General features: G+C 50.4%; 23 protein-coding genes across 24 annotated transcripts in view; 13 read left to right on the forward strand and 10 right to left on the reverse strand.

Moving 5' to 3' along the window:
• Positions 1-1605: 1605 nt before the first annotated feature.
• On the forward strand, positions 1606-2320 carry PV10_06367 (uncharacterized protein; the record flags this gene model as incomplete). The annotated part of the gene is made up of 3 exons (XM_016371157.1): positions 1606-1785; positions 1807-1986; positions 2039-2320. 3 exons carry the CDS (start codon positions 1606-1608, stop codon positions 2318-2320), a joined length of 642 nt encoding a protein of 213 aa, XP_016223450.1.
• A 757-nt stretch (positions 2321-3077) lies between these two features.
• PV10_06368 (uncharacterized protein) lies at positions 3078-4020 on the forward strand (the record flags this gene model as incomplete). The annotated part of the gene is made up of 2 exons (XM_016371158.1): positions 3078-3119; positions 3196-4020. The coding sequence occupies 2 exons, from the start codon at positions 3078-3080 to the stop codon at positions 4018-4020; spliced, it is 867 nt and encodes a 288-aa protein (XP_016223451.1).
• Positions 4021-4657: 637 nt separating this feature from the next.
• On the reverse strand, positions 4658-6104 carry PV10_06369 (uncharacterized protein). Its single transcript, XM_016371159.1, has one exon. It carries the CDS (start codon positions 5934-5936, stop codon positions 4683-4685), a length of 1254 nt encoding a protein of 417 aa, XP_016223452.1. The 5' UTR covers positions 5937-6104; the 3' UTR covers positions 4658-4682.
• A 1265-nt stretch (positions 6105-7369) lies between these two features.
• PV10_06370 (uncharacterized protein) lies at positions 7370-8068 on the forward strand (the record flags this gene model as incomplete). The annotated part of the gene is made up of 1 exon (XM_016371160.1): positions 7370-8068. The coding sequence occupies one exon, from the start codon at positions 7370-7372 to the stop codon at positions 8066-8068; it is 699 nt and encodes a 232-aa protein (XP_016223453.1).
• A 601-nt stretch (positions 8069-8669) lies between these two features.
• Positions 8670-10074, reverse strand: PV10_06371 (uncharacterized protein). The gene is made up of 2 exons (XM_016371161.1): positions 9882-10074; positions 8670-9813 (listed from the first exon to the last, which is right to left on the reverse strand). The coding sequence occupies exons 1-2, from the start codon at positions 9939-9941 to the stop codon at positions 8836-8838; spliced, it is 1038 nt and encodes a 345-aa protein (XP_016223454.1). The 5' UTR covers positions 9942-10074; the 3' UTR covers positions 8670-8835.
• Positions 10075-10688: 614 nt separating this feature from the next.
• PV10_06372 (uncharacterized protein) lies at positions 10689-12416 on the forward strand. The gene has a single exon (XM_016371162.1). It carries the CDS (start codon positions 10712-10714, stop codon positions 12056-12058), a length of 1347 nt encoding a protein of 448 aa, XP_016223455.1. The 5' UTR covers positions 10689-10711; the 3' UTR covers positions 12059-12416.
• Positions 12417-12644: 228 nt separating this feature from the next.
• On the forward strand, positions 12645-14781 carry PV10_06373 (uncharacterized protein). The gene is made up of 2 exons (XM_016371163.1): positions 12645-13307; positions 13366-14781. Exons 1-2 carry the CDS (start codon positions 13232-13234, stop codon positions 14691-14693), a joined length of 1404 nt encoding a protein of 467 aa, XP_016223456.1. The 5' UTR covers positions 12645-13231; the 3' UTR covers positions 14694-14781.
• PV10_06374 (uncharacterized protein) lies at positions 14764-16246 on the reverse strand. The gene is made up of 2 exons (XM_016371164.1): positions 15360-16246; positions 14764-15298 (listed from the first exon to the last, which is right to left on the reverse strand). The coding sequence occupies exons 1-2, from the start codon at positions 15805-15807 to the stop codon at positions 15036-15038; spliced, it is 711 nt and encodes a 236-aa protein (XP_016223457.1). The 5' UTR covers positions 15808-16246; the 3' UTR covers positions 14764-15035.
• On the forward strand, positions 16073-18465 carry PV10_06375 (uncharacterized protein; the record flags this gene model as incomplete). The annotated part of the gene is made up of 1 exon (XM_016371165.1): positions 16073-18465. One exon carries the CDS (start codon positions 16073-16075, stop codon positions 18314-18316), a length of 2244 nt encoding a protein of 747 aa, XP_016223458.1. The 3' UTR covers positions 18317-18465.
• Positions 18466-18575: 110 nt separating this feature from the next.
• PV10_06376 (uncharacterized protein) lies at positions 18576-21332 on the reverse strand (the record flags this gene model as incomplete). The annotated part of the gene is made up of 1 exon (XM_016371166.1): positions 18576-21332. The coding sequence occupies one exon, from the start codon at positions 21330-21332 to the stop codon at positions 18576-18578; it is 2757 nt and encodes a 918-aa protein (XP_016223459.1).
• A 248-nt stretch (positions 21333-21580) lies between these two features.
• PV10_06377 (uncharacterized protein) lies at positions 21581-22798 on the forward strand. Its single transcript, XM_016371167.1, has 2 exons — positions 21581-21748; positions 21808-22798. Exons 1-2 carry the CDS (start codon positions 21611-21613, stop codon positions 22054-22056), a joined length of 387 nt encoding a protein of 128 aa, XP_016223460.1. The 5' UTR covers positions 21581-21610; the 3' UTR covers positions 22057-22798.
• A 987-nt stretch (positions 22799-23785) lies between these two features.
• On the forward strand, positions 23786-24196 carry PV10_06378 (uncharacterized protein; the record flags this gene model as incomplete). Its single annotated transcript, XM_016371168.1, has 1 exon — positions 23786-24196. The coding sequence occupies exon 1, from the start codon at positions 23924-23926 to the stop codon at positions 24194-24196; it is 273 nt and encodes a 90-aa protein (XP_016223461.1). The 5' UTR covers positions 23786-23923.
• Positions 24197-24820: 624 nt separating this feature from the next.
• Positions 24821-26317, forward strand: PV10_06379 (uncharacterized protein). Its single transcript, XM_016371169.1, has 2 exons — positions 24821-25049; positions 25102-26317. The coding sequence occupies exon 2, from the start codon at positions 25434-25436 to the stop codon at positions 26280-26282; it is 849 nt and encodes a 282-aa protein (XP_016223462.1). The 5' UTR covers positions 24821-25049; positions 25102-25433; the 3' UTR covers positions 26283-26317.
• A 3-nt stretch (positions 26318-26320) lies between these two features.
• Positions 26321-28272, reverse strand: PV10_06380 (uncharacterized protein). The gene has a single exon (XM_016371170.1). The coding sequence runs from the start codon at positions 28126-28128 to the stop codon at positions 26383-26385; it is 1746 nt and encodes a 581-aa protein (XP_016223463.1). The 5' UTR covers positions 28129-28272; the 3' UTR covers positions 26321-26382.
• Positions 28273-28456: 184 nt separating this feature from the next.
• PV10_06381 (DNA-directed RNA polymerase) lies at positions 28457-29638 on the forward strand. Its single transcript, XM_016371171.1, has 5 exons — positions 28457-28609; positions 28679-28783; positions 28834-28930; positions 28998-29148; positions 29207-29638. Exons 1-5 carry the CDS (start codon positions 28598-28600, stop codon positions 29430-29432), a joined length of 591 nt encoding a protein of 196 aa, XP_016223464.1. The 5' UTR covers positions 28457-28597; the 3' UTR covers positions 29433-29638.
• A 590-nt stretch (positions 29639-30228) lies between these two features.
• PV10_06382 (uncharacterized protein) lies at positions 30229-32424 on the forward strand. The gene has a single exon (XM_016371172.1). The coding sequence runs from the start codon at positions 30562-30564 to the stop codon at positions 31891-31893; it is 1332 nt and encodes a 443-aa protein (XP_016223465.1). The 5' UTR covers positions 30229-30561; the 3' UTR covers positions 31894-32424.
• Positions 32425-32562: 138 nt separating this feature from the next.
• On the reverse strand, positions 32563-34266 carry PV10_06383 (uncharacterized protein; the record flags this gene model as incomplete). Its single annotated transcript, XM_016371173.1, has 1 exon — positions 32563-34266. Exon 1 carries the CDS (start codon positions 34198-34200, stop codon positions 32563-32565), a length of 1638 nt encoding a protein of 545 aa, XP_016223466.1. The 5' UTR covers positions 34201-34266.
• Positions 34267-34433: 167 nt separating this feature from the next.
• PV10_06384 lies at positions 34434-36709 on the reverse strand. 2 transcript variants are annotated; one of them, XM_016371175.1, is made up of 6 exons: positions 36514-36709; positions 36292-36350; positions 35920-36227; positions 35170-35868; positions 34840-35118; positions 34434-34789 (listed from the first exon to the last, which is right to left on the reverse strand). In XM_016371175.1, exons 1-5 carry the CDS (start codon positions 36523-36525, stop codon positions 34844-34846), a joined length of 1353 nt encoding a protein of 450 aa, XP_016223468.1. In that variant the 5' UTR covers positions 36526-36709; the 3' UTR covers positions 34434-34789; positions 34840-34843. The 2 variants fall into 2 exon arrangements, with proteins under 2 accessions (XP_016223468.1, XP_016223467.1); XM_016371174.1 differs by having other exon boundaries at positions 34434-35118.
• Positions 36710-39072: 2363 nt separating this feature from the next.
• PV10_06385 (uncharacterized protein) lies at positions 39073-41736 on the forward strand (the record flags this gene model as incomplete). The annotated part of the gene is made up of 1 exon (XM_016371176.1): positions 39073-41736. One exon carries the CDS (start codon positions 39073-39075, stop codon positions 41641-41643), a length of 2571 nt encoding a protein of 856 aa, XP_016223469.1. The 3' UTR covers positions 41644-41736.
• Positions 41737-42078: 342 nt separating this feature from the next.
• PV10_06386 (uncharacterized protein) lies at positions 42079-43874 on the reverse strand. The gene has a single exon (XM_016371177.1). It carries the CDS (start codon positions 43779-43781, stop codon positions 42201-42203), a length of 1581 nt encoding a protein of 526 aa, XP_016223470.1. The 5' UTR covers positions 43782-43874; the 3' UTR covers positions 42079-42200.
• A 329-nt stretch (positions 43875-44203) lies between these two features.
• PV10_06387 (uncharacterized protein) lies at positions 44204-46795 on the forward strand. The gene has a single exon (XM_016371178.1). It carries the CDS (start codon positions 44217-44219, stop codon positions 46785-46787), a length of 2571 nt encoding a protein of 856 aa, XP_016223471.1. The 5' UTR covers positions 44204-44216; the 3' UTR covers positions 46788-46795.
• Positions 46796-46952: 157 nt separating this feature from the next.
• PV10_06388 (uncharacterized protein) lies at positions 46953-50051 on the reverse strand. The gene is made up of 2 exons (XM_016371179.1): positions 47421-50051; positions 46953-47360 (listed from the first exon to the last, which is right to left on the reverse strand). The coding sequence occupies exons 1-2, from the start codon at positions 49929-49931 to the stop codon at positions 47058-47060; spliced, it is 2814 nt and encodes a 937-aa protein (XP_016223472.1). The 5' UTR covers positions 49932-50051; the 3' UTR covers positions 46953-47057.
• A 10729-nt stretch (positions 50052-60780) lies between these two features.
• PV10_06389 (acetoacetate-CoA ligase) overlaps positions 60781-64137 on the reverse strand; it is a gene marked incomplete at both ends in the record, with an annotated part of 3957 nt that continues 600 nt past the window's right edge. Inside the window, 10 exons of the mRNA XM_016371180.1 lie at positions 60781-60833; positions 60900-61803; positions 62423-62706; positions 62754-63065; positions 63118-63326; positions 63384-63508; positions 63564-63664; positions 63734-63759; positions 63812-63901; positions 63964-64137. The exon at positions 63964-64137 is cut by the window's right edge and continues 112 nt beyond it. Coding sequence (XP_016223473.1) covers positions 60781-60833; positions 60900-61803; positions 62423-62706; positions 62754-63065; positions 63118-63326; positions 63384-63508; positions 63564-63664; positions 63734-63759; positions 63812-63901; positions 63964-64137 — 2278 coding nt within the window. The remainder of the gene's footprint in view (positions 60834-60899; positions 61804-62422; positions 62707-62753; positions 63066-63117; positions 63327-63383; positions 63509-63563; positions 63665-63733; positions 63760-63811; positions 63902-63963) is intronic.

Here is a 64137-nt window from a genome sequence, read left to right on the forward strand (position 1 = left end):
AGTTATCCATCCTGTCGTTCGTCGTTCATGAGCATCAAGTACCTAGTATTGAGTGCGATACGCGTGACACTGTTTCCAATGCACCTTGTGGTTCGTTCTGACTACAAATGTCATCCATCTATGAGTCTTTGAGTATGACACCAGGGTGCAACCCATTTTGCCAACGAAGAGAGGACGAGTCCCAAAGGGATATATATATCGCTTTTCACCAAGGTCGAAGTTCTCCTATGATCCTACCATCAGAACAGCCCCTTTCAGCAGAGCCCTCACAGTAGCCTAGAATCCCAGATAAAAACCTTTCTAATAACCATGTTTGGAAAGCGACCGGACAGAAAGCCACTACCCCCACCCAAATACCAAAACCCTCTCGGAGACACGTCGAAGCTGCCCAAAGCCCGACCACCACCAAAAGGAAAGTCCCGCGGTGGAAGCTCAGCTCATTACGATGAGGATGACGATGAGGATGCTTATTATGAGGAAGAAGACTACGATTCCGGCGGCGAAGGTTCGAGTCGCAAGGACAGCCCGACGGACCGCAGACGTAGAGCTCAGGAGAAGCTTGACAGGATGAAACAAGCCGCAAAGGATCAAATGCACGCTTCCAATTCGACCGAGTCTTGGAGGAAGAGGCTGCCCAATATGTATCCAGCCCCTGGCGATTCGGAGGAGACTTTACGTAGGAAGGAAAATGCTCGAAGCGGTTATGTCTCGAGAAGTAGTGAAAAGTCCGAGGCTCTGAAGAGACAGCGCGGCACCAGAGACAATGCTCAGGCTTCCTCGTCACGTCGCCAAAACGCCATCGACGAGAGAGATTTTGCCTACCAATCCGATCATCCTCTTCATGCTGACTCTAGACGAGTCAAGGATCGAGGAAAGGAAAAGGGGAAGGAGCCTCAGCGTCGTCGATAGAACGGGTGTTCATGGACCTGTTTCTACTAAATGGGTGGAGTGAGTGCTGTGGAGAGTTTAGTGGTGCATGGATGAGCTTGCATCCCTGCATAGACGATGGTTAGATAGACGTTGAACTCAGTCGATGGGTAGAGCATCTGTAATGTATTCCGAGTTCATAGCTTGAACTAGTTCAACACTCCCTTCTCATATCTAGTGAAACTTGCTTCGCGATGTCGATCAAATCAAAGGACCACAACATGACTCTAACTGTCAATCCAATTCTTTAGAACGTACCTAATCTTGAACGAATGGCCAGTATCATTGAACTAGTGTCAAGCGCGCAAGTGAAACAGGCACAGGTAGTATGGTACGCCATTCCATGCGTTTCCTGCCCAGAGGAAACCCCGATCACTTAGCTCGTTTGATGTTGAATGGTGTTCATCGATGAATGATCCGTCCACAGTATGATTCTTCAGGCACATACACACAGTCAGTCCAAACACAAAGGTTCCAAAGTCATACTTACCTGGAGTAATAGTCATGGCGAAACAGACGACTTCCCACCTTGTGACACAGCACAATATGCATACAAAATCTTGGATATATTTCAAACTTTGTACATCTGATATCTACGTACGTACATCTTTGACCAAGTTGGAAAGTCCTGCTTTCAGAGTACTTTGGAAACACTATCAAGACGAAAGTTGCAACATCATGCCGTCCTTATTCAAAAAGATCAAGCAACATGCATCCAGTAAAAGTAAGCACAGTGGGTCTATTAGAGAAGATCCAAAGCCATCATCGTCAAAGCAGTCGAACAGTTATTCAGGGCAGTCTACGTCTCGTGATTTTGGATATAGCGATAGAGGGAGGGATCCGGCTCCCAAAGACTCGGTAAGTGATACAAAAGAGTAGCCCTCCAATACCGACACGAGAGCGGAGAACAATGTTGAGGCTTCAGGTAAGAAGGGCAAAGGAAAGTCCAAGGCAGACGACCGAAACCGCAGTGATGATCAAATATACGAGAATCCTTCTGCAAATTGCTCAGGCGAGGATGATATTTCAAGGGATGTTGGTCAACATGAGAGAAGAGCAGTGAGTATTCCATGACCACCCAGACCAAGGCACAGCTTAACTGCAGTTCTAGTCCTCACCGACCGAAGAAGAAATACGCCAGTACAAACGTGATAGAAGAGCCGCAACCTACTCGACTGAGAATTGGAGAAGATATTATCCAGAATGGTTCCCTCAAGAGGGAGATTCGCCGGAAGAGATTGCCAACAAGGAGATGTTTAGGGCTGAGAAGTTCACAACAGACCCCGAGGCAATTCGGGACAGAAGAGATACCACTGTGGGCAATGCGTACGCCATGTTCCAACGCAGTGTGAACGGAGTGCAGACGAGAGATTTTGCCGAAGATTCTAGATAGCAAAATATATCTACAAAAAGATATATAGTGATTTGATGTGGGGAGAATGGATTTGGCGGGATTGGCGAGGATTTGCGAGGCCACAGGGCATTTGGAAAGGGGCCGTCGGCACTTACAGGATGAATTTACTCTGTTGGAGCAAATTGCCATGTCCTTTGACAATGGACTACAAACAGTGGCCTAAAATAGTACCCGGGCGAAGCCCAGGGGCCCAAGTGAGGGTTAATGCGATCTGCTGTACGCTCTTAGTCGGGCCATTTCTCTAATACACATATTCATTGGTTGAGTACTCATGAAATTGGGATTCTGACTGAGTCGGGCTCGAACTCGTAGAAGCCGCCGGTAGCAAATGGTAGAGTCATACAGCAGGTGCCACCGCTCGCTGTGATTCTGTAATGGCACCGTCATGCCATTATTGAAATCAAGTACCGTGACATGGACATCTGTGTGGGTGAAGACCAACCTCTGTTATGGCGGCTGTTTGAGAGTGTCGACTCGAGAAAAAGTAGATGTGTCTAGCTATGAGGGCTTTTGAATAATGAAAAGCGTTTGAGTAGCATCATAGTCACCACATTGGAACAATCACCGGGGATGCGTTGGACTTCAGGGACATAAAATCAGTTCAAGTATCGAGGAACACAGTAAGAACATCTCCTGTGCTGTCCAAAGCGAAAATATTTCATATACCAGCAGGTTCATCCTTGTCAAGATATCCAACAAGTAGTCAGGAATTTCTTGAATTTCAAAGACATCAACCATGCCTCCTCGTTCGAATCCTTTGCCGGTGCTCGACACCAAGGTGAGCGAAAATGACCACCTCAATGGTCCTCAACTCACCTCTGAAATGTATTTGGCGTATTGCTTACATGGAATAGTCCCTGCCATCGCATGCGAGGCACGAGAGATATCACAGTTCTCCAGCACACGACGCCGAAGAGTCTCCCGAAACACCCTCCTCGGACGAATCGGGACTATGGCAAATGTCACCTATCGGTCGAGGCAAAGGCAAGGGTAAGGGACGTGATGACAGCCATGGCGATAAGAAAGCCAAAATTTCAGGCAAGGCCAAACCAGCTCTCGCCGAACTGAGGGAACAATGGTCGGCGACAGCGGCTGGTCCATCTCGATCCTCAACTTCAGGTGCGAGGTCAAGCAACGCCGAAGATGATGGCAGTGCAGATTATGAAAGACGGTTTCAGAAGTACGGGACAGCGAACCAAGCAGGTCGTCATCCAGAATACTACCCTCATCCAGATGACTCGCCGACTCAAGACGATCGTTATGAGTCGATGCGAGCAGCGGGACCAAGCCGTGCCATTGTGCCAAAATGGAGAGAGGCGGCTGAGCATGTCAGCAGAGATAACAGTCGTGCAGTTCGAGAGATCCAAGCAGCAGGATCGTCAGTCAGAGACTTTGCATACGAGAGTTCTTCGGCACAACACCGAGATCCCGGCGCAAGGCCGAAGAAGCGTGACGAAATTGTGCCAGAGTTGCCTCCCAGTTTCCTTGCGGTGAATACCTTGCAGTCCAATGTTGATCGGGGACTCGTCCCACCTGGATGGATCTTTCTGACACATGAACAGCGTGCAAATATGGCAGCCGAAGAGAAAGCTGAGAAGTCCAAGTTTCGAGATCCTGACGATTTCGGCAATAGTATGGGTGGTCGGATTGATCGAGGTGAAAGCTCGAGCTTTGAGTGAGTGATTGTTGGCGAAGGGTCGTCTGGTTCTTGACTGAAGTCGCTTGAATGTGGATCTGGGCTGTTTTCTCCGGATTCTTTCTAGCTCAATACCTCTGAGCAGCGGCGCGTGTCAATAAGACCTAGTATGGGGGACATTTCCATAGCGTCAGATAGTGCCGAGACATTAGGAATATCTGTTGCAGAGAACTTGGAGTATTTGTCACCGAAACAAGCTCAGAGACGTGATGCTACTCCAAAATGACACTTCTCCCCGTTTCACGACATTGTCTCACCCGTCAAGTTCAGTGTCCACGGGATATCTGCCGTGAGAGCGGCTCGTCACGCATTCGCCAGCCAGCGCTAGCGAATGTGCTCGTGCGAGAAGTAGAAGGTTATATCGATGGTCTCCCCACCATAAACGGATGTCATAGACTTGATGTTAGTAGGACTAGCATCTTTGAGATTGCCAGTGATGAATGTTTGCATGTCGTCGTGATCAAGGGGCGTGAGAGACTCTGATATATACCCACGTGACGTAAGGACCGATGACATAAGCAAGGCTACACACCCCCTTGACTAAGTTAGTAAAAGAGTCCGTCGTCCAAATGACGATGATGATAAATGGTGACTGGGTCTTGTGCAGATATGTACAGGTGGCAAGAAATTGAATTCTCTAATGGTCTATAACTCATCTCGTGGTGGTACAATATGCAATGGTCTCCCACTGTCTTTCTGTAGATCAATGCCGATCTTTGTCCGCCATTTCTCCCACAGGGCCCAGAACTCTTTTTCCATGCCACTTCCCATCTGGTCTGGTAATACAACGGTGTACTCGACGTACAATTTGCCAAACTCCTCGCTGTCATGGTCGTGCTCATGCACATGACCCTCATGGTAGAGCGGCATGCCTTGACCAGGGATGGAATCGACTTGACCCGGTTGAACAACCTGTCCCCTTTTACGCGAGAGTTGAACGGTGTGACCGTCGAGATGAGTGAGGTTTCGGGTCCACCCTCCCATCCATGCCTCCCGTAGCGACAAGACTTCTTTCCAGTAGAGGTCGTTGTCTTTGCGGCGGAAGAAAGCCCCGTCAGTGCGGTGGGCTTCGTCTTCGTGAATCTTGGGCTCTCCCTCCATGACATAGGCAAAGAGATTGCCAGCAACATGATCTGGGTGCTCGTCGGCTTCGCTCTCAAACACGATTCGGTGGCCTTTGGGTACGCCCCTTTCGATCGAGGCTGTCAGTGTGATCGGTCCGCGTACGACCTTGGTCCCTCCACACTGCGGGCACTTGTGTTTGATAGTCTTGCCTTGTCCTCCACAAGAATCACACGTTCTCTGGACTTGTTGGAAGATCCCGGGGGCCAGCATATGCTTTTGAATTACCATGCCATGGCCAGCACACTTGTTGCAAGTCTCTACTTGACCATCGGCAGATCCGGTTCCTTCGCACTTTTCGCAAATGAGCTGTTTTTCAATCGTGAACTCCGTCTCTTTGCCGGTGTAAAAGTCTCTTAACGGTACAAAGAGCCTGACTTCAAGATCAGGCCCTCGTCTAAGACCTCCGCCGCCGCCACCGAAATGTCCTCCACCTCCGAAGAATTTCGAAAACAGATCGAAGGGATCGTGTTGTTGGGCACCACCCCCTCGCTTGTGGTTCGCTAGACCATCATGGCCATACTGGTCATAAATTTTGCGTGTAGTCGGGTCGGATAAGGCTTCGTAGGCTTCTGTCACCTCGACAAACTTGGACTGGTCGCCCGAGGCCTTGTCAGGATGGTATTTCTTGGAGAGGGTTCGATATGCTTTCTTCAGGTCGCGATCTGAGGCAGACTTGTCGAGTCCAAGGACTTTGTACAGATCCTCAGCAGCGAGAGAGCAGACGATCAAGGCGAAGATAGGTAGGAGGTGTGAGACAAGCTGGAGGATCAGCATTGTGAGGGTTGGTCCACCCCAAGGTGGGCGTGGGCGTGGGCTCGATGCGAGCAGGGATACTGTGGATACTGGCTCAACTTGTTATTCTCATTCTAGCCAAGCGAGCAGCGTGGTGAGGGAGTGATCCAGAGACTTGAAGCCAGTGTCGTAGAAGTAAGTGTAGATCTAATTCGTAGAGAAGTGACAATCAATTCAATTCATTTCAAAAGATGAATTGCGGCCACATGTCAAGATCGATAGGGGATGAATGATTTTCCGTTCCGAGGCGTTGCCCTCCACCAATGGCCGAGTTCGCAACTTCCTCCTCGCTGCATCTCAACGACCTTCACTCACAATCGATGAGATTTCATCTGTTCGCTCATTCACTCATTCACGATTCACCGTTCATACTCTTTCCTGCAGATCAGAGGCTCTATCAGAACCGAATGACGGTGAATCTCAGCAACATGCTTATGCAGACCACCGAGTCTAGTTGCGAATCTTACCTGTTCTCCACACTTCAATGCTGAGATTAGACCTCAATCCAGCATCAGCAGCGTTGGAAATCCTTGCTTGACTTGACCTGTCATGTTCTGCTCTAGCTGTATTTTCACGATGAAGATGACGAACGATCTACAAACTTGATACTACATCCGTTTTACCACTCCTGTGATCAAACAGTCCAGGGGGGTCGGCCTGGTAGGTAGTTACTTGGGTTTCGCTCGTTTGCAACTCATGGATCGACGTTCTCACCCAGATGATGGTCAGCTCCATGTTGCAACCAAAGTCCAATGGCAGGCGTTGTGAAATTCAAAGGCAAGTTTCAGTCAAGTCACAGTTGCATCAGCTCAATCGATGCAACCTTGTTTGCTACCTGTACCTTGCCACCTCGACCTCGAATCAGCCTGGCACGAGGACAGATCATTTTCGTGAGTTAGCGATTGCCAACGATGTCATCCATCGGCCCTCCCATGGCCATGACAGACATGTCTGTAAAAGGTGAGATTGTGCATAGTGTACGATGGCCTATGAGCCTCCGATCAAAGGGTGTGGAGGAACCGGACGGGGTTCGCACACGAGCATGGATCAAACTCAGAGGCAACCATCAGCAGACTTCCCCGGCCAGTCTTCTCGTCGTCATCATGCTCTTGAATACCCAGACCAGGCACAAGTTGGCCGCCATGGACGGCTTTGGAGCATTGACCCAATGAGGCCGTCCGGCTGACCGCCTCCTCGAGGTGTTGGGGTAGTACAACAACGTCGGCTTCATGAACTGACAGCGGCGGTCAAAACCAGGTTCAAACTTCCAAATTCCGAGACTTGCACCACCATCGTCGTTGGCAAGGCCAGGATCGAGTTTTGATTGATAAACGCCTTTTCGACATGCAGACATTCTCGATCCCGCCCATCGTGCATTGCCCCGACCTGCCAAAATTGTCAATCCGAGTTTCGACATGTCTCCAGCGAGTAAGATTTTGGGAGTGGTGTCGTTGATCCTTCTTGGATCCACCATCAGCGCCTTTCCCCACGTAGATTCCGATGTTTCAACCCCTGCCCAGGACACCGAACAGGTAGACCTTCACCAAATTCTCAACGGAGCCGCTGGTATGGCAGCCGCTGCAGGGAACATCGACCTCAAACTCAATCCTACGACTCTTCGCGATGAATCTGTCGCCAGAGCAATTGCTGAAGCGATTGTCGACCTCCAATCCAACATTACGACTCTTGACGAAGCCGCTGCCAGAGTGGTTGCTGAAGCTATTGCCGACCTGAGACCCGATCGTACATCTCTTCTTGACGAAATGGCGGCCAGGGTGATCGCTGAAGTGGTCGTCGACCTCAGACCCGACCGCACGACTCAGTTTGAACAAGCCGACTTTGCACGTCTGCACGTAGCTCCTACAGAAGAAGCCCTAATTGCTCGTGCCGCCAAACCTGAGGATCTCCAAGCTGCAAAGATAGACACAAGCCGTTACCCCGAACAGACCAATGTTCCCGGAACCGATAATCCTTCTTCTGGTGATCTTAGCAACCTCCCTAACTTTGTCAAATGCAGCTGGATTGGCCATCTGTGCCCGAACTTCTACCAGCCAAGCCTGATAGGTGGCCTGTGCTACTGCGTCCTGGAATTTAGACCTGGGAAGAACGACTAGGCGAGATGTATCCTCCACAGTGTGATGGTAAGTCGATGGTAGCAATCCATCAGAACGAGTGTCTCCCAAGACTGATATATTGTGGATTTAGATCCAGAGAAGCAGAAATGCAAGAACAAAAATGTTGGGAATTCGACTGAGATGTCGAGATATCGAGGTTTTGCATGGTTGGACATCTGAAACCATCTTCCGGCTCTGGTGCAGGAGAGAGTGACGCTGACCGGACCGACGCCCTGGTACCTGACAACCTCATGTGGTGTACCATTCCACCGCATGCTGCCAACTGTCACTTGTCGGACGTCAGCTGTCAGCTGTCACTTTCTCTGCCCGGCCTGTCGCTCGTTGCAAATGGTTGAAGCTTTCTTACCTTGCTGTCTTGTCTGTGGAGAATGTTGTGGAAGACCAAAGGATGAGGACCGCTTCCTCTCGCAGTGCTGTCTTATTGATTAGTTACACTCTACTACTTACCTAGTTACACTCCATTTCGGGTTATTCAATGTCATGTCATCTTCGCTTTTCATCAAGTACTGATTTCGTAACCTTGATTGAGATGTTGGAACATCTATGATATTATGACATGGCAAACGGAACAACTGTTCTAGAAACCCTGGGCCTGAATGGGGTGTGTTTGTTTTGACAACCTAGCCATGTCATATATAAATACAAGTGAAGAATCTCCGTGAACAGAGGAATCCCCTTCCAGCATTGCAAGAATTTCATTCCGCATTTTTGGTCTCAATAACCACAACCCTTCATGATATGCCAATTCAAGGCTCCGGAAGACCTTGCTGCACCTTGGTCCACCAATTCGATTCTGCAACCGACTGGTCGACAATCGTCTGGATATCGAGATTTGCAACCGTGGCTATTCCTTTGCGTGTAAACGCCACCCCTTTAGCAACTTTGTCCCAGTCGACATTCTCATCTCCTCGGAAAAGGTTGCGCCAGATGGCACTTGCCAGCACTGCATCACCCTTGATTAGTCCTTCGTCATAGGCGGCCAGAACGCCTCGCCATTGCCAAAAGAGATCCTTGAGGTATTTGTTTCTAATACCACGAGCAGACATGTTGTGCAGGAGAATCATCTTATCCTCTGCGGTGCTGGAGAAGTGCTCGATGAGATATCGTTGATAGTCGCGGAACGCAGCAGGTGTTTCGAGGTTGCGTAATCGCACCGTCATGATGTACATGTGCAGAAAGGTGACTTGTGACCAAGTGGAAAATGTCGGAGGGAGATCGAGAGTTCTGAACCACCAGGAGTTTCCCAGTGGTTGACCTAGATCCACATCGTCTGCAGTTTTGGGGGGGCCCTTTCCAGTCAGGATGTTCATCCGTTGGTCTTCTGGAATGGTATAATCTGCTTGGGCTGCGCAAGAATTGAAGATGGCTTCCGTTACGCCGTAAGTGATATAGGACTCGGTCGTGCTCTTGGCGGTCTTGCGCAATCCTTTGGCCAGTCTGGTCGCCAAATCATCTTTCTGACCGAGGCTGGACATGATTTGTTTCTGCATAGCTGCGACATTGGGCTGAGAAGATGAATTCAAGGCAGGCTCGGATTGTTGTTTAGACACCTCTGGATTTTCTGCCGCAATATTTGTAGTCACTGTTGATGCCATTGACGGCGGAATCACAGGTTTGTTCGACTGTGATTTTGGTGCCGCTGGCTGATCTGGGCTTTTCGAGTGAGGAGTCATTTTGGAAAAATGTCGGGGGTGGATGTTCAAGGACTTGGGTAGAGTGAAGGCCTGTCAAGAAAATTCGTTAGCTCCTAAGGGGTGGAGAAGAAAGATAGAAGCGACAGAGAGTATCGTACCTCGCTACGAGCATGTTGTCGCAAAGCTCGCATGCATTGCGAGCAGACATGGAAGCTCATGATTGGAGGGGACCCTGGATGAATGACACCTTTGCGCGTCTGGCTGGGTGGATGTATACAGAGTTCTCCGTCTGGTGAGTTTCGATCTTGAGAACAGAAGTGTGGAGTGCGACTGAGATCAGGGAACAATATGGGTTGACGAGGTGTTCAACTTGAAGCATCGTTGAAGCATCGTTGAAATCTACCGCGTCATGGACTGCAAAATTTACGGCAATTTTATAGACGCTAGACGCAGGTTTATGTTGGAGGGGAGATGTACTCCACCGTAGATATTTCCTCGGCAAACTTGCCATTTGTTTCTGTACCAGCTTCTCCCCATCGAAACACCAACATCATCAGGTAACAAACAGCTGGATAGCATTACAAACCCAGCAAATGGCCGCCATTCTTTAGACACAGATGCCTAGTCTAAAACGGAGCTCCTAGCCCGAGCTGTCGATCTGATCGGATAACAGAATACAGTACAACCAACATGTGACGCGAAGAGGAGCCAATTACCGGCTCTCCTCAAATACTATATATGCAGCCTTCACATTGACTGCTTACATCATATATTCCTTAGCGAGGAGGCCAGCAGCTATCCCCCGAGCACAAGGTATAGCGATCACTTTCTTTTCCTTTAGAGTTGTACCTGGAACTTCAAAGTACTGAAATCTCTTTATTCTGCCTCGGGCAAAACGTGTCCCTCGGCAGTCCACGTCACAAGATGAAGAATGCTCAATGGGCTCTCAATATAAATTCCGACGTATCGAATTATTGGCGCCAACACCATGTCTGAACTTGTCTTCATTGACGTTCGAGATCAATCCGGCCAGAATCAACGCCAGGTGAAAAGCCATGTAGCTTCCGGTACCCATCGTCAAAAACGCCTGGTTGCAATCGAGCAATATCAAAAGAATGCTGATCGGGATGATGAGCAGAGCGCAAGCCAAGACCTAAGCTCTGAGGCTACAACGAGCAATATTGATGTATCAGGCTTGCAGCAGCCCCAGGATCCAACGCAAGACCAATATAGTGTCGAGGTGCCGAGTCCTAGCTTGACCTCGGTCAAAGCCTCAAGCCATGAAACACATGTCCAAATTCTTCTTCAGCAGTCCTCCAATTGGATACAGTATCAGTACCGCCATTTTTGGTCGGTCAAAATACGACAGGATCCGTTAGTATACGATCTCAACACCAGTATCGAAACATTTAGAGAGTCGTTCTACATTGTTTCCGATTTGCTTGCTATGGGCAAAGTGAATCCAGCATTCGAGGTCTTGAAGTACACTTTAGACAGTGTTCCGGATTTACTGAGAAACCCTCACCCGGAATTACTCTTTGCCTTGCTTGAGGTGGCGTCGGGCATCAATATGCCGGCCGCCATCAATCTGCAATCGAAGGTGAAAACGCATCTAGCAGACATGGCCAGGGTGATTTTCGGCATGAAGCATCCAGCAACTCTGCTATTGACCACGGACTTCGAATCTTCTTCCCGTAACCATACTACACAGCTGCTCATGGCCTGCATCATCAATACTTTGTCTATGACCTTTGGTAGTGATGCATATCAAACCCTCGTCCATCAATTGGGTCAGTCGCAATTCTACATGCGAGCAGGTCACGCTACAGTCGCGCAGGAAACGATATCTAATGTCCTGAGAGGATGGATGGAGCAATATGGCGATGACGCTGCCCTGTCGCGATTAGCCATGCTCGAGTTGAGTATGATGCGTTTGCATGCATGCCATGATGATCCTATTCCCTTTGAAGCTGAGGTCACCAATTCACTGCAGTGGATTGAAGTTATCTCGGGGATATCAGGATCGCAGCCAACAGGGATACTCTTTCCTGAATCTTCGCCTGCCAGTCCAGACTTGAGAACAAAGACATTGGCAAGGTGGTTCTTGCTCCGAAAACGATATACCCTTGCCCTGCATGTCTATAACCTCACCAAAGGACTCCCAGACCAGAGAACCGCGCCGCACGAATTCCACGAGCCAGGTGGCTTGGCCGGTTTGATGGCAAACATAGTCCAGGACGCGCTCGGTGACGCGCTCGACCTTGCAGAGGATATCAACGATATTGGAACAGCCGTGACTCAACACTGGTTAGGCGAACGTGTAACCCAACCATGACTACTGCCATTGGTTTAGTCCACCAACGGTGGCTCCAAAAGCTGCTCTTCAAAGGTCGGGTTCCAGAGGTGGCGCCTCGTGGCACAGACTAGGTGCACAATAGAGACGGTCAAGATCTGAATCAAATGGTCATAAGTTGGGGCACATTTGTCGATGTCATGCGCTTGGTTTCAACCCCAGGACGATTTCAAATTTCGATCTGCAGGCAAGAGTAAGGTTACATAGACCTGGAGACAAGCCTTCTTGCATGTCGCTTCTGTAACACGAGGACACTCTTCTACAGATCAGCCCCTTTAGGGCATTGCCTGTCCTGCCCAATCCGCAGGATGATGGACTTGACCCATGGTGAACGAGACCCTCATCCTCAAAAGATACCAGCCGAAACGGATGCTACTGGGCTATCCCCGAATGGCACTTGGTCGGATCGACCTATCACCCTTCATTTGCGAACTCGCACATTCGTTCAATCAACGTGATGAATGGGCAAAATGACCTGTATCTTGTACGACCGCCCTTGGGCATAGTTGTGTGCTACCTCTGCCTCAACGCTAATGTCTGCGGACCGAAACCGATGCCAGGGCCCGATGCATCGACCTTGTTGAACGGACCCAATAATGAAGCCGTGCAAGTCGTCTCCGACGTCACTTTCACAAAAACATCTTTCGACGAGGATTTTTGTCTGAAACTCCAACATAGGTCCAGCGTAACCTCGCCATATGGCGATAGGAACCCGGAGAACCTCAGACGCAGCAGCAGACCGGAGCTTTAACTTTGACTCGCCGACGTCAGCTCACAACCGGGCACAGTGGTCTCTGGATGCAAACGAGGCGTCTCATCATGGAGACGACGGCACGTCGGAAGGACCGGTCAGCTCATTGCCTGGTGGTAGTGATGGTGCTTTGAAATTCATCCGCCTCACGGACGGACAGAGGCTTCCCTTCCACGCGAGATGAAACGGTTGGCCACGCAGATGAAGGTCAATCTCCAGTGCGGATCAGTCAAGTCTCGACAGCGTACGCAGAGTAGGTCAGTCACAATGGCTACTGATCCCTGGTCCTCAGAGGGCTTCTGGAATTCAAATAAATACCATGTACTTGTTGGAACAGACACCTACTCAACTCTTCGCCAGCCACCACACTCGTTTTGATCCAGTATACAAGGCAGGCCAGCACGATGACCGCCACACTTTCTTTGATATTCATTTACTACCTCATCAGCTTGGTACAGTGCCAGGCCGACCAATCGAGCGGTCAGTTCAATTTATTTCGAAGCAACAGAGGAGACCAAAGAAACTAACCAAGCAAAAGTCGCCGGCTACAATGCAACCCCTCCATGTGAAAACCACACTGATCCCTATCCAAGACCGGCAAGAACTCCCCCACCTTTCTGCGTAAGCTACGGAGGATATAATGGATCTTGTATATCTGCTTGGCCTGCAATACCGACCAGAAGCCACATCAATCCTCCAAACGTGACGACTGTGACTGGACACAACGTGACTTATGCCGACAATGCCACGTCAACCATCGACGCAGGGCAAGCAACCAGTACGTCTGGACTACCTGCAAACACCACATCTCCATCTTCGAATAACGGAAGCTCCAACTCAAGCTCCACAAGTTTGCCAGTCAACAGTACCAGTACCTGGAACTCAGCGACTTGGACTCCAACTATTACTACAGCTCCATTTGCGAACACGACTCGTACTTGGACAGATGGCCCGTCCTCTGAAACAACCGACGATGGCAGAGAAGTGATCACACTTAACATCACCACGGTGCCAACGCAAGTCACTCTTACAATTGACCGTCCACGACGACGACCGTCTAACCAGACGGCTGGACCACCTATAGAATTTACTGAGCAGTGGCCAAGCAACACAACTACGGCAATAGGGACTCGACCATCGCAGACAAGTGCTTCAACTACTGGCTTGACCAACGTCGGCCCAATTGCGGTAGAGTCGAGTACCACGACGCTGTATGCTTGGAACTCCAGTACTACTACAGCCAAGGCATGCTCAAGGCCTGTGTATTCTGTTAATTCTCGCAGCGATGCTAACACAACCATCTCTGCCTGGCCGCCGCCCTGCACAGATGGTCAAAGCAGTAGTATTCACTGGACCAATGTGTCATCCCCAACTTCATGGTCCAACATCACGTCAACCTCGGGTTCAGCAGAGCCAACAACTTTCGCTTGGGGCAACGAAACGACCGTCCTGAATATCTCTATCACCACAGTTTCGGTGTCTGTGACGGTGCCGCCGTTTACCGTCCCAAGTACGGGGACAGCCACTTTTGTGTGCATCAATGGCACATGCAGCGACCTGGCACCGAGTCGAAACACAACCATTAATGCTGGTGTTGCGGGCAGTGAGGCAGTCTCGACAACCAGCAGCCAGAACAACTTTAACGCTTCCACTGTTTGCAATAACACCAACCGCCAGGTCAGCTGTACCGGGTCAGACATCGCATGGGCATCGACGGGAGGGGTAGCGTTGTCAAGCTTTTCTACCTCATTCACATCTGCTGGCAACGCTTCTGAGACCACAACGCCCCAGGTGGTGGTTGTGAAAAGAGTGACAGTTGGCCCGGGAGAACTCGTGAGAGGAAGACGAGGCAGAGCAAACATGTGAAGAGATTTCTTCGCCGGTCTGAAGTGCAGGGAGAACTGAGTCAGTGGCGCGCAGGAAGAGTCGAAAGCTTGCACTACACGTGAAAATGTATGGATTTGAAACTTGAGTAATATCAGTCACATGACTGACTTCTTTGCATCGAGTATTATTAGTGATCGCTAGAAGTATCCTGCTTTGACGAGAATTTTTGAGATCTGCTTCCATCGTTGTGTCATTTTTGGTGTACTCGTAGATCATGGGAGGTGGCTGGGATCCACTTGAACCTCAAAGTTGAGTGAATTGCTGATGGTGATATTGTATCGACCATGATATTAACTGGGCGTCACGAGGGTGAGTCAGCTCCTAAGGTGACTCGATAGGGGTGAGAGGGGCGCTGCTAATGCCCGAAGAGGCTGGAGTGGCAGCTTCTTCAGTGTGTGATTGTGAAGCCATGTGTGAAGGAGATCGAGGTGTGTTGATGCCAGACAATGCCAGTTTTGTCCATTCAGCCATTGACGAGGCTGGACCGCCGACAATTGTCACCTGCTGTAGATCGGCGTCTTTTCCTAGAACGGTGCCTTGAAAACGAGATTCTTCACCTGTCTTGCTGTGTTTCTTTTTAATTGCTGCCGTGATAATCAGAGATCTTGCCCACCAATTCTCAACTTGCTCACGATTCAAACTCACCGGTCAAGTAGTCTTCTTGATCATCCAACCCCGCAATCTCTTCGAGATTCGAGTCATCTTCGAATCCCGCAACCCTTCGAATTTCCTTGTTTACAGGGCCTTGAGCCCAATTGACAAAATTCTGCACGCCACGCAGATCTTCGAACGGCACCATCACCCCATCGATCTCTACATCATCCTTGAGATTCTCCTCCGCCGCGCCCATCTGAGGCACCAGCGCCCCCGCGAGTGTGAGAGCAATTCGAACATCCTGGATCGTGGGGACATTGGTGTTGTGTGTGATAAAGGCGCTCTGAGCGGTAGACGAGGCCAAAAGATTGAGATAGCGGGCTGCTAGATCGGTCACAGTGTCGACAACAACTGGACGGGCATACCCGAAGCCGGCTGCACGTAAAATCTGCAGGACTGCAGGACGCAAGAGCTCTGCGTGTAAGTCGCCTGAAGCCATCCTGTCGAGCTGCAGAGTGAGCTGTGAGCTGTGAGCTGTGAGATGTGATTGTGATGGTGGACGAGTCGATGAAAATTTGGCTGACACTCGCTCTTGCTGTCTGCAGATCAAGTGACGCAGTCCATCGCAGTTGCCGTTGCAGTTCCTTTCAAACACGCGCGCTTTCCTCTTTCAACATTACACGCGTCACCCTGGGTGGCTCCTTCCTCCTGCGATTCAACTCAATCCAGATTCTCGATCAAAAACGCAGTCTGCAGAAGTCACGATGGCTCCTCGAAACACCAACAACCACACAGACAAAAGAGCTTTGCCCAACCAGTCAACCTCCAAGAAGGAACCAGCCAGACCCTGTACTTCGTTTGTCACTCTCAAACTTCCTTCGGACCTTTTACTGCGATATCCACCATATGATTCGAGCTCTGTATATGATAAGGACACCGGCACGATGAATCTTCGTTCACGGAACAAACAAAATAAGAGTCTCGCCGACTCACAACGAAGCCAAGATCGTCCAAGCGCCGGAGCTGATGACGGAAGTCCTGCCAATCAAGACCCCGCAAGTGAGTCCGCCATGTCCGCCTCCAGCGCCTCTGCTTTCACGCGGCTGATCCCTGCAGGCAGCCAAATAGGCTCTGACGCTGTGGACGGCACTCCAAACAGTCATGGCTCTCAACCAATAATCCTTAAGTTCAGACGAGCCCCAAGTCAACGCTCAACACCTTCTCATCCAACTCCTCTGCAAACTCGCGCCATAAGTAGGAAGAAGCAAGTCACCTTTGCGCCGTCTGATCAGGAGAATGAAACCCCGCCCAATTCCGACTCCAGTTTCAATACTGCAATAACCGAAACGCGCAACTCCCTCGACGACCTCGCAGACATGTCGGGTTCTCCACCACCTCCCAGACCTGAACGTCCCACCTTGAAGATCAGCTTCAGTAAGCCTGCCATTCCTCAGACGGATAATACGTCGGCAGTTCAGACACCCGCTCCTCAAAGTGCCATTCGCACTCCCTCCATCAAGTTGAAATTCGGAGGCGGAACTCCTCTTGGTCCTCCTACCCCGGCCTCGGCCACTTCTGTAAAGCGCAAGAGCAAAGCGCAGAATGACGATCAGTCTGGCTCCGTTAAAAAGAAGCAGAAACGTCAGTCGGTCGTTCAGGGATCCGAAGATGAGCTTTCCGGGCCTGCATCTGCGCCTGCCCGGCCTAAAATCACTTTCAAAAATTCACATGCGCAGTCCTCCAAGACCGCCCAAACTCCTGCACCCATCATCAAGTTGAAGCAAAAGGGAAAGGTTCCCAAGAGACCAGTGGGTGTAGGCTACGATTCCGAACTCGACGAGAGAGAGAATGACCCGGTCATTCTGGAAGGCTTCATCTTGCGCATGGAGCCTGGGCCTGACTGTGATTATCTACGCAAGGCCGTTGAAGAGGGCACCTTGGGACTTCTGAGAACTGAAAAAGGCCCTGCTATCAGCATCAAGATGCTGGATCATTTGGGTCGAAGGGGAATCCTCAAGATCAAAGACAATTCCTACGCCACAAGCCTGGTTGATCTACCCTGCATTATCGAAGGCATGAAGTCATGGGACAAAAAGAGCTGGATCAAAAGCATTGATGTTTCACAGATGTTGCTCGTGCTGGGAAAATGCAGCAACGAGGAGGAAGCTAAAAATTACCCCCTCCCGCCCGATGTGGACGAGAAGACATATCAATACGCCCATGGAATTACAGCGCCCATGAAATGGGTTCGTAAGAGGCGCTTCAACCGGACCAAACGCGCACGAGTGGACGATATCGAAGCCGTCGAACGAAGAGTGGCTCAGCTATTGGAACAGGACAAGGCGGCTACCACAGTCAATTATCAGGTCCTCGACCATGATCCACGCGGAGCCGTCGATGAAAACGAGTCGGCCGAGTCGGACTACGACGAAGACGCCGAAGGCGAAGACGATGATATGTCAGGCTATTTCGACAACCGCAACGGCCAACAAGGCGACTATGTCGAAACACCCATGGAACTCGACGCCCCTGCAGAGGAAGAGGAAGAAATTGGCGAGGACGAGCTCGCAGATCTCGAGGGCATGTTCGACGAGCCTGTTGCTCCGACCGAACCCAGCGTTGAGCCTCTTCCTCTCGGACGTCTCGCCGCTGAAGGTGGCGACTCATCACTGGCCGTTACCAGTAATTCGGCCTCGCCCATGGTTACGGCAGCTCCCACTCCCGCCTCGGCACACGAGCATTCATCAGACGAGGACGAGGACGATGAAGACGAGGGTGATGACGACGACATTGATGATGCACAGAAGGAAGAAGACGAGGAAGTTCGAAATGCCAGAGAACGAGTGGCCGATTTCGCGGCCAAGATCAAAGAACAGGAGAATAACCTGGCTGCTTACGATTCTATTGTGTTGCGACGCAAGATCCAACGCACCATTGAAGGTCTCAAGGGCGACATGGTCACGTGGAAGAAGCGAGCCGGGATTCCTCTTGACGACGATGAAGAATAGAGATCAAAAGGACCATGCGTCGTAATAGAACAAAAGAAGGGGGATTGATCAGCGAGAATGCTTGTAGGAAGTATAAAATGGTTGTAACACTATCGACTTTGATATCGATATAGATTTAAGCCCGACATAGAGAATCAATCATTATCGTGCTAATCACTTTCCAATCGTGTAGTCTGTTTCAGCTTGGGTCGATTCTATCCCAACCTTCCCTTTTCCACCATCCATCCTCAAATCCAATTTTAATTCCCTCTACATATGATCATCTCCCCGAATTCAGCTTAACCGCCTCCGCCACCCACCCCATCTCCACTGCACTCACACCCCGAGCATAAGCCTTTGTACCTGTATACACAAACTCATTATACATAATAGCCTCGAATTTCTTGACACCGGGCCCTCCTCCACGTGCCGATCCCTTTGACCTTTTCGCACCACCATTAGTCGATTCATCGTCATTGTCACCGCTGCTGGTACTGTTGGGAATGGAGAATAAGACGCTGCTGGGATGAATGGCAACGACTTGATTGGTCAAGATGGTGCGATAACTGCCGTCGTGGGATAGACGGGCGACGTTTGTGTGGAAGCCAGTGAGAAGGCAGCGAAGGATGCGGGTTGGGAGGGGGGGAAGGTCTTGGTCGGAGGGTGAGGTGCTGGAGGAGACTTTGTTGGTGGTATTGATATCGGTAGTGGTAGTGGTGTGGTTCTCTTGTTCTTCTTTACCATCTTGGTCTTCCTCCTTCTGATCACTCTTGTTTTTATTCTTCTTCTTGTTTTTCTTCGACGAGGTAGTGGCAGTTGCCCCGGCAGTTTTACCTCCACTACCATGTTGATGACGCGTAGCAGTATACCGCGCCATAATCGCCGTCAACTGTTTCCGCACATCCATTGCACCACTCATTGCCCGATGACTGATGTATCGTTCGGAACACCAACGTTTTCGATCGGCAGCTTCGGCAGTGTAGGCTTGCATCGCCGCAAGAAGCGTCAGATGGTCACCTTCGCGACGATATAGTTGACGACGAAGTGTAGTGGCGGTGTTATCACCAGAATCGGAATCGGAGTCGTGGTCGCCATTGGCATTGGCATTGGCATTGGTATTAGCATTGACATTGACATGTGCGTGGCCATCAACACCGACAGACTTATTTTCTGTAGATTTGACATGTGAATGCTGGATGTTGAGGAAGATGTTCTCGACACTGAGTGCGGAGACAATATCGATGATTTCCTCGATACATGAATACTCAGGACGAGCACTTGCGAGAAACACTCTGGCCAGGTTGGCGGGTAAAGGCAAAGCGCTCATCTGACGGCCTAGCTCGGTGATGCTGCCGTTGGATGGGTCGAGTGCGGATAATTGGAGTAAGTGTACCAATGCCCTTTCCAAAGCACGTTTCGGCGGTTCGGTCAAGAATGGGAATGTGTTGATCTGTTCGACTCCATGCGATTTGAGCGTTAGGGCGAGCTGGGACAGATCACATCGTAGAATCTCCGGTTGTGTGTCTTGCGACAGTTTCCAGAAGTCGGATTCTGTGTACAATCTCCATGCCGTACCTGGGGCGTCTCGACCGGCTCGGCCGGACCGTTGATTAGCGGATGACCGAGAAATGGGTACGGTGAGTAACGTGTCGAGATTTAGAGAGGGCCGGAATAGTCGTTGTTTGGCTTTCCCTGTATCGACGACATGTCGGATTCCCGGGACGGTGATACTGGTTTCGGCGATATTGGTGGATAGGATGATTTTGCGTGTGAATTTGGGAGTTGCGGTGAAGACTCGTTGTTGGAGATGGGAGGGAAGTGCGGCGTAGAGGGGGAGGAGGAGGAGTTTTGGGAGGCTCCGTGACAGAGAGGGATCTGAGGCGATGGTGTTGGAGTAGGATGTGAGCAGTTGAAGAAGCGATTCGACGGTTTCTTGTCCAGTTAGAAATACTAGAATGTCGCCGGGTAATGGACATGAGGTGTGGATGTGGACGATTCTTTGATAAGCGGCATCGAGAATGTCCGGGACAGGGGTAGGAGTATAGTTGATTGTGACGGGGTGTTGTCGACCTTTGATGTGCAGGGATGTTGAGATGAAGGATGAAGTTGAAGGTTTGGAACGAGTCTGATCCTTGTCTGCGGTTTTCGTACCTGGCTCGCCTGGCGAGGGACTAGGCCCAGAGTCCTTAGGGTCAGCAGAGAAAAAGTCCTTGATCATGTCCATGTCGGCTGTAGCACTCATGACCACAACCTTCATCGGCACTCCGGCTCGTCCATCGTCCTTTTTCTTGACGTTTTGCATTCTTTGCAAGAACCCCAGTACTAAATCCACGTTGACACCTCTTTCGTGGACTTCATCCACGACGACGGCCGAGTACTCCTTGAGCCAAGGATCTCGCAACATTTCCTGAAGCAGCATGCCTTCAGTAAGAAACTTGATCCTTGTGCTCGGGCTAGTGCTGTTCTCAAATCTAACCGAGTACCCGACCTGCGAAGCGGGACTTGAGTTACCCAAGGGAGTCCCCATTTCCTCGGCGACACGTCGTGCCAGAGAGATGGCGGCAACTCGTCGGGGCTGGGTGATGGCGATGCATCCTCCGACGGCAATCCCTGACTTGGTCTTGGTCTTTCTCTGACACCAAGGTTCGTTGATGAGGAATTGAGGGATCTGGGTTGATTTTCCAGATCCAGTCTCTCCGACCAACAGAAGGACATTGTGTATTCGAAGTTTGTGGCGGATAGCATCTGCATGGGAGTAGATTGGAAGTCTCTGGCGAGTACTGACAAGTTCTTGCGCCCGCTGCTTCAAGGATCCAATTTTATTTTGTTTGTTGGCAAGAGAGGATGCATAGTGGTCGCTCCGTGTTTTCTCGCTTTCCTCGCCGGCCTGGCCCTGGTCGTCATGAAAGTGCACGATCTTTGCAGTGGGAGATGGTGCACTACCGTTAGTAGTCGCCTTTGACCGATGTTTTGTCAGGAGTGATGGTTGGTTGTGGTTTCCGAATGCCTCGGCTGCAGAGCGTTTGTTACCTTTCATCGTTTCCGACCATATTAAGAGTCGATCCTGAGACAGATGGACTGTATTTGCTAATGTTGTTGTGGAGTGACGGAAGTGAATCTCAAAAAAGTTTTATATGGAGGCAAAAATCACGGGGACAAAAGTCGAGGGGCCGACTCCGATGGGCCAATGGGATTCAGGTAATGCTTGGCAGGATATGCTTTGAAGATCACAAGGAAGGTACGGATACAAGCCAAATTTGACAACGCATTTCGCCTATTATCTATGAAATCATGGTAGATGATTTATGAACTAGGATGCAGCATGAAGCCATTAATGGTGGGTTTCTAGATACTTATTGCTCACAGCCTCTTGGGGAGAAGATCGAAGATTCAGTTGTGGTTGAAGTTCCTCTCCCAACAACCAGATTGATGCCACATCACAATAAAGCCTTGGTATGAGACCCCAGTTTGCATACTCTGCGACCTCCTCTTTTTCTAATGTGGAATTTTAGTCGACTTTGACAGAGCCACGGGACAGTCGGATGCATTGGGTGGTCAGCCGTTGCAACCAGGCCCCGGTCCAGGCTGGGAGTCCGCCTTGCATGCCAAGGTTCAGCTGGTGTCTTGATCATGCACACTCTAATGGGGCGAGGAGCGAGTCTCGCCATGTGCTTCGTTTATTGGAGAACAGCTCTAATTGGCAAGTCACAGTCGTATACAGGAGCCTACGACGCATCGACATGTATTGGCCGCCTGTTTAAGGAGCACAACTACTGGTCTTGAGACCCAATTTGCATAAACACCATCAGGACTGCAGCGTACCTAGAGAACGGTCATTAAAAGTATGGTTTCTGGCCTTAGGCACTTACGCAGCAGTAGCGGCAAGGCTTTCAAAGGGTCTTGCCACTGACACCGATTGAACGATGGCTAGGAACAAGGCAACAAATGCGGTGATGATGCCGAGTTGGGCGGTGCGAGAGGATGTGTAAAGAAGAATCCAGAGGGGAATGATGAGCATCAAAAAGCCACACAGGCAGATGACAGCGTTCACAAAGCCATTGATGCGATCTTCGACGACGTGTCTGGTGATTTCCGGGTCGTAGTTAGTAGCATCAGAGGAGGGTGGGTGTTTGAACTTGTGTGGGGTATGCTGGAATACCCTGTTCCAACGAAAGCAGTCGAATCGCTCGAGGAAAGATCGCAAGGGGGTGCGGGGGATTTCAACAACGTTGATCAAGTCATCTCGCTGGTGGATGAAAGCGCTTTCAAAAGGGTGAATGGCGTCGGGATTGCTGTTGCGCCAATTCTCCAGGTTTTGTATGGCACGCGTCTTTGAAAGTGGACGCTCTTTCAGAGCCGAGTACTGGGCGATAAAATTGTCTGTCAGAAGTCAGCTAGTTGTTGAGGATCGAGGATAGATGAGTGGCGACTGTATCGCTCGAGTTTGGTACAGATTTGCCGGACGAGGGCCAATCGGGCAGGGTCATCGTCCTCAAAGGAGCCATTGTGAACATCATCAAATGTGAGTTCACTCCTTTGTTGGTCAATCTGGGCCAACTTGTCTTCGAGGAGGACGATTTCCCATTGCAACATCAGAATCACGCGTGCATTGAGGCAGTCAAAGCGGCGAACAAGGAAAAAGTCGTGGTCAGAAGCTAGCCATTGCGAGAACACGGGGTATCCAAGGTACTTCCAACGCTTAGATTCGAACTCCTTGGATTGTCGGGGCGACCTGCTCGCTGTAGACATGTCAAGGATTGGTGGGGCTGAATACTGTGACAAGTGCAGTGGCGAGCGATTCAATTGTGTGACTCTTATATCAAAATGGTTCGAAACTGTTGTCACATGCCACCGAAAAGGGAATCAGTTAGCAAAGACGAGTGACTTGGCCAGCCCATCCAGAGGGTCGGTATCAAGCGATGGATGGTTGGCGACCCGTCAGCCGAGAAGGTCACGCGGCTTGCCGCTAACAACTGACCGGTTGTGAAAACCATCAATCAGCTCCGGCCCCCAAGGCAGTCTTGGTGGTTCGCTACGCGAGAGGGTGTGTGATATACGAGACTCGACTCAGTGACAGGAGACTTGCCTCTAACAACTGAAGGGTTGCGAAAACAATCAATCAGCCCCGCCCCCCAAGGCAGCCTTGGTGGTTCACGGCGCGAGAGGGTGTGTGATATACGAAACCATCTGCGCCCCCAAGGCAGGCTTGTTGGTTCGCTGCGCGAGAGGGTGTGTGATATACGAGACTCGGCTCAGTGACAAGAGACTTGCCTCTAACAACTGAAGGGTTGTAGAAACAATCAATCAGCTCCGCCCCCCCAAGGCAGCCTTGGTGGTTCGCGGTGCGAGAGGGTGTGATATATACGAAACCAGCTCCGCCCCCCAAGGCAGGCTTGGTGGTTCATGGGGCGAGAGGGCGTGTGATATACGAGACTCGGTTCAGTGAAAAGAGTTAAAAGGTCGGTCGCATACCTTTCTTCATGACACTCGTTGCAGGAGACTCGATAATTCCCCTCGTGCAATCAAGCCAACTTGAACCCGCCGGAGGTGCCACTATTACCCAGCCAGGCAGGACAGTAGAAGAAATCTACGCCAGGATCTCGAGATCAGACAGCAGCAACATCAAACATGGCCGGGAAAGACAATCCAGCAGTTCCGTTGTTCGGAGGGTCACAGAAATACAAGGCGCCCAAATACCAGTCAAAGGCACCTCCACCATCGCGCAACGATCGGTATGAGACGGCAGCGAGTGGCTCAGCAAATGACCGCAAGGAGAACAAAGACGACGACTCAGGAGCGGCGAACCAAGACGACGACGCAGGAGCGGGGAACCAAGACGACGACTCAGGGTTTGGAGCAGCCGTTCTCGGCCTACTACAGTCAGTGTTTTCCGACGGCTGAGGAGGGAGAAAGTGACAGGAAAAGACATGGGTTTGCAGAGATGAGGCTGAAGAGAGAATGAAAAGGTTGTGATGGGAGAATGCGAGATTGGGGGTTGGATGCCTGGGAGAATGAGATGGAAGGTGCGGAAAGGAAAGGTGGAAGTAGCGACTAGACAAGCGACCCTCAGGCTACTAGTAGTACTGTGCTGCACCTGCCTTTTTAGTATTGGATAGAAGGATTGTTGTTAAGAGGCAGGGACGGCTGTCTGGAACCAACATGATGTGAGGGAAGCTTAGTTGATTACACCTCACGTAAGTAAGGAGAGAGGATTGGTTATTTATCTTTATCATTGAGTGTGAGGTACCTGTGTCCGTTTTGCTGGCATTGGATGGTATGTGATGGCATTCAAGAGGTATAGGAGGGAAGATGTGACTTATGCAGATGCTATCAACAGCTGTACTTGCCTTGCTTAGGCGACGACGTCATCCCCCGGCGACAGCACGTGCGGCTCTTGCAGCCAAACGGGCAACCACGACTAAACTACCGTCCTCGTAGGCTTGCGTTTCTAGCCTCGATCTCCTCTGACACTTTTTACTCCACCGATCGGTCAATTGACGAGATGATTTCATCCATCCAGCCCGAGGGCCCCCCCCGGCAAACCAAGGTTAAACCTGGTGCCCTGTCACATCCATGGATCCTCGCTTCAACCATCACCGACGTCATCACTCTCCTGAAGAAATGCATACGATACCGCAACATCCAGGAAGAGGCTGTCTCTTATGGTCGTCTGATTAAACTCGTGGGGCCCGGAACATCCTCTTATTCACCAAAGGCTTTCAAACCATCTGTTGGTCCTGATCACTTTCACCCCGTACTCTATACTATTTCCTCCTACAGTGTCATGGCAGCTAACCCCCGAGAAGAGCAGACACCACGGCCGACCGACGAAGATACCACCCCTACAGAATCCTCGTCAATACAAATCACTACTCGCGATGATCTCAGTCTCTTATATCGTTTCGTCCGCACCATCATCAAACCCCTACGACCTAAACTCGCCAGCTCGTCCAACCAACAGCCTGGAGGTTCGATACGCTTGATCCCACCCCATAAAGAAGACCTTGAGGTTATTGAGTCCCAAGTGGAATCGGTCTGGCAGTACACCTACCAGACTAAATCGTCAGCAGCCTCGCCGCAAGGCCATGGCGCTCGTCCAGCACATCAGATCTATTATTTCCATGGTGGCGGTTTCCAGATGCGACCTTCTAACCAACACCGCGTTTTTTTACGTCGGCTGTCACGAGATTTGTACCGTCGATCCCAAACCCAGGTTCCAAATCGTCCGGAGCCACTCCTGACCCTCGTTTCGTATCCTTTAGCACCTCACTCGCCGGCACACAAGTCCCTTCCCATACTTCAAAAGTGGCTGTCGGCCACTCTCGACAACGCTGTTCAGTCTGGCGACAAAGTAACTCTAATGGGGGATTCATCTGGAGGAAACCTAGCCCTCAGTCTTGGGTTCTGGGCTTCAGAGCATTACAAGGTACCTTCGGCTGTGGCTCACTTTGATTCAGAACTCGGATCAAAAGAAGGTGTGCCCCGCAACACCCGTCCAAAGAAGTCTTCACCGCTGGTTTCCATTATCGCCATCAGTCCTGCTGTAGATCTCCGCAATATCAACCCCGAAATCCAACAGATGGATCGACTTGATCCGGTGCTGACGGCCAAACTCACTGGCGATGTGGGCCAGATCTGGTCAACGGGGAGTTCTTCGAAGAAGCCCTCCGACACGAAGCCAGACGACGCAAGCCTCCTCTCTGTGGATGATCCGCAGTTGTCTCCATTGTTGAACAGTGAAGATGCTTTTCGCGGCCTGGCGAGCAAGGATATCCAGATCCACGGCGTATTTGGGACATTCGATGTCCTTTCCCCTGACGCCAAATTGTTCATGCAGAAATGTGAGAGGTACGGAGTTCGAGGTAAATGGTTGGTATGGGAGGGTCAAATGCACTGTTTCCCTTTAACAGCGGGAAAGGGCATCAGGGGAATTAGGGAGGGAAGAGAGGGCTTGGAGTGGTTGGAAGATGTCATCATGGGGGATTGATGTTATCGTCTCCTACCCATCTTGTAAGAATAACAGGTGTTTATGAAGGATAGAATATAGCAGGCATGGCGTTGGTATGTGCGAGGATAGTGATATTAATTTAATTCGAGTTTGACACCTCCACAGGCTGCTGTCCAATTGACCCAGCCACGGAGTCCGGCTCAGTCTTCTGCTCCGGCTCATCCAACATCCCCTTCTCCCGCAACAGGAAAATCGCATCAATGATATTCTTCCGTCTCTCCTCCTCCTCTTTATCCACCATGACCTGAAACAAACCCTTCCTCCGCTCTGGTTTCGTCGCCACACCCGATTTCCCCTTTATAGTCTTCCCACCACGCCCACGAGTCCGTGACACTTCCTCATTCCTTTTCACTTGATCCAAGTCGTGCGAATATCGACAACTCGATCCAAAATGACATCGACCGCGTTGAACAAGGTTTTTGCATGGTCGACTGTTTCGGGTGAGGGCTTTTGTGGCGTCGGCGTCGGCATCGGAAGAGAGGGGGTTGGTGTGGCTAAGAAGACTGGGATCTTTGGTGCTGATGGTTTCAGGGGGTGCCTCGTTGTCGTCGTCGTTGTCATTATCGCCTGGATTTGATTCCAAGTCGGAGTCGGAGTCTGGATGTGATCCAATGAAGGAGGATATATCGAGATGGCCTTCGATTTCCGAGTCTGAGTCTGTGCCGGTGTCACTGTCTGATGAGCCGGACGATGAAGTTGCGTCTGGGTCGATGGCCGTATCTGGAATAGCTGATTGAGATGACACAGTGACCCCGTCCATCCCATTCGCTTCGGCCTGGGCTTGTGCTTGTGCTTGTGCCTGTTTCAATCTAACCTGCCTCAATGCCTCCTCAGCCCTTTTCAACGCTCGTTCTGCCTTTTCAGCCCTTCGCCGCAGTTTTTCAGCAGGTGAATCCACCACCTCGTTTTTAGGACCTGCGTTTGATGTACCTCCTCCTTCCTTAGATCCTGCTCCATTTGGTGCACCCTGTTTTTCAGCCACGGCTGCTTGTCTCGCTGACTGTCTCGCTTGTTTCTCTTCTTCATACTTTCGTTGTCTCTCAACCTTCTTCGCCTCTCGTTGCCGACGTTGTTCCTCTTTCTCTTCCAGCCATTTCTTCTTCTTTTCTTCTCGTTCTTTCTTTGCTGCTTCTGCTTTGGCTGCCGTGGGGAAATTCTTCCTTCGTTCGGCTATCCATGCTTGTATGTCGGCTGCCGTTCGTAGGGTTGCGACTCTTCCGTTATGGGTGAATGAATAGCCTTGTCCCTGGGAGGTGGAGTTGACGGTCGTGGAGAGATGGTGTTCTTCGTCTTCGTCTTCTGAAGATGAGGAGTCGCCAGGGAGGGAAGGGGTCAGGCCAAGGAGGTTCTTCTTTGCTGGTGGTTTGGTGGGTTGTGTGCTTTTGGTTGGAGTTGGCGTGTGGTCTGGTGGTGTTAGGATGGGTTTATTGGGAAGGAGGTGGGGGATTGTAGCGTTAAAACTGGGGACGGGAGGAGGCGCGAGGGGTCGAGGGCGAGCGTTCGGAGCGGGTGTGAACGCTGTGTTATGAGTGCGCTTCTGGGGGGGATATGAGTGAGTAGGTTGTGAATAGTTGTTATTGTTGTATGGACGACTAGAGGTGTTTTGGCCGTAATGTTGGGTGTGGTTGCGCCCTCCGCCTCCGCCTCGGTGATTTCCCCGACCGCCACCACGGTTGTGCCCTTGTCCTCGGAATGAATCACCACGCCATCCTCTGTAACCTCCTCTCCCACCTGTGAAATCGTTGTTCCGCTGTTGTGTCGGGTCTACTGTGGGTTTTGGTGGAGGCGGAGGTGGAGGAGGGAAAGTGAATGGCTGATTCGACATGGCCTCGGAGAAGGAAACGGTGACATTATTGCATTGTTCCGAGGTGTCTTTGCCGAATTAAAGTCTAGAGTACTTGGTCGCCAGAAGTTGTTGTGAATGTTCTGGATAAAAGTGTGCCTCAGGTTGAGGATGCGATTCAAAAATGTTGTTTGATGTCTGCGGGTGATTTGCAGGATTGGGGAACAAAGAATGTCACTAATAAGTTTTATCAAAGTGATTAGCTGTATGAGGCATCTTTGCCGCCCCTCGCGCCTCTGGATGGAGTGTCCGGGCTCCACAGGCGCTAAGTTTGATATTTTTCCACCGTTCAAGTCGCTCCAGGATATCAGCCCCTCTCGACCACGTTCGTACCGTACATATCAATACCTGGATCGATATGGCGTAAAGAACATTGCCCTATTCCAGAAATGCCTGGCCGATCAATCCTCGAGCAGCCGACGTCTCAGCGAGTACCCTGACCTGAGCCAATATGTTCATCCTGGTACGTTAAAAAAGAAGGATTCTGCAGTATTGCTCATTTGCGTGGCTGACAATGACTTTTTTCCTACAGACCACCATCTCAGATCTCGTGCAGATCCCTCCTCATGCGTTCAAAGATAATCAAATCACTCGAAATGATCTCGAGGACAGGATCAATGAGAAATACTCTAACAGGGTAGGAGACATGCACGAGCAAGCCTATCACTAGCTGACCTCAACTATTAGGTAATTCCCAAAGTTGGACTGTGTATATGTATGTACGATCTGCTCAAGGCGTCTGATGGGTTGATTGGCAATGGAAATGGCAACGTCAATGTCAACGGTAAGTAAAATCCATGACGAGACGCTGGTGCGGCCTTTTGAATACGAAGCTGACCAGGTCTTGACAGTGGAATTTCGCATGATGGTGTTTCGACCGTTCAAAGGCGAGGTCATTACAGGGATTGTGCACAAATGTACACCCAAAGGTATCTACGTGACGACACAATTCTTTGAAAACATCTTTGTACCTTCGGGCATGTTGTTTGAGGATTGTCAATAGTAAGAGACAATTGTCGAATGCCAGCGGATTGGGAATAGGAACTGACATTTGGCGCAGTAATGAGGCCGAGAAGGTGTGGGTGTGGAAAACTGAAGGCGAGGAATTCTTTTTCGATCCCAGTGTGATTGTCAATGTTCGAGTCGAAGCTGAGAAATGGCCGACCCTGATACAGAAGAACTCGAGTATTAAAGACTCGGATGAAGAAGACGAGACCTTGAACACTTCATATTCAATTCAGGCTGCGATGGATCAGGCTGGACTAGGTGGCGTTGAATGGTGGTGAGTAGGGCGTGTTACCTCTATCACCACCTGGACCATCCAAAGCTGGAATTATGATTGAATCAAACATGTCTATGAACATGACTGGAGTAATTCCTCTACCAACGTGAAAAGTGTTATCCGTGGCTAAGCGGGGTGGATATGTATCAAATCACCAAGCCCAGAGATGTAACAAAGGATCAAAAATGCATAGAAGGTGTCATTGATTGACTCATTGTCCTCGTAGGTTACACATAGGCACAACATCCCTGCCCTGGCATTACCAGTGCACGACCAAGCAGTGTCTGAATGGCATTGGTGTATTGGAGGCTGGAGGGGTCCAATGACTTTCATTTGTCATGATTCTATTATTCTATTTCCAAGCACAACATGACGCCCTTTTTGTTAAACCTTGTGCCTGTCAAAGCTCGGCGCCGTTGGATGACTGATCAACTGCCCATGTGTACAGGATCTGTAGGCAATGCATTAGGTACTCGTATGATGTCTGTACTTTGAGCCGCAGAAGGTTGGAGACTACGCCAGTGCCAGTGCCAGTGCCAGTGTCAGTGCGGGGTCTCAGGGTTCTTCCAAGGACCTGCTTAAGAATCTGCAAACCTCGACCTTTGGCGCCTAGCCATTAGTTAAAGCATCCCCCTAAAGCCCTGTTATGCAACTCAATACGGAGACTCTAAACCCCAATCCGCCAGTTAAATCGTCATCCAGGTTCAGCAGGTCCCAGGCCTAAGGTTCCTCTCCAAGCACGTCATCTTCATCTTGCCACTGTACGAGTGATTATAATGTATTCGACAATCATCTCATATCTTCACCACAAAACTCATTGTGACTGATTGCTTCACTCATTAAATCTCTCATCCTCTTCTTCTGTCGACATATTAAAGTACGCGTACGCTTCTCAGCGAGCAATTTGACTCGAGATTTTGAATAAAGACTCTCCACGGCCAAGGATTCAACGTCTGCGCCCTTGGGTTGGAGAAGTGGGAAAATCCACCACCACAACCACCACCACAACCACCACTCCACCTCCATCGCTCCTCGTATTCATCAGCTACTTGATTTCTAACGCCACCCTCCTCCAGCATCAACTTTTTTTCCCGCTTGTCTACCTCTCTCCTTCAACATCCACACCCGTTAAAATGACCGTCCCACTGTCGCCTCGTCCTCTCCGTCCAAATGAACGAATCCTCACCAACGACCAAGGAGGAATCGACACTCCAGCTCGGGCTCCATCTCCCGTTCACAATTTTGGCACCCTCGCCGTCCATGCAGGATCCCCACACGACCCCTCGACTGGAGCTGTAATTGAACCTCTTTCTCTGTCCACCACCTTTGCACAGACTGCTGTGGGCAAACCTGTCGGTCTCTACGAATACAGCCGTAGCTCCAACCCCAATCGCGACAATTTCGAGGAAGCCGTTGCTGCTCTGGAACATGCCCGGTTTGCCCTGGCATTTGCTTCAGGCTCAGCCACTACCGCCACCATCCTCCAGTCTCTAGCTGCTGGTTCTCATGTCATTTCCGTCTCAGATGTCTATGGAGGAACCCATCGCTATTTCACAAAGGTCGCTCTCGCTCATGGCGTTGAAGTCACCTTTTCCCCATCAATCGAACTAGACGTTGAGGAGCTGCTTCGCCCCCAGACTAAACTCATCTGGATTGAAAGCCCCTCCAATCCAACTCTCAGCCTCGTCGACATCCGCAAGATCGCCACGGTCGCCCACAAACATGGCATCCTTGTCGTTGTCGACAACACATTCTTATCTCCCTATGTCCAGAATCCACTCGATCATGGCGCCGACATTGTAATCCACTCCGTCACAAAATACATCAACGGCCACTCCGATGTAGTCATGGGCGTCGCCGCATTCAACTCTGACGAGCTCAAAGAGCGTCTCACCTTCTTACAAAACGCCATTGGAGCCGTCCCCTCACCATTCGACTGTTGGCTCGCCCATCGAGGCTTGAAGACTCTTCACTTGCGAGCTCGCGAGGCTAGCAAGAACGCACTCGAAGTCGCCACTGCCTTGGAAGCATCTCCCAACGTCATCGCCGTCAATTACCCCGGTTTGGCCTCTCACAAACAACGCGCTGTGGCTCTCAAACAACATCGCGACGGCTTGGGCGGCGGTATGCTCAGTTTCCGAATCAAGGGTGGCCATGCCGCCGCCGAGCGATTCTGTCAATCCACCAAAATCTTTACTCTGGCTGAAAGTCTCGGTGGCGTCGAAAGTCTTTGCGAAGTCCCCAGTGCCATGACTCACGCTGGCATTCCCCAGGAGCAACGCGAGGCCATTGGTGTCTTTGACGATCTCATCCGACTTAGCTGTGGTGTAGAAGATGCGGCTGATTTGAGAAAGGATGTTCTGCAGGCTGTGGAAAAGGCTGTCGTCGGTCCTAAAATCACAAATGGTCTCAATGGTGTTGTTGCGGATCGGTTCAACAAGAATGGCCATCCTCCTACCAAATGAAAACCGTTCGGGCAGATGACGACATCTTAAATGACCTATTCTCATCTACGAATGACTGGTCTCACGGAAGAGAAACAAACAGACTACGAGACTATCTATGACATGTCCCCGTCATACCATACCATACACCTTGGAACCGCGACTCTTGACACCCGACATTGGCGCCAAGTTACTGGCTCAGAGTTCCATCATTCATACCCAAATCACACAGAATTGAAACACATACCTATCTTCGTCTGTTCACGACCTAAGCGATCAAATACAAGGACAATACGGGTGTCATGGGGTTTCTCAGCGAAGGAACTCGCTGTACTGTCTTTGTAACAGATCAAAACAAAACAAATAATAGATTTCGAGAGAAATGTTGATGTTGATGTTTATGGGCTGCTTTCCCATATTGGTCGGTTTAGGAGGATCATAGAAATCAATACGATGGATCTTCACTTCACATCACTTCACTTTGGGTATTGTGTGTTGTAATTCCGCTTTTATCCCTACCTCAATGTAGTTCCCTGGTAAATCATGGATGGGTTCTTGGTTTGGTGGATAGATACCACCAAAAATGGAAAAAGAAACCAAATGATACAATTCATTCCGAGATGCGGGACGGGGGTATATCTATCAACGCTGAAATGACGCCATGCTAGACGCCATGCTATGTAACATGTGCTACAATTCATCCAAACGCCTCAATCTAGGGTCATCATCACGGGGTATCTGTCCAGAAGAGACATCCACATGCTCATCATGATCGCCTCCGACACCCTTAGTACCAGCGGCTGCATCCAACGATCCCGATCCCGGAACCTCAACCGTTCGATTCGCAAGATGCCTCTTTGCAGCAATCGCACGCATAAGTTCCCTCACATCGTCGGGCATATGGAAATTCAAAGTCTGCCTTGTCGGAACATCATCCACATCGACATCGACATCGACATCGACACCCGTCGCCACCACATGAGGATGAGGAGGAGTAGTCGACCGCATGGTCATGGCCGAAACCACATCTCTCGCATCATCCGCCCACCACGACTTGGACAAAGCCAGAACCAGAACCACACCCACAAACAAAGCCAACGACCAACGCATAAACCCACTTACATGTCTCCATCTCTCACGATCACGTTCTTCTCTCGCCTCCAAATTCTGCAAGATGATCCTCGCATTTTCAAGACGAGCTTCCAATTCCTCAGCTTTAGCTCCGACTCGATCGCCTCTTTCTTTCAACATACGACCTTTTTCGGCTCTTTTGTCCATTCCCTCGTGAAAAGCTGCGATTCTTCTTCGTGCATCGCTTTCCATTCGCTGCGTTTCTTTGTCGAAATTGTGGATCATGACTTCTGTTTGTCGGCTGAGGCTCTGGAAGGATGTGATGGTTCCGACGAGGCTGTTGACTTTTTCCAAGAGGTTGTAATACCCGTAATCCAAGCGGCGTGTGATTTCTACTCCTGTGCTGGTGATTTGTCCGATTCGTGACCGGAGTTCTTCTTCGGCTTCTGCGATCTCGACGTCTCGTTGCTCGATTTCATGTTTCTTGACGTGGAGACGTTTGGCAAATTTGGCGGCGTCGCCGCGCGCCATTATTTCTGAAACCGTGCTGGGTCGGCGTGTGAGGCCTGCGTCGGCCTGTTGGGAGTCGTTCAGGGTTTGGTTGCGTGCTTGTGTGTTGCTTCGAGTTAGCAGGTCGAACCTGCCGCCAGATGCAAAGTCGGCCATTGAGGTGTCACTAGGTCCAAAGGCGTCGCGTGCTTGGTATTGTTGGTATTGTTGGTGGTGCTGGTGGCTGGCACGTTCGGCGTTGAGGCCTGCGACGAGATGTGGCAGACCGTCCCTCGACTTTCCTCGTGGCTTATGTGCATGTGCTTCGGATTGTGTCGAACGGTGGCCGCGTCGGTGACGTTCATGTTTGCTGCTGCGTTCAGATATCTGGCTTTTGGAGTTGATGGATGAATGTGAATGTGAGAGTGTATGTTGGTGGTGACGGTGACTGGAGCCTGGAAGGTGAAGGCGTGGCAATCTCTCTGCGCTTTTCTCTATGGCCGAAGCGGCCGAGGCGACTGGACCAGTAAGGATGGTGCGGGTTTTGGAGTGTTCATGGGAGGAGGGAGGAAGATATGACTTCGACCTTGAATGTGTTGGCCGTAACGTGTTAACTGGTTCATTGGTCGCTCTGCCATCCTGCGACTCTGATTGCTCTTGCAATACTGATGGCGCTGGATTGGTTTGAGATCGTGAACGGGTGAGGTACGGCCGCGAGTAGCTGTGCCCCGCCTGCGCCTGCGCCAACAACATATGACTGTCGAGCATTGGGAGTGCCGGCACTAGTAGGTACAAATAAGAAGAGACACTGGCATGGTGCGAGGTTGTCGACTATGAAACAATGAAACGGTGGAGGAACCAGGGCTGGTTGGAGATGTGACGTGACGTGATGTGAATATTGGGCTGTTTCCCCAGCCTTGTCACGTGCACTTGCATCAACTTACAACAAGCATCCACCATCACTGCTTGTAAAGGTCGCTGATCCCCACAGCTTGCAATACTGTTGAGTGTCCAATATGTCTTTGAGTTGTAGCTTGGATAGCGAGAGTGATGTTCGACGTCGCCGCCTACGGCATCATCTCTTGTCCCTGCAAGCAACTACAGTGAAGCTATGTATGAACAAAATCCAACGTCTGTTAGTCAGCCCGAGACTTCTAACCCTCCAACTCCGACGGAACATTCATTCGGGTCGAAGGAATTACTCTCCTATACTCAACACAATCATCGCTTCATGTCTCACAGATTCCGGCGCCCATGGTGCCAGGCTCTAGCGTTCCCAATGCTGGTGGTCTGTGTCCTGACTTTGCCATGCTCGAATAGGATAATCGTTGCAACCAAAGATTGACGGGGACTCTGTCTGATCAAACAATCAGAAAAGACCCTGCCGGCAATCGTCTCAAGTCTTACACAATCAGTACTCAGCACCAGCTTCGTCGTCGACCTCCAGGCTGTCGCTAGCAACCTCTTCATAATCCTTCTCCAAGGCAGCGAGATCTTCTCGAGCCTCGGAGAATTCACCTTCCTCCATGCCCTCTCCGACGTACCAATGAACGAAGGCACGCTTGGAATACATGAGGTCGAACTTGTGGTCAAGTCGGCTCCAGGCTTCGGCAATTGCAGTGGTGTTGGATAACATGCTGACTGATCGATCAACGCGTGCCAACTCACCGCCGGGAACAGGCATGGCTATAACACATGTTAGTATTGGCACAAAAAGGGTGACACTCGAGTACATACGTGGCTGGTAGTTGATGCCAACTTTGAAGCCGGTAGGACACCAGTCAACTAGATGGAAGCTGGACTTGGCTTTCAGAGAAGCAATAGCGGCATTGGTGTCCCGAGGAACAACATCGCCACGGTAGAGAAGAGCGACGGCCATGTATTTTCCGTTGCGTGGATCGCAAACCACCATTTGGTTGTTAGGCTCGAAACATTGGAGGGTCAGATCGTGCACCTTGAAGCTCTCGTGAGAAGATCGCTTGGCTGACACCACTGGTGCGTAGCTGATGAGCGGGTAGTGGATGCGAGGGTAGGGAACCAAGTTGGTTTGGAACTCGTTCAAGTCAACGTTCAGGGCGCCGTCGAAACGCAGGCTGGAGGTGACTGAGGAGACCACCTGGGCGATCAGACGATTGAGGTGTTCATAATCTGGTCGTGGAATGTCGAGACTACGGCGGCAAATGTCGTAGACGGCTTCGTTGTCGACGAGGAAAGTGCAGTCGGCGTGTTCGATAGTACTATGGGTGGAAAGAACGGCATTGTAGGGCTCAACGACCGATGACGAGACCTGTGGAGCGGGATAGACGGCGAACTCGAGCTTGCACTTCTTTCCGTAGTCGACTGAGAGTCTCTCGAGGAGGAGGGCGCCGAAGCCTGAACCAGTACCACCACCAAAAGAGTGAAAGATCAAGAAACCTTGAAGCGAAGTGCAGTTGTCTATAAAGCGTTAACAAATGCCGTTTAGGCAAAGACGCGGTCACACCATACCGGCAACTTTGCGAATTTTGTCCAGGACATCATCAACCAACTCTTTGCCAATGGTATAATGACCACGAGCATAATTGTTTGCAGCATCTTCCTTGCCACTGATCAAGAGCTCTGGGTGGAAGAGTTGACGGTATTTGCCGGTACGGATTTCATCGATAGGGGAGGGGTCGAGATCGACGAAGATGGAACGAGGAACATGCTTGTCTCCACTAGTTTCGTTGAAGAATGTCTCGTAAGAACCAGGATCGCCGACGTTGGCTTCAGGGTCGGGGCGGCCATCAGCCTTGAGGCCGTGCTCGAGGAGATATCTTGACGGAGAATTAGTGCGGGCTGGATTAGAAATAGCGGTGGGCGCGTCAGTCAATCACTTACAACTCCCAGGCAGCGTTGCCCAATTGGGTGCCGGCCTGTCCGATGTGCAGGTGACATACCTATATCGAGGTGTCAGTAGGCTGAAGATGATGGATTCTCGTGACAAAACACGACTTTCGTCAATGTGGTGGGATATGGGGCAGGCAGTGATTTGTTGATGTGGGCGAGAAACCGTGGCGGGGCAGAGCACAACACGGGGTTCGGAAGAGAGGACTGGCTTACTTCTCCACGCATCTTGGTGTTTGTGTAAGATGATTCTCGAGAGATGGAGGGATTGACGGAGTTCGCTCTTGGACGAAGAAAAATGTCGAATTGACGGAGATGAAATGTGGACAAGCCTGTTGGTTGTTGTGCGCGAGAACTCGAAGGGGAACAACGAAAGGTGCAGGTGCAGGTGCAGGCTGCAAGTTCTAGGTTAGGAAGGAACGAAGCAGGGTTATCGATTCGCGATTGGCGCGTGCCAAACAAATGTCGGTAAACAAGCGCCAAGACAAAGCCCTCGGTCAGGTTGGGAAGGAGGCAAAGGAAAGGAAGCCTTGTGCACGTGTCTGGTTGAGATCACGTGTGGTAGCACAGTGTTATCACGTGACTATACAAGCCTTGCTGAGAATTGACATGAATGGCACACTCATATATTGGGCACCGATTGCCATTCTAATGTCTGGAGTAGATAACAAGCAGGTACGGTTTTGAGCTCAGCATGTGTATGTATTATGATCAGCACCGTGTCCAAGCCTATAAAAGTCGCATGTCTCTTGATCGAGGAAGATAGCCGACCACAATTTGTGGGATAAATAATATCTATATCGAAGGAGACATACTTGATGCCACGTGGGATCTCTAAGTTTTAATCTCAGAAGACACTTGAAGCATTTACCTTGATTTGACAATGAACGTTACTCCTACTTTCAGATGATCTCCGGAAAAGAAAAGAAATCACGGTTGCGTCTCTGATCATCATTTTGTGTAACAAGGGAAGAGGCATGTGGTATTGTGCTACTTATATCATATTTTGTACAGACCCAGCATTATTCTTCTGTGTAATCTTGAATCTTCACATGCTTGACTTGTCTCGTTGAGAAAAGGGGAAGTAGCTGGTGCCCTGGGCCTGCTCAATATGGGGCCAAACCTGGAGAGGCTGCTTGGCTTGTTGCAGCGGCACAGCCTACAGAATGGAGCAAAAAGCTGCGAGATTGAAGATCTGTGAATCGTCATGTGCGTGTTTCGAAATTTGCATGAAAGATAAGCTCATTATCCAGGTTCTAGGCGTGTAGATGAAAATGAAATGAAACAGAGACCTCGGCGTTGAGGCAATCAGATCAATGCTACTTTGTACAGAATGCGTAGACTGGTTGTATGGCAGTAGATACATTCATATTTGTGCAAAAAGGCATATAAGCGGATGTAACAAGTTTTCTGACCCATCATACGCGTCGTCGTGCGCGTTCATCGTGCCACACCTACTCTGTGACCACAAAAGTTGGCACAAACTGAGAACGTTATGTATGTTTAGGACTACATTATACTGACGAATCTCGATGTGACAAGACTCAAGAGAAGCCAACATGCTCGAGGAGCCATTCACCAACAATTAATTGGACGAGAGAGATTTCGTCGGCAGCCGGTGCGGTGCCAGGGCCCACGGGTGCCTGTGGTTGTGAAACAGCGTCGCCAAGTAGCGCTGACAGGCTTCAAGTTGCCTCCGGAGGTTCCCCTCTCGGCCTTCTGTACCCAAAGTTGGACACCTATCATAACCCATCCAGGGGCACACAGGAGTAAAATGTTGCTTGGAAGCCGTTGAGTTGTTGGCTCTGGCAGCAACCGAGGGACTCTGGGGCCTTAATTCAACCTGATCATGCCAATTATGGGTTCGAGGTCAGTGTTTGGTGGCGCCTCGGGCGTCCTCCCCGGCGTTCTTTCATTCCCACCAACCCACCAAAACGACGCCTTCTGCGTCACCCCTGCCCTGTTCCCCACCCATTCTTACCCATTTTTCCCCCACTTGGTCGACTCGGCGGTTACTCACCCATGGCGATCCATGCCAATCCATGTTTCTCGGGTCACAATAGTCCTCGCCTGTACCAAAAGCCGCATGCTTGTTTTCTCGTCGGGCCTGTCAGTCAAATTTTAGTCGTGAACGGTGTCTCACGCTAGCCAGTGACCTTATCTACATTTTCTGAGGAGGAGAGAAGCCATGCACGCCATGTTCGATTCTCCAAACCGCGTCCCATTGTACCTACAGTACTTGTAACGCATAGACCCCAACATCGACCAATATGGATAAATTCTGGCTCTTGATTTCGCCCCGCCCTTGGCTGTGCTCGTAGGAGACCCTCTTGATGGCCAGGGGTTTTCATGGCGTTTGGAAGTGATCCAACGAGATTCGACGGTCAATGGAGACTGAAACACGCGGACTTGGGGACCCCGACGTCATTGCTAAGAATTCATAAAATTTGCTACGGAGTACACGGCAGTGACGCTCAATTCATCGGTCCTTTGGTCTCCGTTCTCAGTGGTTCCTTCCCCCAGGGTGAGTTTGTGTGAACCCCGTCGCTCTTTCCTCTCCCAACGACCATCAGAGTTTGCATCGACTCCTGCTGCTTCAGATATGAAGATGGTGGCACCTTCCCGTCAGAGTGACCTCCCCTCTTGGCATGTAGATACCCTTCGTTGATCCTTTTCCTTCCCCTATCATCCTACTTCCAATATATTCACGTCCCCAGTCGCTCATTTCTGTCTCCAACCAACTTGCAACTGGTCCTGGACCATTCCTCCTTCAATATGGAGCGTTCCAACTCGGAGGCGGTCCGTAACCACCTTCATACTGCTCCTACGGAACCGTTTCCTCCCCATGACCATATGGACCCCGAGTCCCTCCATACTCGCCTCCAGGCCGAGTCCGATCGAGCAGATGACTCGGACACGCTCCGTCCAAGTGCTTCCCAGGCACGCGAGGAAGCCTCCAGACTCGAAGACGAACTTGCCGTGCAGAGGGCAGAACGGCTGACCTCAATAGCCGAAGAAGAGGCAGAGGGTCGGGCATCCTTACACATGTCCCGTTCCAGAGGCGGAGAACCTGTCGACGAATTCGATATTGCTACCAATCCCATTCACGAACGAGCTGCCATCTACAACCCTCCGGAAAACCCAAGCAGCAAGCTCGGCAGGTTTTTTAAAAACGTCCATCAATCCTCATTCCTTGTCCGCTACTTCACCTACATCGTTCCCGTCGCCTTGGTCTTGTTGATTCCCATCTTGATAGCAAGATTTGCTCCTATTGCGTCTGGAGCCAATGTTGGTGGCGTCCATCTGTTGTGGTTTTGTATCTGGCTCGAGATTGTTTGGCTTACCTTGTGGGCCGCCAGAATTGTTGCGCGACTCATCCCCTATCCGTTTGGTCTGGTTGCGGGCCTTTTCACCAACAACGCCAAAAAATGGCGTGATATGGGTAAAGCCCTCGAAGTTCCCGCCACCCTGTTTTTCTGGTGGCTTGGTATTGAGGTTTCCTTCCTCCCGACCATGACAAACCACATGGTTGAAGGAGGTACGCGGGACTGGCAACGAAACACTAACATAGTTTTCATCTCCATCTTTGTCGGTACCACCATCAACTTCGCTGAGAAGATTATCATCCAACTCATCGCCATCTCGTTCCACCTCCGCACTTATGCAGACCGCATCGAAATCAACAAATTTCAGATTGGCAGTCTGACCAAACTGTATATCTACTCCAAGACCAAAATCGCCATGGAAGATGCCGAGTTCGAAGATCGACCCTCGGGAACTGCTTCTGGTACTCGTACACCAGCCATATACGCCGAGAAGGCTCAGGACGCAGTCAATCGCGCCTTTGCAAAAGTCGGCGACGTGGCCGGCACGGTCGCGGGTGATTTCACCGGGAAGAAAATTGCCAAGAGTGGACATCCCGCTCAAGTCATTCTCACTCTCTTGCACAGCACCTCTGGGTCACAAGTCCTGGCCCGTCGCTTGTATCGAACCTTTGTCCGAGAAGGCAGCGAGACGGTGTCTTCGGAAGACCTTAGGTATGCTTTCGACAACGACGACGAAGCCGAAGCTGCTTTTACCATGTTCGACAAGGATCTCAATGGAGACATTTCCATGGAAGAGTTGGAAAATGTTTGCGCCGAGATTGGAAAGGAACGCAAGAGTATCACCGCCTCCCTCAAAGATCTCGATTCAGTCGTCTCCAAACTAGATGGTGTGCTATTCTTTGTGGTCTGCGTCATCACCATCTTGGTCTTTATTTCGCTCATCTCCACCTCGGCTGCTGGGGTCTTGACGTCTGCCGGGTCGGCGGTCCTGGCATTGTCGTGGCTGTTTAGTGCAACAGCGCAGGAGTTTCTTCAGTCTTGCATCTTTGTATTTGTTAAACATCCTTTTGATGTGGGAGACAGGGTGACAATCTACGGTTCAACTGGAAACATGATGCGTGGGGATGACTATTTCGTCAAGGAGATCGCCCTGTTATACACCGAGTTCAAAAAGATGGAGGGTCACGTGGTCCAAGCCCCTAACAGTTACCTCAACACGCTCTTTGTGCTCAACATGCGCCGGTCTGGAGCCCTGGCGGAGGCAGTCCCCATCAATATCAAGTTCGGAACCACGCTGCAACAAATCGAAGGTCTGCGGAATGAATTGCTGGATTTTGTTCGAGAAGAGAAGCGAGAGTATGGTAACAACATTCTCACCGAACTCCGCGAGGTGGAGAAGGTGTATTCTCTGACGTTGAACGTGGTCTTTTTCTACAAGTCGAATTGGCAGAATGAGTTGCTACGTCTTCAACGTCGAAACAAATTCATCTGTGCATTGATGGTGGCTCTCCAAAACCAGGGCATCGAGGGACCACAGACCAACCAGGCCGGTTGGCGTGCAGACATGCCTTTCTTCTTGTCTGGTTATCCTCCACCAGGTCAGAACCCGGGGCAGCCCGACGTCTACGGAGGTCCTGCCCCTGTCGAAGCAACCCCTACAACACCGTCACTTTCTCATCCGTCGATATTGAGACGGAGAGCTCCCCGTGCGAGAGGCGAGTCCATCTCATCCATCGCTAAGCGCGTGGACTTTTCGCTGGGATCCCGGGACGCAGGCACCGTCGATTCTTTTTCAGACGTTTACGACGGCCGTCAACGACCGGTGTATGAAGACGTCATCAAGGAGTCTAACGAGTCGGCACAAGCTTCGAGAAGGGCATCGCAAGAACGGGAGGCCAATGAAAGAAGGTCCATCGAAAGACGGTCGACATCACAAGATCACACGATGATGAGTGGAATCCTGCGCCGATCTACAGATCGAGCAACCAGCCGGAGTGGACGAGGCAACAGTATTGTCTAAGTTTGGCCCAGGGCGCCCGAGCTTGAAATGAAGAGGGCTTTGCTGTGCTCGCAACTTGCGTTTTGTACATGACCAACTTGAAGTGCGGCTTGAAAAAATGTGTTGGACATGAAGCGCTCAAGCCAACCATTTGAGTCGGATTTGGACAAGTTTGGGTCGACGACACTATAGACAGATAGACAGGGGCTTCAACAGAGCCTTTAGATTAAACGACTTAATGACATTAGATCTGATTCTTTTTTCCCAAACCTACTAGATGACCGAAAGGTGCACGAACGTGGACGAGATGAGTGCAAGCACGAGATGTCGAGATTGTATGGATATTTCCACGCCATCAATATAGCAAGCTAAGATAGAAGCACAGTAATATGAGCGAAGGGAGCCATTCTTGATACCCTCTCAAACTCCATTCATCCAAAATTCATCGAAAGCCTCCCATGTCACATCATGTCGTGTTAAGAGGAACATGTCGAAACAAGCTCGATGATGGAGTTCCGCCACACCATTCTGTAGCATAAGGTAACTATACCCAATCGTTAAAGGCATTGCCCGCCCGTTTACAAGCCCGTATCCTCAGCATCCTCCACCTTTGCCTTCTTTCCATTCTCATTATCCTCGACTTCGTCCACAAATCCAACTTTCCGCTTCCCCTTGGACCCAGAACCATTCAAGTCCTCACTGGTAGTAGTTGTTGGAGCTGGAGTCGACGCAGCAGATCCCACACCACTATCTCCTCCATTGGCTGGACCTGTTGTTGTTCCTTTCGCCTTTTTCCTTTTGACCAAACCACTCAAATCATTCGCCGTTTCCGAAACTTGAGCGAGTTTCTCCTTCTTCTCAGCCTCGGTACCGCCTCCTCCAAGAATACTACCCAAAACCCCAGAAATCTGTTCCCTGACCATCTGTGATTCCGTCTCAGCCTTGACATTGACAGGCGGTTTGCGAAGTTCGGCTAATCGAACCTCCATTTCTGATATCATGTCTTGAACATCCTCGATCTGAGCCATGGCTTTATCTTTCTGATGACCAGCGTCGAGTTTCTCCAACTCGGCTTTTTCCTTGGTCACTCTGAGTTTGCAGCATTCAATCGCCTTCTCTTGTTGACTGACGGCTTCGTTTCGAATCTTCCAATCGACTTCAAGGTCACCGAACGGATTTCCATCTTCGTCGCGTTGTTGGCTTTGCGAACTGAATTCAAGAGCCAGACTTAATTTATAGTGGCATTCAGCCAGGATGCTGGATTCTGGTTTCTCGAGTTCTTCATTGAGTGCCAAACATGCGGTGAGATCAGTCACTGCAGAAGAATACTTTTCGCCCTCGAGATTGACTTCGGCTTGCAGGTCGTAAATATCGGCAACTCGCGATTTGAGGTTTCTAACCTCGGGTGTGAGATCTATGGACGCGACGTATTTGCCCTTGTCTGACTCTGCGAGTTTGGATTCTTGTGTTTGATCGAGTTTTCGGAGGTAGAGGACACGCGCGAGATCGAGTAATTCGTAGGCGGTGGCGAAGTCGTCTTCTTCTTCCTCTTGGGTTTCCGGGTCTTCTTCTTCATCACTTTCGTCGCTGTCCCAACCGACATCATCGCCTGAGATTTGGAAGAGAGGTCTGTCGGCGGATGTGGATGCGGGTTCTGAAGACTCTGTGGGTTTGATGTCTGACTCGGGGACTACGTCTCCTACGTTCGGAAGCGCGTCGGCTGCAGGAGCAGAGGATGCCGCAGCATGTGAACTTGAACTTTGTCCATTGCTGGATGATGATCCCTGCCCATTTGAAATTTCCTTCTTTTTCCGAGGCGCCTTCTTTCCCTTGTTGCTCGATAGCTGCGCAGACGCAGCTGTGCCGCCTAGAACGGAACTGGTCTGCTGAGCGAGGAAGTAGAGACATTTGCCGTACGAATACAATAGATCGGCATTTTCCAGGGCCATTTCGCCATTGATTTCATCTTGTAGTTCGGCTGCTTGAGAGTAGAATTCGGCTGCTTCCGAATAATGCTTGACGGCGTATTCAGCAGTGGCCTTGGCTATCAATTCTGCGAGTTGGTCTTGTGGCGACGACGATTCGGTGGTCGGTTGATCGACGTCGGTAGCAGTTGCGACTGGTGGATCTGCTCCTCCGCTCTCGGCGGGAGTAGACATGGTGAGAAAATAGCGATCGAGAGGATGTGCTGTTCTAGCAGGTTGACAGTCTGAATGCGATGCGAGATGATGGTCGCCTTATCATGAATTTAGAGACTGGAGAAACCGAATCGAAGTCAGAATTGATGAATTGCAACGAGAATCAAAAGTGGTCGGCAGATCTTCGGCAATAATAGAAACGCGTCACGTCTGCAACTGCGCGGAACGCGTCACCGTCAGCGCGTCCCGCGATTCAATTAAACAAGACGACAGACGACAGACGACAAACGACAAACTACCACACACGCCATTCACTCCTAATAGACTTCAAATCCATCACGAGACTCAGTTCTATACAGACTTGAACTCCTTCTCACGTTGTCTCAAATCCAGCATCATGTCCTCCAAGTAATGATCCTCCCAGTCTGCTAAACATTTCCCCCTCCCACAATAAAAATGGCAGAACCAATATCAACTCCCAGACTTCCACCACCACAACGCATAGCCCACACGTCAGGTCCAGGGTCTAAAGATCAATTACTCTCCTCAAGTCCCGCCTTTGGGACACCCGCATATCCAATCCAACCACGACAAAGACCCATATCTAGACTTCCATTCGCACCTCAAACACACACAACCACCACTTCAAACAACAATGCTCCTACAGTCCTGCCCATTCTCCTCCCTCCTCAGACCTTACGGCCGGTCGCTTTCAGAACCCTCACCAAGAAACATAACCTGACCTTGACCTCTTCAGGTCTTGGGGTACTATCCACCTTTGTGGGGAAACACTGTGGGAGTGCATGGCGAGAAGATGGACTGGCAGAACGAGTACTGGACGAGATTGCAAAGTCATGGAAACGGATTGGTGGTGGTCTGATTGTCGAGGATGGACCAGACAAGAAATTGTCCAACCTACTCAAAACGTTTGAGCCGTGCATGTCTGGTGGTCGTCTGGATACAGGCAAATTATCACGACAGAACAGTTCAGTCGGATCTTTATCTCGGTCAAGTTCATTCAATCTTCGTCCTGAGATCAGTCGAGACGATAGCCAGACGAGTCTGGGGATATCTGGATTGACTGTTCAAGAACCAGGCGAAATTGACGACCACAGCGATCCCACAACCCTCGATCCAAGGTCTTACCTCAAAGTTGTATCTGCCTTTGACCAACCGCGTTTGACATACTCGACCTCGAAAAAGACAGTCGAGAGAGTCTCAGGACCACCGACCCTTCTCTCGGCGACACAGAACAAGACAGCCATGTTCAGAAATCGTTATCACTTGATCCACCAACGATTGATGCGAAATGAATCTTTCCAAGCGCCAGCATTCTCGAGCTCGAAACGGAAACCAGCTCTCATCCACTCTGGTAGTAGCGCTGCATCACTCCAACAAGCCTACAAAATCACTCCCATCTCCAACCTCCTCGGCCGGTCCGGCTCCTTCCACCTCCTTCTAGGCATGCTCGTCCACTCAGCAGCCGGCGATCTGGCCCTCACCGACCTCTCAGGAAGCGTAGTGCTAGACATGTCGACAACAAGACCCATCCCAGAAGATGGAGCCTGGTACTGCCCTGGCATGATCGTCCTCGTCGAAGGCCGCTATCTAGAAGACGGTTCCAACAACTCTAACCTAGGCACTGCAGCCGGCATAGGAGGTCAAATCAAAGGATCTTTCGTCGCAGAGACCATGGCCGGACCACCTGCCGAAAGACGAAGTCTCACCCTAGGTCTATCAGCACAAGCGGACAAGGAAAACCTCGCTGCCAGCGTCGGCGCAGGATTTGGCTGGGTGGATTTCCTCGGCGTGGGCAGTGAGAAAGCACTCGGTGCACAGATGCGACGCATTCAAAGACGAATCCTCAAATCAACACCCCAGACAATGCCACCCGCGATCGAACACGACCAGGATCAAGACCACCATGAAGAAGAAATCCAAGTCCAACTCCCCCGAACCAAAATCGCCATTGTCGCCGAATGCACACTCGACAATCCACGCACACTTGAAGGCATACGCGCCATCTTAAGCAGCTACGCCAACGCCAGCACCGACGAAATCGACTACCCACTATCCATCATCCTAATGGGCAATTTCATCTCTGCCGCAAGCATGGCCGGCTCCACCAAAGGCGGCGGCAGCGTCGAATATAAAGAATACTTTGACGGCCTTGCATCCGTCATGAGTGAATTCCCGAATCTTCTCGCCACCAGCACCTTTGTCTTTGTTCCTGGTGACAATGATCCATGGGCAAGTAGTTTCAGCGCCGGGGGGGCCACCGTGCTCCCTCGACAAGGTGTGCCGGAGATTTTCACCTCGAGAATTCGAAGGGCATTTGCGGCGGCGAATACGGAATTGGGCAGGAAGGAGAGGAATAAGGATCTAGGAGAGGCGGTTTGGGCGACTAACCCGGCGAGATTGACTATGTTTGGGCCGGTGGAGGAATTGGTTTTGTTTCGAGATGATATTACGGGTCGGTTTCGGAGGAATGCGGTTTCGTTTGCGAAACTTGATGAGGATGACGAGGATGAGGAGGGGGAAACTGGTCATCAGAATGGTTCTCATTCTCAATCACAAGCAGAAGTCACGGACACGTTTGTCGAAGATATGGCTCTTGATGCCGACGACGGTGTGACGACCACGGGTCTCGACGCCATGGTACATGAAGCCACGTCGCACGTTCCAACGACGAGTACCACCACCACGACGAGTAATAGCTCAACGAACTCCGCTCGCAAGTTGATCAAGACCGTCCTCGATCAATCCCATCTTGCGCCATTTTCACACTCGATCAGGCCGATCTTTTGGGATCATGCGGCTTCGCTGTCACTGTACCCGCTGCCTACGGCGTTGGTGCTGGCTGATGCTGATACGCCGTCATTTGCCATCTCGTATGAAGGTTGTCATGTCATGAATCCAGGTCGAGTGGTTGACGAGGATGGAGTCGGCTCGAGAAGGGGTTTGGCTCGATGGGTCGAGTATGATGCTGTGGCGAGGAGAGGAGAGCTGAGAGAGGTGAGGTTTTGATGTTGGATGCAAATAAATGACTCTAGATGTCAACCAAGGGAGTAGGCGGTAGGTACTATGTAGGGAGGGAGGGGAGTTGGCCATCTAAGAGACTGAATTTAATGCGATAGGATGAAGTGAATGAAACGATGATCAAATTGGAAATCATGCAAGGAATTGCATTGTACCACCTCAGGCATGAGTAACATTGAAACAGACAAATAGAGGGCTTGCATCGCAAAAGTCATCCTCACACACACCAACGGTGTCATTTCCCATTACTTTATTCTGTTAGAAACTTCGCAGCCGCTCCAGTCTCTGGGCGACAGCGTCAATGACTGCACTTTCACGTTCCACCATACTCATAACTTCCGCAATCTTCTCCTTTTGGAGTCTGTTAGACACCTGGACACCAAGCCCTGAGCCGGTCATATTATCAGCAAATGATCCTGGACCGATAGACGCTCGAGAGCGGGAGAATGTTGCCGAGGCCGAGAGAGAAGAGGTACTCTGGTCGAGACCAGAAGCTTGCTGCTGTTCCTGTTCTTGCAGCACCCGAGCTTCGCTTGACAGGTCGGTGGCAAGTTGTTTGACCTGTGGCACATTGATCAGTAAAGGCATGAAACAAGAACAGATGACAAGTTTCGAACTCACTGTATCGAATCGGACACCTAAGCTAGACGCATTTGTCACCCTTGCTTCTTGCAGCCCTTCATCACCATCAACGTCATCAATCCCCACCGTTCGGCCCAAAGTATTCACTTCTTCAATCCAGGCCTTTTCCTTGACCGTTAACTCCCTGTTTGTCGAGGTCGCTCGTCCAACCTTCCTCCTGAGCTCCTCGTACCTGCTTACCAAGGCCTTCTGTCGGTCTTTGGCTTCTTGAATTCTCTCTTCATGTGTCTTTCGTGGTTTAGGATGACCTTGTTCGTCTTCTTCTTCGCTGGATTGGAGATTTTGCAAACGTTGAGCAAGGTCGGTCATTTGTTTGACTTGGTCACCCAGTTCTTCTTGGAGACGCTGGCATTTCCGGAACAGCTCCGAAGCTGCCTTTTCGAGCTCGGCGGATTGAACACTAAACATACGGTGGGAAGCAGTCATGATCTCAAGGATCGCAGGTGAAAGACGCATAGGACTTTCGACGATTGCTCTTTTCAAATTTTGGGGCAGGCGTTGGCGGAGGTTTTCTAGATGCTGAAATTGGTTGGCGTAGAAGATGTGAGCAGGGGCATATGGCGATCGCGATGGGATATTTTCAATCTCGGATGTCGGAGGCAGATCTGAAGGGCCTCGCGACAAACGTCCAGTCAATCGGAAGGGGGATGAGGTTGTGAGTTCGGGAGATGGTGGACCAGTTGAAAAGGCTCGAAGATGGTCTTGATCGAAAGAGACAGCATGCGCCGAGGTTGGAGTGGAGCTCAAAAGGAAGTAGCCCAGGCCTGTGTCATCAATGATCGTAGGAGCCGAAAGATGTTGCGACGGCTGTGGGTCGACATTGAGGATGCTTGCGGTATATGCAACTTGGCCTTGTGCGGTTGTTTCGATTCTTGTCTTGAAGCCAGGATCTATAGGCTCGTTACCATTCAGTTCACCTGCCAAGCGATTGACCCAATCATTTAGTGAGATAGAATGGATCTGGTTGGTCGTTGCGGCGAAGAGGCAGTAATTGTGTACGACGTCGACCGTAAAGGTCGGCCAGGAAGGAGAAGTGGTTGAATCTTTGGTGATTTGAAAATTGTCGATCAATGTCAATTCTCGGGGTTCTGTGGAGGGTAGACTAAAAACGCTGCGACCTTTCTTGGGTAGCCACTGGCCTGACACACCATCGAGGTCAATTGCAAGCCAGACGTGGCTTTGGGTTGTTGCGATGGCAATAGTTGTAAAAGGAACCCCTGAAGATAGCGGTCGGTCGTAGTCTACATAGTCTTCCTCACCGGCCCAGAACTCTTGTTCGTCAAGCTTTGCAGGAAAGACGAAGATGTCTGATATGTCAATATCGTTATCATCATCGTCAGCGGGCTGGACAGAGAAAGGACCTTGAAGTCGAGGAATGGCACTAGGGTTATGGGGCCGGTGGCAGGCCTCGTGCGGACTGAGAGAGTCTGGGGATTCCACGATAAGAAGGCTTTCACTGTCGATTTCTTGAACCCACTCAAGTTGCTGATTTGCGGCGCGTCGTTCATCAGAGTTCAAGTCCTGGGGATCGAGCGAAGCGACCTGAGCGACCGCACTAGTCGACAAGGACGGAATGGTTGTTTCAGTAGGACGCCACGTTGAGGGGAGCAGAGGACACAAGGCATAGAGATCTCCATTTCTTGTGGCCACCCATAGTGTCATGCTTGCCCAAGCATCTTCATCTTCCCGGCCTCGGCCCCCAAAAACAGCAGATGAAATATCCATGTCGAAATCGTCGACAGAAAACCCACGACTCTTTCCAAAGCCAGAAGGACTGAAGTCATCATCGCATGAGACACCATCAGCGAGTTTGCGAAGATCGATGGCGAGGGCCGGTGTTTCGAATGACCATTTGTTCGAGCGATCGATCTCCCATACTCGAACGGCGGCCTCGGCGGTTATCGTGACAAGGCAGTCGGTGGAGGGGGTGGAGGAGGCAAGAGGGTGCCACAGGACAGAGGCGAGGGGAGACTCTGGGATCACATGGATGGTCGGGCCAAGTTGATAGGTTTTGAGCTTGAGGGGGGAGCGATCTGATTCGGAGAGTCTAGAAGAGGCAGGCAACACGGCAAGGTGAACGGTGTGCTCTGTGGAGATTGCGAGAAAGGAGCCCGAAGGAGAGACTGCAATGTGACGAATCTGGTAGTAGATTGAGACATCGAGAAGGCGGTACGACTGAGCCTGTTCCGATTGTTTAACTGTTGGCGAAATCGCAGAGCCAGAGCGCGAGTTGGCGGTGTCTTCCCAATTGTCCCGAACAGTAGTCAAATCTGCCCATCTGATTTTATTTCCAACTACTGTAAAGACTTCTGTGCCCCTGCTGGCGAGGAGTCTGCGAGGCCCCTGATAGTCTGTAGATGGAGGAGAACCAAGGTACGAGGATCGTTTAGAGGGAGAGGCGGGAGATTGAGGAGCAGGATCAGTAAAGATGCGGGCACCAGGAGAAGGTCGTGAGAGCCAAGGTGGAGTGTAACCTATGACCTTGGGCATGTTGAGAGATGGAGCAAGGGCTGGAGGGGGATGATAGGAAGATTACGGCGACATGAGGAGAAGAGATGATGCAGAAAAGGTCAGCCCTTGGGTGTGAGTAGAAGAGGTGGAAGATGAGTTGACGTTTGTGTTTGTGTTGTGGATTTGGATTTGGATTTTGTCTGTAGATGTGAATTGAACTTTGGGAAGTCGCGCCTCAGTCTCACGTGGGCGGGCGTGGGCGTGGGCGCGTAAGGCTGTGCACCAAAAAGCATCGCCGCTTTAAAGTCCACCTCCTATCTACTCGCCCACTCAGCTGTCCGCTCCTTTTCTTCGAGGACTTCATCCATCCTTCTCCTTTGTTGGTACACGAACTTAGAGGAAGGGGCTAGTCTAGTATAAGGGGATGAACGGGAGTTTTATACATTTCTCGAACCGCTTAAGGACTCTAAACGCTCTAAAGGCTTTGGGAGCTTCTCCTAGATTTTTAGAGCCCGAGATGGCTTTTTGATATGGTGTTAATCGAGTTAATTCTTTTTGAGAGTCATGTCGCGCTCTCCCGCACGATTCTGTCGAGTTCTCTCGGCAGCCTCCTTCTGGTTCTTGGTCTTGCCGCTGCCCTTATAGCGATCGTCCAGACTGCTTAAATTCCAGAAGAGAGATGACTTTTCTTGCCACGGGTCAGCTTGTTCGTATAGCCCAGGATTAAGGTCGGCTGAATCATGCAACAGTACCAAGTTCATGGTATAGGAAGGGGGCATCTGCGGTGAGACGGCAGTTATGAGCAAGGGGCTTATCAATTCCTACTTCTGTCGGAAAGGAGCATTGCCCATCCCCTCGCCAAACTGGTTGGCCCCTTCAGATGCCTGAATGATCCTGTAGCTTCGACACTCTTCCCTCCCTCAATCGTCTTTCGCGATCGACACTGATGACAAACGTCTACTCAGAATCATGTTGGCCTCTTGCCTTGAACTTCTCCACTGTATGGTCCAGCTGGGCTTCGTCCTTTTTGTCCTCCTCGTCAAGCCTAATGTCTCTCATGAAGAACATCAGGATGATATTTGGGACTGAGATGGCTGTGGTAGCGATGGCGAGAAGCTGCATCGATTCACGATAGCTTCGGTTGATCGCGTCTCTGATGGGGGTGCCTTCCTCGAAGCTCCGGGCTACGACCAGAGACTGGAAGATCGAAAGAGCGTTAGATTGATCTTCCGGCGGAAGGTAGGCAACGAGTTTCTCGGGTAGGGTGTTCCGCCAGATAGCTCCGGAAATGCTGCTACCCGTTAGTGATGGGTGTAATCTAACTTCTAAAGCCGTGGCTGACCTGGTGCCAAAGGCTGCACCTATGCTGACAGCGGCCTGGAAAAGTCCAGTCGCAACAGCCACCTCTTTTCGGGAGACAGCTGCCTGGACCGAGACCTGAGCAGCGGTCTGGAACAGCGCCCTTCCTATACCAATGCACACTCGAGCTGCCACAAAGCTGGCTTCGTTACCTTGTCCGCCATTGTGGTTGATGATGTAGATGAGAACGCCCTGCCCGAGTAGCACCAAGGGGGGCCCCATGAGGAGCCACATCTGAGATCGTTTGGTATACTTCATTCCCAACGCCACGAAGATAGCAAAGGTCTGGTAAGCCAACCGGATGGAGTTGCTGTCCTAGTGTCAGTTCCGGCTACGTGATAAGTGGGGGGAGTGACTCACTCGATTCGAACCGCGTGCCCAGGAGAATAACCCGGCGCCACTTGAAGGTAGCTTGAGAAGAAGATGCTGAACACGGCATGCCCCATGAAGTCCAGCCCCTGCATCAAACATCCCACCATTGCGGTACGATCCTTCACAAGCGGACCGGGTAGCAGCGGCTTTTGGGCAAATTTTAGCTCCCACATCACCATAGCTCCGAGCAGAACAAACCCCAGAATGAACATGGCGATGAAGGAGGCTTCCCTCCAGCGGCCGGGGTTGAAGGACCCGGTCAGAGAGAGTGGAATCAGCATCAGAGCCAAGCCGGCTATAAGCAGAAAAATGCCCATAATGTCGAGCTCGACCCAGATCATCTGAAAGGTCGCCTTCCACAAAGGAACGGATTGCCGCTTATCTTTCGCGAGACTCCTGGTCCACAGGCCGTGTTTTCTCGCTCGTCGCTGCAAGTATAACATAGTTGCGACCAGAGGTATGGCAGCGATAGGGAGAACTATCGCCCAGATCCCATAACCCCAACGCCAGCCAATCCCGTTTAACATATTTTCGCCAATAATAGTGCCGATGTATATTGCCGGGATGTTAGTGATACTTTCCGGTAACGTAGACCATAGCGCACGATTAACGAGGTTAGTAGCGTCAGCGACAAAAACTTGTTGCATGCTTAAAAAAGCCGTTCCGCCAACAGAGTCAAAAATGCCAGATACCTTAAATGTCGTCAGCTACTTCCAACCCCGATTTGTCCACAGGCACTCACAAAGTATTGTCCTATATTATGGCTTGTGGCGAAAAGGACAAAGCATAGCGTAGAGGCGACGAAAGCGAAGATAAACATTTCTGCTCGTCCAAAAGCCTACTACCCGTCAGCCGTGTGTTTTACCTCAAGTAAACTTTGACATACATCACTGAGTTTGGCCACGATCGGGAATGCGCAGATTCGTGCAATGCTGTTGACCAGTCTCGCGGCACTCATGGCCGAATGCTGCCTGAACTCACTGGTCACGTAAGGTTCGTACACCCCTTGTGAATAATCCGAGAGAATCAGGACGAAGGTTGTCAGAAAGAGTCTGTACGGCTTAGCTTGGGATCACCGTGAGACATGAGGTCAGGCTTGCTTACCCTATGAAGGCAATAGTGAGACTGATAGGGGTCCATGCCTTTTTGAGCAATATAGCTTTTTGCACGCCCGGCTGGATGGAGTCTGCGTCCGACTGGGTGTCAACCTCGTCAGGCTCGCGCGCCTCATCCTCGCGCAAGGTACTAGGTGCTGCCACCACCACTTGGTCTGTGTCTTTAGTTGGAGGGACGCCCATTTTGCTTAGATGCGATGTGATGGAAGAAGATACTTTCATTACGCCACTGCCGGTTCAGAGGGAGGTTATAATGGTGCCGACAGCCTAAGCTCTGCTCAAATTTTCCAGAAACCCTGGTTGTGCCGAGTTCGGCGTGTTCCATAGAGGTATGTGGATCGGCATGTTTAGGGAGGGGACATTTGTACGAATGTGGCAATGAACGAACACATCACCTACGGAGTATGCAGGAGTTATTCGCATCAGACGGCTATTCAGTCTGAACGCCTCCGCCGGCTGCCCAGCCTTTTCTTCGTCTAAATAGTCTTAAACGGCTCCCATCTGGTCAAGCATGATCAAGGCCTCGGCCTGTAGGAGTGGAGATGATCTGATTAGATTGGATCTGTGGAATAGGACGGCTCGCCACCGCAAAAATGCCAGCACGAAATTCGTGCTTTGTTAATAGATCGCCAGGGTATAGACTAGACGAAATCTTGGCTAGAATTCAGGGTCCGGACGAATCTAATCTTATCTGATAATGTCGTTGATTGGCCGCGGAGCCTTGGATTCTCCGCTTTAAAGGCTTCCTTAATGGCTTGGCGAGAATTCCCATCCAATGCTCTCCACGGGGCGGGATGGTCCCTTCTTCGTTCACGGACAAAATTGCCGGGCACGTTCTATTGGCGTAAAATCCAGCATGTTTGGAAGTTTGGCTTTGCTCATCGACATGTTTTTTTGCTTGTGCGAAATCCTCATCGTCCATTAAACCTCCAGTCGACGTGTGGGGGGAGGCGAATGTCGCTGCTGTAGCGATGTCGGACACGTGGGACTGGTTTGTTCATGACCTGCTGCAGATCGTTTCCCAAGCTGTTCCAGAACACTACCGTGGTTCCAAGCTATAATTATTACCATGTTTCTCTGCGAAGCCATGGCTGGCAATGAAGCGAGACAGGGACAAGTGATTGCAAGCCGTGAGCCAGCTCTAGGCCCCGAATATGCCTACCATTCCTGCCGAGCCCGGGCTGCCTGTCAGAGAAAACTCGATTTCTACAGAGAAAGCCCATCAGCAAAAGAATGGCGACCAGACTTACATGGCCAAGGAAGTGCTCGATGCCCAGACTGCTCTACCCAACTCCCACGCCTCCTTCAGGGATGTCTTCAGATACACATCACAAACCGAGTGGTCACTGCTCGTAGTCAGCATCATATGTGCCATTGCTGCTGGAGCGATCGTACCATGTTTTCCTGTAAAGTAAAATGACCTAAAGACCATGCCTTCATACTGACAGTCACCTCAGCTGCTCTTCGGGGACATGGCTGCCCTGTTTCAGGCAATTGTCCTAGGTACCGTATCACAGGCGGCCTTTTATGATGAGCTGTCCCAGAAGTCTCTGTATTTAGTCTACTTGGGCATTGGAGAGTTCTTTGCAACGTACATCTCTACCACCGGCTTCATGTATTTCGGTGAGCGGACTACTCGCAAACTTCGCCAACAATATTTTCGAGCCCTCCTGAGGCAAGACATCGCCTTTCTGGACGATCACACACCCGGCAAACTCTCATCAAGATTGGCACACGATTGTCATATGATACAGGAAGGTATCTCCGAAAAGAGTGCCTTTACTATAACCGCCATAGGGACAATCCTTGCTGCGTACATCATTAGCTTTGTCAGGAGCTGGAGGTTGACGCTCGTCGCATCCTCGATCCTCGTGGTCTGTGTCATTACAGGCGCCTTCAGTACCCGTAACATCATTCGCTTCACCCGCGCCTCCATGGCCGCTAACACAATCGCTGGAGGTCTTGCGGATGAAGTATTGCGCACAATCAGAACAGTGAAGATCCTTGGAGCTCAGGATTCGTTTTCGAAGCGCTACGATGCCGAGCTGCAAACAGGCGGCGTTTCGGGCCGCAAAGGTCAGATGGTTGCCGCGGTCATGGTTGCAGTACTCATGACCACCACTTTCTGGAGCCATTCCTTGACCTTCTGGACCGGCTCAATATTCATCGCGAGTGGACTAGCGTCACTTCGAGATGTCATCACAGTAGCGTTTGCTGTGCTTCTCGCTGCTCATTCTCTAGGCATGGTGGCACCTCATGTCCGCGCATTGAGTGGAGCCGTGGCAGGCGCCAGCAATGTCTTGTCACTCATAGACCGGCCAGTATTCTTGGATACGACCTCGCCAGGTGGGGAGCGTTTGTCGAGAACGCGTGGCAGCCTCTCCATCCAATGCCTCTCTCACATCTACCCTTCACGTCCGGATAACCTTGTTCTGGACGGCATCAGCATGGAGATACCCGCGCAGAAGATGACAGCGCTCGTTGGCCATACCGGATCGGGAAAGAGCTCTGTCATCAATCTTATTCAACGTCTGTATCCTCCAATTGCAGGCAAGATACTTCTTGATGGACACGACATCTCGACTTTGAACCTTAGGTGGTATAGAGAACAGATCGGGGTGGTCAGCCAGGAGCCAACTTTAACTGGCGACACGATATACGAAAGCATACTGCACGGGGTGCCTTCCCCTCCAACAACAGATGAGGTGGCACGAGCAAAAGTCATCGCGGCCGCGAAAGAAAGCAATGCCCACGACTTCATCATGGACCTACCCGAAGGTTACTCTACCAAGACGGGAGAGGGTGGCACACAACTTTCGGTAGGACAGAAGCAGAGAATCGCGATCGCACGCGCGCTAGTTCGCGACCCGGCAATTCTCATTTTCGACGAGGCAACTTCAGCTGTAGACACACGATCGGAAAGGCTCATTCAAGTGGCCTTGCAACAAGCTTCGCGGGGCCGCACCTTGATCGTCATCGCGCACCGTCTCTCGACCATCAAATCAGCTGACAACATCATCGTTATGTCTAAGGGCAAGATCGTCGAACAGGGTACGCACCGAGAGCTTGTACAACAGGCTGGAGAGTATACAGCATTTGTGAAGGCACAGGAAACTGAAAGTGCAGACGAAGGCAATGTCACGAGTTCTGCAGACGAGCTCGATGACTTCTCAGAAAAGGAACGCCTTCTGCAACAGGTCCAAGAGCTCAAATTCCATCAGCCAGGATCTCACAATGGCCAGCCCTCATTCTGGGCCCTGACGAAACTCACCGCTTCATTCAACCAGCCCGAACAGCGTTACATGTTTTTGGGTCTTATCTTCTCCATTCTTGCGGGCTGCTGCAATCCAGCGTTGGCCTTTGTCCTCGCCAAGGGGATCGCCGCCCTGTCCCAATCGGCTACGACGATGGCGATGCTGAGGTCTGATGCAAGCTTTTGGTCTCTCATGATGTTTGTCGTCGGTATTGCATGCTTAATCACCAACGTCAGCCACGGCCTCATTTTCGCACATTGCTCGGAGAAATTGATCTTTCGAGCCAGGAGCCAGACATTTCGTTCCTTGCTCGGTCGTGACGTGGCCTTTTTCGACCGAGACAACCGAGTCGGCTCTCTAACGCACACTTTGTCTGTTGAAGCCAAGAATCTTGCTGGACTCAGTGGGGCCACGCTGGGAACGATCTTATCCACCGCGACAATGCTTACGGCGGCTATCATCATCTCCTTAGTAGTCGGTTGGAAGGTGGCGCTAGTCTGTGGAGCAACTATACCTATCATCTTAGGATGTGGCTACTACCGCGTGCGAATGATCGGCATGTTCGCGCAACGGATGCACAACGCTCACCAAGCCTCGTCCGCCTTTGCAAGCGCATCAGCGTATAGCATGCGGACGATAGTTTCGCTCTCCAGAGAGGATGCTACTGCTCGAGAGTACGAGTCGCAACTGCTCAGACAGGAGAAAAGCGCCGTCAACTCGATCATGAAGACTTCAACACCCTTTGCCGCAGCCAAATCTTTCATATTCTTCTGTGTCGCATTGGCCTTCTGGTATGGAGGGACTAGGGTTGCTGCCGGTGAATATTCAATCTTCCAATTCTTCCTGTGTTTTGCAGAAATCATCTTCGCCGCCCAGTCGGCTGCCTTTGTCTTCTCCTCCGCGTCAGATATCGGGAAGGCGAGGAAGGCAGCAAAGGTTTTCCATGATCTGCTGCACCACCAACCGACCATAGAGCAAACGAACCTCGACAGAAAACAAGGCACGCTGCGTGGTTCAATCGACTTTGACAACGTGGATTTCACCTATCCGAATCGCCCGGAGAAAGTCGTGCTCTCTGGGCTTAATTTACACGCTGGCCAGGGTCGCTTTATAGCGCTTGTGGGGGCCAGCGGGTGTGGGAAGAGTACGGTCTTGTCTCTACTCGTGCGCCACTACGATCCAGATGCCGGGCAAGTATTGATAGACGGCCAAAAACTAAGGTTACTGGACGTTCATCAGTATCGCCAACATTTGGGGTATGTGGGACAAGAACCTGTTCTATACCAGGGAACAATAAGAGACAATCTTGTACTTGGTACGAGGAGTGATGGCCCAGCAGTCACCGAGGACGAGCTTGTATCAGTGTGCAAAGATGCGAACATCTACGAGTTCATCCAATCTTTAGAAGAAGGTTTTGCGACAACAGTCGGAACCCGAGGGGTTATGCTGTCTGGCGGCCAGAAGCAACGCATTGCGATTGCTCGGGCCTTGGTTCGAGGACCCCGCATCCTAATTCTAGACGAGGCAACATCCGCGCTCGACACGGTGTCGGAGAAGTTAGTCCAGGATGCTCTTCAGAAGGCATCGCATGGCCGGACGATCGTAGCCGTCGCACACCGCTTGAGCAGCATTCGGCATGCCGACTCGATCATGGTCGTCGATCAAGGCCATATTGTGGAGCAGGGCACGCATGCCGAGCTCATGTCTCGGAAAGGGAGGTATTACGCTCTCGCGAAGCCACAAGGCATGGATTGAGAGAAGGAACATTGGATGGAAGAAAGAGTAGATAATGTCTGTTAAGATTGCAAATCGAAAACTGGAAAGCCTTGGTCTCCCTTGCAGAGCCGAGTCTAGTTGCCTTGAATGGGGCCGTGTTTTCTGAAACTATAGTGTTGGCAACTTTTGGGCAGCTAATAATTGTGGAAGAGGTATCGTCAACCCTTGAAACAGTAACACTCGAAGTGCCAAAGTCGTAAACTTCTGAACTCAATTCATTAGAAAGATGGGTGAATGATATTGATATAGATTGACCTGACGTTTAACTGAATCACTTTCCTGCCTGTTAGCTTACCAATTCGGTTTTGCATGAGAACGTCATGCTCTTGTACGATTTCGGAATCCCAGAAATACTAGGTATAGAGCGCATCGAAAACACGGGATAGTGGTCAATGTCGGAGTCCGGTCCGAGGAATTGGGGATCGGAGTTCCCAGATATCAGCTCCGACCCTCGAACTTCCATACCTAGTATCTTAGATACCTGCATCTACCTGACGTAAGGTACTATCTAGAACTTATGACTTGGAGCCTTGCCAGTAATTTGTCCACGCTTTTCTTATATACGGCGCTGCTCCTAATCAACCGGCATAGTCCACCCCGCCTATTATTAACAATCTCAAGCATCAGCTGAAACGAATTTCAATAAACAGCAAAGTTCAGTATGTCGCTGCAAAAAGTCACACGAATTTCAGTTTTGGTAGCCAAAAAGGCTGGAGTGTCAGATCAGGACTTTCACCAATACTGGGCAAACAGTCATGGCCCTTTGGTGCAAGAACTTCTCGTGCGACATGGGATAATCAAGTACACTCAAGTATGTGCATTATCAGGGACATCCGATTGGTGCATCAAGGCCAGATCTCAAAAACTGATTTTCTAGTATCATATCACGCCTGAGCATAAGGCGCTAAGTGCAACTATTGGGGGTGAATCACCTTACGATGGTATTGCGGAGTTCATTGTAAATCGGTAGGTATCTACCATTCATTAGCCATAGGGTGATATATTTCTTGCTGATTCAGTGTCAACGCTAGGTATGAAGACATGGAAGCCTTCTACACGGATCCCGAGTACATCAGGTTGATCCGACCGGATGAGGCCGTAGTGGGCGATATAGACAAGATGTTGTTTCTTGTTGGCGTTGATTATGTCGTTATTGATAACAACAAATACATTCCGCATGAGGGTCCGAGTGCGTTCTAAATTTTTGATCACAGAGGAGGATGAATCGAGGGCCTACAATATCACGATGCCCAATGGCATGACAAGAGGATGTTTCAATTAACGAAATACGTCTCTTCAAAAGATGGGAATGATCAAACCAATTGCAACGCTTAAGCTCTTTCGTTTTGAGAGGCTCGCGATGTGTCCCAAGTAGAAGTCCAACGTGAAGTGATTCATTGGCGTAGGTCGTTATATTACAAGCTGGCATTACATGACAGACTACTCGGTCCCTAAATCTCCTTGAAATGTCGAGATTTAGAGAACAAATCGCCCAGGAAATCGATGGACGCTCAAGTATTACTATGCAGCTTGATGCGACGACGTGTTAACCAACGAAGGCTGAGAAATCCGGAGTTGACCACCCGACTTCTCCGAATGTGAAACGTGCCGTCCCCGCATCGATTGGAATCTAAGTAGTCCAGAGTCAGCAGAGCCATTTTCTTGAATTGAGCAAAGAAATTTGGGAGTAATTTTCTACGTTCCATGTGCTAACATGGCAAGGCCTTCATTGAGATTAGACCCCGACTCTGTGGTCTTGGTCACTGGTGCCAACGGCTACATAGCATCGACAGTGGTGGACATTCTCCTGAAGGAAGGTTTCAATGTTCGTGGAACTGTTCGGAATTTCAAACCATGGCTACAGAAAATGTTCGACGAAAAGTACGGTCACGGCAGATTCAAGACAGTAGTCTTACCAGATCTTCGAATTCAGGAGGATATCGAGTTGGCTTTGGAGGGCGCACAGGGATTGATACATGTGGTCAGTCCTGAACCCTGCTGATGTCTATGAATGTCAGCCTCACTCCCACTGGCAGGCCTCTGCTCTTTCCTGCGGAACCGATGTTGAAAAAGCGATCGATGAAACTAGAGCACACACACTTGCTGCTCTCCGAGCAGCTGCCAACGTCCCAACAATTAGGAGTTTTGTTCTCACGTCCTCGATGTCTGCAACTTACTCCCCAGATCCGGATAAGAACGGCATAATAATTACGGAAGGTAGTTATACTCCGATCCCAGGAAGCGGGCAATCATTAACTGATGGAATTGACAGCTTCATGGAATGAAAAGGCTGTTTCAGCATCTCGGTCTACAGAAACCTCTATCCACGACCTCCCTTCCAAAGTCTATGCTGCCTCAAAAACAGAGGGAGAGCGAGCTCTGTGGAATTTTGTGAGAGACCACAAACCACACTTTGCTGTCAATACTGTCCTTCCTGCTGCAACTGTGAGTCGGCATCTTTGCCATCATGTTCCTTATTGATACGTATGTCATACTCACATTCCTCATCCGGCCAGTTCGGCACCATCCTATGCCCTGAGATCGGTGGAAGCACCATGGGGGTTGTACGACAGTTAGTTTCTGGTGACACTCACGCTTTTGATATTATGCCAGGGCGTAGGTGAATCTTAGGGTGAAATGATAATAGAACGTGCTAACAATTACAGAATGGTTTGTTGATGTTACTGATTGTGGACGGCTGCACGTCGCTGCGCTGATTGATAAGTCGATTGAAGAACAAAGAATTTTCGCAACAGCGGAGCCTTTCAGCTGGACAGATATCGTTGCCATTCTTTGCAAGATTCGTCCCAAAATTGAAGGGATACCAGACCCTCCCAGTAATGAAGGGAGAGATTTGTCGCAAATTGAGGCGCGATACAAAGCGGAAAACATTCTTCGGTCATATTGGGGTTTAAGGGGCTGGACAAGTCTTGAGAAGAGTGTCATTGCTGGTATCGATGATCTGCTTTCGGGTGACCGCATCCGATAGCAGTACAGCATCAATATATCCTCCTATGGAAGATCTGATAGTCCTTCGTACTCGGAAACTTCCACCAATAGCTTCCCTGAATCATATTGTCAGTAACACTATCACCAAGCAGAGACTTGCAGGGAAGACTTGCCTGTATTACTCCCTTCATATAGTCCCAGAAGCGCTTGTTCCGCCCCAAGAAGACCACCTTTCACTATCGTTTGTTGGCTTTTGATTTTGCCGTCTTTCAACCATTCGGAAAGCTGCAAGCGAGCTTCATCAAAACGGTTTGCATAGTCAAGTACTATAAACCCTTCCATACGTACACGAAGGCGAACAATCTTGAGATAATTCTTGAGTCCATATGGCTCAAGTGCATTGTGTTGACTCACTGCTCCGCACATGACGAAGCGAGCGTGCTGCTTTGCTCGAGTCAAGGCGAAATCGAGGATCTCACCTCCCACATTGTCATAAAAAACGTCGATTAAGTTCTCCGTCGCGATCGTAAATTCATGTTTGAAATTGGGTGCCTTGTAGTTGAGGGCAATGTCAAATCCAAGCTCCGACACTAGCCAGGAACATTTTTCGTCTGAGCCAGCAATACCCACGACAGTAGCACCTTTGAGTTTTGCAATCTGCCCAGCGATAGAGCCCGTCGCTCCCGCCGCACCCGTTATGACCACAAGATCTCCCGCTCCCACCTTCCCAATGTCGGTCAACCCAAAGTAAGCACTCATACCGGTGTAGCCTAATACACCCATCCAGTCTGTAAGTTGGATATTGTGAGAAACCCGGACAGCCTGAAGGGCACTTTCATGAAGCTTGGCGACCTCTCTCCATCCTGTATTTGCTAGTACAAAACTGCCCCTCGGAAAAGTTTCGGATCTGGACTTCTCGACGACAGCTATGCCCTGGCCACGCATGACATCTCCGACCTCCACAGGTGCTAGATAGGAACGATCATTGTCCAGCCATCCACGCATAGCAGGGTCAATGCTTAGATAGAGAACTTTCAGAATCGTCTCACCATCCTCAAGGTGGCCCAGCTCTGCGCCATCGTGGCTCTGAACAGAGAAAGTCTCTCCAGGCGTGATGTGACCATGAGGTCGTTTCGCTAGGTGAATTGCTCTGTACGTCGATACCGCCTCTTTCATCGTTGAGATTGGCCAGAGAGCGCGTGTTAACACAATTCTCCGTTCTTGGGAAAGACTGATGTCTTTATGACTGCCTGCCATTGAGCCAGTCTGGAAACCCCGGAACCTGGCCCAGAAAGCTAGAGCGGACGATGCCAGCTCTCGGAGACTCAACTCCGAACATTTACAGTAAATAGGCGAGTATTGTCACTCACAGCCCCATAAGAAAGGAGATTGGACCCACGAGTGAGGAGAATATTAGCAGAGACTTCTCAAGAAAGTCTTCCTAGGATCTATTCACAACGAAGGCCCAAAGGAGCGTAGTAAATAAAGCCTCAATTCTGTGTTGCGCTCCATCCAAACCACGCGTACTCAACGGAAGTATGCAGATTTACGAAAGAAAGGAACCTCCATTTCCTTCGCTTTACGCTATTTCTCATAGCTTGGGCTGCCCAGCCGTTACTATCGGTAGTTGCGCGAACTGTTTATATGAATCCAGACATTCTGAATTCCTAATTGTTTGTCCCACCCTCGGACTTCGTCCACTCACAATGTCCTTGACGATGTTTTCGACTCTTTTCCCGTTCAGCGTGTATGGTATGTCGTCAACCTGTTCAATCAAGGCTGGAACATGTCTCGCACTTAGTGATTGTCTGATTGAGTTTCTGATAGACATGATCAGCCCTTTGTCTAGACGTCCAGACTTCATCTTCAGAAAGAGCAAAACTTGTTCGTCGTGGTCTTCAGGTCGTCGTTGTCCAACGGCAATGTAGTCCGCTATCTGTGGAAACTTGTCCAGAACACTGTACAACTCTGCAGTCCCAAATCTGACTCCTAAGGCGGGTTAGCGAAAGGTGATCGGGACGTCTTGCTGGACACACCTCTTGGATTTAGAACACCATCGCTGCGGCCCAAGATCTCATAACTTCCGTTCTGTTGTCTGCGGATGAAATCTCCATGCCACCAAAATCCCTCGAAATGGTCAAAGTATGCTAATCTGTATTTCTCCGTTCCCCCAGCCCCCCAGAAGGTGATTGGCATACTAAAGAAGGGCCTCGTTATCACCAGATCACCTTCCACGCCGGGATCCTCAATCCGTTGACCCAAAGAATTCCATATCTCGACTTTCATACCTAACTGTGGCCGTGAGATTTGGCCCAGCTCAAATGGTTGAAGTACGTTGCAATCAACAACTATGGAGTGAATGAGTTAGCAACATTCGTCTTCTTGGTCAAAATCACCTACTGCCAGAGACTAGGTCAGTTCCACCAGAACCATTGAAGAGCCCTATACGAGTCGGTATCACTTTGTAAAGCCAGTCGCATATCTCTAGGGAGAGTGGTGCGCCCGCACATCGTATTAAATGGAGGGTTTCGAGCGTCGGCCTTGTTCCATTGGTGAAATTCTGTTTGAGATTGGCAAGAAAATTGGGGCTCGTCCCCCAATGGGTTACACTTAGACATTGTCATTGAGATGGTTCCACTACTCAAGCCAATTGAAGAGGCACTTACCCTTGTTCTTCCAGAATCTGGAGTTGAGTCATGGGGCTGGGATATAAGGGGCTCCCGTCATAAAGAACAATCCGACTTCCTACGCTCAAGGAACCCACTAGATAATTCCACATCATCCAGCCGGTCTGATAATAATGATTAGATTAGCCGTTTGAGCTACGCGGATAGATCGTAACTTACTGTTGTGTATTGATAGTAGACCGAGTCTAGATTCATATCGCTATTCAAGATAAACTCCTTCTTCTGTTGGAGAAGCGCACCGCCGCCAGCATGACATATACCTAAGTAATGTGAAGATTAGCCTCTGCGGGAGCCTCATATCTCGTTCCTAAATACAATGGGTGGCATACACTTTGGAGCACCTGTTGTTCCGGATCTGTTCCAAGGTTAACGTTGCATGACTGTTGAAGCAGATCGTGTTCTCTTACGAAAATAAGATATAGATCGGATAGTCGAATCCAACCTGCTCAAATTGCAGTGGAACGGGTTTCACATCCAAAAACCGAGCCGAAGAGATCCTGCGGTTTATCAGCCAAGCTCAGAGAGTGAAGACGATGCATCGGCTTTCAGTAAGACATACACCATTGAATCATTCCATGTGCGACCGGACAAAACCACCACTTTTTCGACTGTGTCACTCCTTTCGCGTAAAGTCTTCAGCGCAGCGCTCAATTTTGAACGTAAATCTAAGAATTTGCCATTGTACAGGACCTCCGAGTCACAGAAGATGATCTTTGGTTGAATTTGCATGTAT

This window comes from Exophiala mesophila (assembly GCF_000836275.1).
Source record: "Exophiala mesophila strain CBS 40295 unplaced genomic scaffold supercont1.4, whole genome shotgun sequence".
NCBI classification, from domain to species: domain Eukaryota; kingdom Fungi; phylum Ascomycota; class Eurotiomycetes; order Chaetothyriales; family Herpotrichiellaceae; genus Exophiala; species Exophiala mesophila.

What these genes read in the sequence shown, in the direction of transcription:
- PV10_06369 (XM_016371159.1), bottom strand. Translation starts at nt 5,936, where the DNA reads ATGCTGATCCTCCAGCTTGTCTCACACCTCCTACCTATCTTCGCCTTG.
- PV10_06371 (XM_016371161.1), bottom strand. Translation starts at nt 9,941, where the DNA reads ATGAGCTTCCATGTCTGCTCGCAATGCATGCGAGCTTTGCGACAACAT. An exon ending in GACAACATGCTCGTAGCGAG is followed by an intron (nt 9,814 to 9,881) that starts GTACGATACTCT and finishes TTTTCTTGACAG; the next exon opens with GCCTTCACTCTACCCAAGTC.
- PV10_06372 (XM_016371162.1), top strand. Translation starts at nt 10,712, where the DNA reads ATGTCTGAACTTGTCTTCATTGACGTTCGAGATCAATCCGGCCAGAAT.
- PV10_06373 (XM_016371163.1), top strand. Translation starts at nt 13,232, where the DNA reads ATGACCGCCACACTTTCTTTGATATTCATTTACTACCTCATCAGCTTG. An exon ending in CCAGGCCGACCAATCGAGCG is followed by an intron (nt 13,308 to 13,365) that starts GTCAGTTCAATT and finishes ACCAAGCAAAAG; the next exon opens with TCGCCGGCTACAATGCAACC.
- PV10_06374 (XM_016371164.1), bottom strand. Translation starts at nt 15,807, where the DNA reads ATGGCTTCAGGCGACTTACACGCAGAGCTCTTGCGTCCTGCAGTCCTG. An exon ending in TCAAGAAGACTACTTGACCG is followed by an intron (nt 15,299 to 15,359) that starts GTGAGTTTGAAT and finishes TTATCACGGCAG; the next exon opens with CAATTAAAAAGAAACACAGC.
- PV10_06377 (XM_016371167.1), top strand. Translation starts at nt 21,611, where the DNA reads ATGCAGCATGAAGCCATTAATGGTGGGTTTCTAGATACTTATTGCTCA. An exon ending in CACATCACAATAAAGCCTTG is followed by an intron (nt 21,749 to 21,807) that starts GTATGAGACCCC and finishes GTGGAATTTTAG; the next exon opens with TCGACTTTGACAGAGCCACG.
- PV10_06379 (XM_016371169.1), top strand. Translation starts at nt 25,434, where the DNA reads ATGCGACCTTCTAACCAACACCGCGTTTTTTTACGTCGGCTGTCACGA.
- PV10_06380 (XM_016371170.1), bottom strand. Translation starts at nt 28,128, where the DNA reads ATGTCGAATCAGCCATTCACTTTCCCTCCTCCACCTCCGCCTCCACCA.
- PV10_06381 (XM_016371171.1), top strand. An exon ending in TGGCAACGTCAATGTCAACG is followed by an intron (nt 28,931 to 28,997) that starts GTAAGTAAAATC and finishes AGGTCTTGACAG; the next exon opens with TGGAATTTCGCATGATGGTG. An exon ending in TTGTTTGAGGATTGTCAATA is followed by an intron (nt 29,149 to 29,206) that starts GTAAGAGACAAT and finishes CATTTGGCGCAG; the next exon opens with TAATGAGGCCGAGAAGGTGT.
- PV10_06382 (XM_016371172.1), top strand. Translation starts at nt 30,562, where the DNA reads ATGACCGTCCCACTGTCGCCTCGTCCTCTCCGTCCAAATGAACGAATC.
- PV10_06384 (XM_016371175.1), bottom strand. An exon ending in GGCAACGCTGCCTGGGAGTT is followed by an intron (nt 36,228 to 36,291) that starts GTAAGTGATTGA and finishes TTCTCCGTCAAG; the next exon opens with ATATCTCCTCGAGCACGGCC. An exon ending in CAAAATTCGCAAAGTTGCCG is followed by an intron (nt 35,869 to 35,919) that starts GTATGGTGTGAC and finishes AACGCTTTATAG; the next exon opens with ACAACTGCACTTCGCTTCAA.
- PV10_06386 (XM_016371177.1), bottom strand. Translation starts at nt 43,781, where the DNA reads ATGTCTACTCCCGCCGAGAGCGGAGGAGCAGATCCACCAGTCGCAACT.
- PV10_06387 (XM_016371178.1), top strand. Translation starts at nt 44,217, where the DNA reads ATGGCAGAACCAATATCAACTCCCAGACTTCCACCACCACAACGCATA.
- PV10_06388 (XM_016371179.1), bottom strand. Translation starts at nt 49,931, where the DNA reads ATGCCCAAGGTCATAGGTTACACTCCACCTTGGCTCTCACGACCTTCT. An exon ending in TAGGTGTCCGATTCGATACA is followed by an intron (nt 47,361 to 47,420) that starts GTGAGTTCGAAA and finishes AATGTGCCACAG; the next exon opens with GTCAAACAACTTGCCACCGA.